Source organism: Lemur catta, chromosome 15, assembly GCF_020740605.2.
Source record: "Lemur catta isolate mLemCat1 chromosome 15, mLemCat1.pri, whole genome shotgun sequence".
Taxonomy (NCBI): Eukaryota; Metazoa; Chordata; class Mammalia; order Primates; family Lemuridae; genus Lemur; species Lemur catta.
Window position 1 is genome coordinate 45,144,785 of NC_059142.1, and position 51,189 is coordinate 45,195,973.

The 51,189-nt window shown below is 54.9% G+C and overlaps 1 protein-coding gene and 1 pseudogene across 1 annotated transcript; both read left to right on the top strand.

Annotated features, from left to right (window-relative positions):
- The first annotated feature begins 5,018 nt into the window (after nt 1-5,018).
- On the top strand, nt 5,019-28,684 carry LOC123620543 (rho GTPase-activating protein 27-like). Its single transcript, XM_045525866.1, is given in 19 exon segments — nt 5,019-5,036; nt 5,787-5,964; nt 6,147-6,275; nt 6,277-6,825; nt 19,643-20,041; nt 20,269-20,448; nt 20,693-20,773; nt 20,846-20,929; nt 21,091-21,158; nt 21,448-21,538; nt 22,004-22,117; nt 25,837-25,935; nt 26,851-26,964; nt 27,060-27,174; nt 27,256-27,363; nt 27,509-27,586; nt 27,661-27,795; nt 27,974-28,079; nt 28,183-28,684. Coding segments are annotated over 17 exon segments (2,610 nt in total). The 5' UTR covers nt 5,019-5,036; nt 5,787-5,964; nt 6,147-6,164; the 3' UTR covers nt 28,361-28,684.
- A 12,998-nt stretch (nt 28,685-41,682) lies between these two features.
- Nucleotides 41,683-46,788, top strand: LOC123621202 (annotated as a pseudogene).
- Nucleotides 46,789-51,189: the final 4,401 nt, after the last annotated feature.

The following is a 51,189-nucleotide window of genomic DNA, read 5'->3' on the forward strand; positions in this document are numbered from 1 at the left end:
TGCAACTCTGCAGAAGATGCAAGGGTTCCTCTGCTCCATCTTTAAAAAGTCATTAATAAATCACATTTAGCAACTCGGTGAGTGTTAAGCACATTAGTGTGTAAAAGAAAACCTGAATGAACAAGAATTGACACTCTACCTAACTGAATGAATGCTGGCAGTTCAATAAGAGATGAAGAGCTGTGCACACCACGGAAGAACAGCACAGCAAGCCCCAGCGGCCCCAGCCGTTCGGCTGGGGAGCAGCCCCGCATGTATGCTGGTGAGGGGTCTGGCAAAGTGAACGGCCCTCAGTTCCCCACCTGGCCGATCCATTCACCAGTGCTGGGCAAGACACACACCTGTTGTCTTGATGCCTGCCCCAGTGACCTCCCAAAGTTCCTCACTAAGAATGAAAAAGGAGTGTCTTTCTCTGTGTGTTGACTTCAGTGAGCCATCAAACATTTACTGAAGGCCAGGCGAGGTGGCTCACGCCTGTAATCCCAGCTCTTTGAGAGACTGAGGCAGGAAGATCTCTTGAGCCCAGGAGTTTGAGGTTGCAGTGAGCTATGATGATACCACTGCACTCTAGCCCATGCGACAGAGCAAGCAAGACCCTATCTCAGCAGGAAACACTTACTGAATTTAAAGCAGAAGACTGAATAGCAATAATCATAGGAAGCAGCAGTGGCAGCAGCCACCATTTACAATTTGCTTACTTGGTGCTAAGCCCTAGGCTGGACATTTTACAGCCTTATATCATTTAGCCCAAGAATCCATGGGACCATCATCATTTGACAGATAAAGAAATGGCTCCAAGAACGTAGGCCACACATCCAAGACTATAAGTTAGGGTTTGAACCCAGGACTGTTAGACTCCCAAGCCTCCTAGCCATTAGGCTTCCCTGCTGTAGGGTATAGGGCAGGAGCCTGTAGGGTGTAGGGCAGGAGCCTGGCCGGGTGGGCTTGAGCCTGTTTGGCCTGTGAGGATATCTCCTCCCCACGGCAGGTGCCCTAGGAGGCAGCAGGGGTGAGGCCCTGGTTGGAGGGGCCTCCCCCACCTGCGGGATTGTTAGCATTAGAGCTGGCCCCTCCCCGTGACCATGACTGAGAAGCTGCTAATGCTTTCAGAGGAGTTGACTGTCACCCAACAGTGGGACGCTGAGGTGAACCTCGGTAGTGCCCACATTATTTTATTTTATTATTATTTTTTTTTCCAGACAGAGTCTCGCTTTGTCGCCCGGGCTAGAGTGAGTGCCATGGCATCAGCCTAGCTCACAGCAACCTCAAACTCCTGGGCTTAAGCGATCCTACTGCCTCAGCCTGCCGAGTAGCTGGGACTACAGGCATGCACCACCATGCCCAGCTAATTTTTTCTATATAGATTTTTAGCTGTCCAAATCATTTCTTTCTATTTTTTTTGGTAGACACGGGGTCTCACTCTTGCTCAGGCTGGTCTCGAACTCCTGACCTCAAGCGATCCACCTGTCTCGGCCTCCCCGAGTGCTAGGATTACAGGCGTGAGCCACCACACCTGGCCAACACACTATTTTAAAATGTTATTTTATGCAATAAACTGTAGCTAGTCAGTGGGGCCCTGGCCCTGAGAAGTGCTTTGTATTGAAGGAATTGCTGCCGTGTTGTGTGATTTTTGAATGATTTTGCAGTAAAGACCTGGTCTTTCTACTCACTGGCCTGGCTTCTGAATCCTTACACTGCTTGTGCTTGCAGGAGGCCACCAGCCATCCATTAGCATCCGATAGGGCCCCTCACTCTCTTGTTAGTCACAGGGGAGGGCTTGGGGGGATCGGTGGCAAACACTTGCGGATAGGGGGCTTGTGTGCCAGGAGTTGGCAGCGAGGGGAGAGTAAGTAAGCAACAGTGTTCGTCTGTATGCCACCTGCCACCTTTGCCACGCCCAGCAGCCAGGGTCCCCTGTTGGGTAGGATTTCAGGGACTTTGGGGAGGTTTACTCACAGACACGCATATGGAAGCTGAATCCACCACAATGGCTGCTTTTCCTGTGCCTCACATGTCCAAGCACAGACCCTTGACACCAAATCATGTGAAACCTCAGGGATACAGGAGAGAGAAGGGGCTTAGGAGGGGTGGGCTATTTGAGCAGGGCCCCGGATTCTGGACTCATGGTTTTCGGGTTCAGCGTGGCCTATGCTTGGCTGTTGGCCTCCCTCAGAAGTTCCAGGAGAAGCCCAGGGGTCCCTCCAGGGAGGCCACCACTGTCCATTGTAAGAACAGAAGGAAACAGACTAACGGGACAGGGAATCAGGTTGCAGGGAAATGGGACATTAAAAGACAACATTCAGGTCCACAGCTTTCTGTCCTTGAAGAACCCTTTCAGCCCACCGGGGGAAGGGGGGACCCTCTGCCCATGTGGGAGCCCCAGCTTCCCCCAAGGGCCTTACCTCCTCGGGGCCAGTAGATGGCAGGTCCAGAGAGGAGAAAAGGAACTGGGGTTGAGGGCCGGGGCACCTGACGTGGTGCTGCCCCACTGTGGGCTCAGCCCCTCCACCCCCTGCAAGGTGCTTCTGAGGACACTTGTTTCCCCTTCTCCCCTTCTGCCTAAAGGGAGATGGGAGGTTTAGCCACCCCAACGCCAAGGAGCTCATCTCAATAATAAAAGTAGCAATAATAAGTAAGACATCGTGTGCACTTACCATGCGTTAGGCACTGTACTTAGCGCATCTCATTTAATCTTCCCAACAATCCTACGAAGTAGGTGCTCCCGCCCGCAGTCTGTAGGAAGAAAACCGAGATGCAGAAATAAGGCAAAACTCCCAAGGTCTAAAGGCCAGGAAGTGGCAGAGTGGGGCATCAGACCTGCCCGGCCCCAGGCGAGAACCACCACTGGGTACCAGCTATTGCCACCCTGCCTTGCTTGCTGGGTAACTCAGGGCAAGAGGGACCTAAGAGGTAGGGTGTAGGGAGGGTTCAGCCACCATTTTTCTAGCAGGAGCCTGCCCTGGAGGATCCTAAGATGCCACCAGGGCTCGGACACACTGAGATACCCAGCGTGGGTATCTCACCTCCCTGGTGGTGTAGACTCATTTGCCTAGCAGGGGCAAAGATACAGAGGTACCCGGGTTCAAGAAAGTGGCTAGACTCGGGTTCCAACCAAAGCCTCAGGCCTCATGAGGTGGTGTGGAGAGAGGCCGGGGCTGGGGTGGGGGCTCCGTCCTTCTCCCAGACACTAGCCTGAAGCGGCTGTTCTCAGCACCGAGGCGGACACAACGGTTCCTTGAGGTCCCTGAGAACAGGGTCCACCAGGCCGGGGCTTGTGATGTCTAGTGAGTGCAGGGGCCAGTCAGAGGGGCCAGGCTGCTTTCCCCAGAGAGGCAGATAACTCCCAAAGAGAAGACCCCCAGGGTGGAGGAACCTGGGGCTGGACTTGAGATCCTGGCCTCCAGGAGGTTGTTCTGAGCTTACCCTGTGGACAGATTGGAGGGTGGCCCTTCTCTCCTGGAGGTAGGGGGACAATCTGGGAAGGCAGTGGGAGGGCAATCTGGCCAGGAGAAGCTAGTGGGGAGGCTGCCGCCACCCTCATCCCACCATCTCAGCCCCGCTGCCTCCTCCTCCTCCCTGGAGACAGCCAGGTGTGGCCCTGGATCCGGGAGGTGCAGGGCGCAGGGGGTGGCGTCTCTGCTCCTGGGGCGCTGGCCCGGCCCGGAGGGGACAGGAAGCCAGGACACCGGGGATTGTCTCTCGCAACCACAGCCCAGCCCCAGCCCGGGAGGAAGTTCTGCCGGGCGCTCTCCGTCGGTGCCTCCCTAGCTATATTGTTGCGGAGGAAACAGGGCAGCTCGGGAGCCGGCGGTCGAGGAGGGAGCGCCAGGCGCCGAGCCCGCGCGCGCCTGCCGGGGCAAGTGGAGACGAGGCCAGCGAGCGGACGCCCGGAGGTGCCGGCGGGGGGCGCTGAGGGAGCGTGGGGGTGGGAAGGGTGCCGCAGACGCAGGTCCTCACCCCGGAGCTCCGGGCGCCTGTTCCCCTGCGCTCTGCGCTGGGGCGGGAGCTGCGAGGGCCGCATCCCCCTGGGGAGGAGGAAGTAGACGAAGGGCTGCCCTCAAGTCCCAGGGGGGGAGGGGACAGGCCCAGGACCCCAGGGACGACCCAGGCGTCGAAGCCGCTGTAGCTCGAGTCGCGGGGCAGTGGACGCAGGGGACCTCCTGGCGACGGGTGCGTTCTTGTGCTCCAGGGATCCTCCCGCTCCCCCATCCTACCCTCTTCTCTTCGCTCCCCCAAGGTCGGGGAAGGAGCTGAGGCCGGGTCCCCTTCCCACTCAGCCCGAGACACTGCGCTCCGGTGGGAGTCCCTGCCGTGGGAACCCTGGAAAGGGCCTGGGGAGGCGGGGGTGGGCCCGGCGCGGGTAGGGCCGCAGTCCCGCTGGAAAGCGCTGGTGGTTGGTGATTCCGAATGCAAGTGGCCTCGCTCGGAAAAGGAACGCCCGGACGAGACAAGCGGCCCCAGCCGGCCATTCGCAGAGCCGCGCGCCCAGGGGACGCAGGGGCTCGAGAACAGCAAGTCCCGCAGCGGGTGGGGGAGGGAGGCGGGGCAGGAGCGGGACCCTCCCCTCCCTAGGCTCGGCTCGCGACCAGCCGGCGCCACTTCAGACGCAGCCCTCCCGGCTCCGGCCCCTCTCCAGCGCCTGCTCCAGGTCTGGCGCGCGTCCCAAAGCCCCCCAAGGGCCCTGGCAGAGGCAATCAGGCTCCTCCTCGCCCCTCCCAGATATGGGTGCTTTGAGAATTGGGGACAGTCCTCCTGAGCGTCCCTCTCCCTCTTCTCCGTTTCCCAGCTCCTGTTCCGCGCGCAGCCTCCCGGGCCTGGCCTCTGGAAGCCCCGCCCAGGGACATGGCGGGGGCCCAACCTGCCTCCAGCCACTGCCCCGTGAGAGTGGCCCCTAGAGGATGCACTTTCTGACAGTGACTACCCATGCCGGATCCCTAGGGCCCCAAAGCTTTCTAGAGTGGTCACCACAGGCCCCCTTGGCCCCATGCCTGCTCAGCCTGGCTCCCTGTGTGTCGGGAAGGGGGCAGAGCCTAACGGTAAATCTGCCTGTGTCCCTCCATCAAAGCCATGGGTCGGTGGCCTCCTGCGGGAGTGGCTGGTCCCTCCACACCCTTACACTGACCACACCTCCCGCCCCACAAAGGTGTCCCCGGACCAGGCGTCGGGAGCCGGGCTGCTTGCTGAGGCTGGGGCACCGCAGGAGCAGCGTCCGATGGGGGCCCCTAGCGCTCCTTCTCTACTTTCTCTAGGGTTCCTCGATGGAGGAAGGGGTGTAAATTGAGTCACTGGGCACTCTGGGCCCTGGAGGCGGGGTCGGTAGCTGCCCAGAGCTGAGCCAACAAACCACAGGGAGGAGGACACTCCCCTCACGCCCCCTTCCCCTGGCCCCCAGCAGCGCACTCACGTCGGCTGGGCGGGCGTCCGGGAGCCCACGGGCTGGGTGGGCGGCTCTGGGTTCACTTCTGCAGGGAAGCCGCTGGGGAAGGAAAGGGAAACCGAGAGAACCGGTTCCCCTGCCTTGGCAGCCGGGTCTCCTACGCCAAGTCCCTTGGACTAAACAAGGCAGAGACATCCCCAGGGTAGAGCTGCTCGGGGGCCGCCCCCAGAACCCGCACCTCAAGCCTGACCCCGCGGGCGCAGGGCGCAGACTAATGGAGGGGGCGCTTCCTCTCGCGAAGTCCTCGCGGGTTGGGGGTGTCAGGGCGGAACAGGGCCAGGGAGCGGCGGGAAATGGGCTGTTCTTCCCACTTCACTGACGGGAAAGCTGAGGCTCAGTCAACTTTTAGGTAAATGTGGTGTCCACCTTATCGCCGGCAATCACCCTTCGTCTTAGAGCCAAGGCTTTCCTAGCATTAAAGTTGGACGTGTATTACCCACAATCTCGCCACCACGGAACTGAAGCAAGGCTCAAATCTTACAATCAACTCCCCTAATGAAGGGGTCGTCCGAATTCCATCACTGAGTGTAAGAATGGGAGCCTTAGAGGCGATTTTATGCAAATCTGCATTTTGTAGACTGGAAAGCAGGCCCTCAGGCGCGCGGCCAGTGCCGGATGGGATTCCAGCCCAGGCCTTCGGTCCCCTAGCGCGGGGCTCTTCCCGGCTTCTCGGCCCTGACACTCCTGGCCCCCTCCTTGTTGTCTGCAGGAAAACGCCGTGGTCGCGATGGCGGCGGACGTCGAGGGGCACGGGTATGTGCTGGTGGAGCACCCCTTCGAGTACACCGGCAAGGACGGACGCCTCGTAGCCATCCAGCCCAACGAGCGCTACCGGCTTTCTGCGCCGCAGCACCGAGCGCTGGTGGCACGTGCGGCGCGAGCCTGGCGGCCGCCCCTTCCACCTACCAGCACAATATGTGCGCGAGCTGCCGGCACTCGGCAGTGCCACCACCGCCCCGCCGCCGCCTGCGCCGCTCCCGGGCCCCGCAGCTCCCGAGCCTCTCGCCTACGACTACCGGTTCGTGAGCGCGTGGGCGTCCGCGGGCCCTGACGGCGCCCCCGCCGAGCCCCAGGGCCGTGCCAGCTCCCTGTGCGGCCCCGAGCGACGCAGTGGCGCGACCCCGCGCAGCAACCTGGCGCCTGGCCTGCCCGCCTGCCTGTATGTGCGGCCCTCGGCGCCCGTGCGGCCAGCGCAGTCCCTGGACGACCTGGCACGGGCCACCGCCGTGCCTCCTGCCGGCCTCCTCGGGAGCGCCGGCCTCTTCAAGGCCTGCAGCGTGGCGGGCTCCTGGCTGTGCCCGCGGCCCCTGGCGCGCAGCGACTCGGAAAATGTCTACGAGGCCATCCTGGACGTGCGCGGCCCGCAGCGGGAGGAGAGCCCCGAGCAGGTACGCAGCCGGGCGCGGGGAGGCGGGCGGGTGGCCGCGCCTGCACGGAGCCGGGCTGCGAGAGGACCCGCTCGGCTTTAGCGTCCCGCTGGACGCCCGGCCCTGTGTCCGCTGACTTCGGACGAGCTCACTTTCCCCGAACCCAAAACGAGAGTGGTACAGGCTCACAATCCCTTCTCTGCAATTCCCAAGGGCCAAAGCTCCCTGGAAGTCCAAAGGTTTTTTGAATTGACCCCGTGACAAAATTTCACATGAACCGATATGAGGATGTTGATGGTCTTTATTTATCCCACTTAGTGTGAATATTCATGTTTTGCTGCAGAAATGCAAATAAGCTTGATGGCAGGGTGCAGCCCAAGCCCTGCCGGGAGGTTATGTAACCTCTGGCAGGTGTGTGCTGTCCTAGTCTCTAAAATCCCAGGCGATCTGTATTCCGAAACGCACCTGGACGCGGGATATGGGCCTGTGGACCTGCACTGGCTCCACCTGCCTCGCCTTTCTCCCCGGAGCTTGGGGGTTCAGACTAGATGGATGTGAAAGTCCGGCGTCCCTTCTTTCCCTTTTGGGCTGTTTCCAACATTTCAGTTCCTTGTTTTTTTTTTCCTTTTCTTTTTTTTTTTTTGAAAAAACCAAAACCAAAAACCTCTTGATGAGTTAGTTTCAGAAAGAAGTCCAGTTATGGTAAGGGTGGGAATTTTTTCCTCTTCCGAGTTCAGTGGTGTTAATTTGGGAAATCGAAAACAGACCACGTTTTAAAAACACTCTTACATCCTCAGAATCCTCGCGGCGGCCCTGACATCTCGAACTTTAGCAACTTTTCAGGGAGGGGCGGCCTGAGAGCAAAACAAGCTGCTCAGAAACCGCGGACCCTGCGCCAGGCGCGTGATCACCTACGGGCGCTTCACTTCCTCTCTCGGGGTCTCGGTTTGTTCTTCAGCCCAAAGGGAGGGGCAGAGGCTCGGATTGGACTCTGCTGGGTGCCCTGCCAGCTGCTCATGAGCCACCTACCTCCCCCAGGCCTAGTGTCCTCGGGTGTAAGCACTGTACCTAACGATCAGGGTTGCGGCGAGCCTTAAACGGCGCGGGCCGTGGAAGCGCTGGGCAGTGGCGGGCGGTCCCCTCAGACCGCCTGGGGTCCCCCTGGGTGCGCTTGCGTTCGGGTCTGCTCCGCCTTCGCGGGGGTTTCTTCGGGGGCAGCCCTCCCCCTGGTGGCCAGGGTGGAGAACAGCACCCGGCGGACGGGGACTCAGGCGGGTCCCTGTGCCCCGTGGCTCTGCCAGCGGGCAGGTAGCTTCTCTGGGGTGGGTGGCCGGATGCCAGCGCTCCTTTCCCCAGCGCCCCTTCGCTTCTGGGCAGGCTCCCGGTGGCGCACTCCCAGGCACATTCTCTGTCCTGGCGACGGGAGTGTGCTGTGCCCTGGAGGTGGGGGAGTGGCCTTGCCCTCGGACAGCGTGCACAGAGAGTGTGTGCTGAGGAGGGGCGAGGAGGCGGTCTTGACCATGAACCAGGGCTCTGTAAGTCTGCCCGAGGGCCAGCCCGCAAGAGCCCAGACCAAGAAGGAAGGAGGTCCCCCAGGTCCTGGCGTCTCGGGTTGCTGAAGGCAGAGGCGCGAAGGTGACGATGAGAATGGCGTGTAGACGTCAGGCCAGAGCGGGTATAGGACCGAGGGTGGAGCCTTCCCCAAGTTTAACTGGATGGGCAAGAGCCAGGAGACCGGGAGGCTGAGGATGGGGAGGAGGGGGCTGCTGAGAGGGGATCCTGGGAGAAAAGATGAGGGAGGGCCCAGAACAGAGAGGCAAGGATGTGAGAAGGGAGGTCGCTGGCGAGGGTGAGGGGGGCCCTTCTGCAGGGCATCAGCTCAGGGCTCCGGGCAGGCTACTCGGCAGGGCCAGGGCACCCCCAGAAGAGAGGAGCCTCTGCCATGTATGGCATTTTACAGCCTTGTCATTCACCGTTCACTCAAATAGCACATATTGAGCACCTGGTGTGTGCCGGTCACCCTGCTGGACACTGGCGACCCAAAGCGTCATAAGACACAGTCGCAAAGGAGCTAACAGTCCTGTGGGCTCTCACTCAAAGGCTTGCACCCAGGGTTAAGCTCCCAGCATCTCGGAAGGCAGGCATAGGTACCCCAATTTGCCCTGAGTACAAACAGAGGTTCAGACAGGTTTAGTGACTGGCCAAAGATCACACAGCCAGGAAGTGACTGTGTCCAGGTCAGTTCTGGGCCATTTCAGCCAGGTGGCCTTCAGGGTTAGCCACCCTGTTACCCTCAGCAAGAACAGTACAAGCCAAAGGCGAACAAGCGCTCACTTTTCTGCACACACCTGGGCGCCCAGCCCTGTCGTGGACATGAATTCCAAGCCCTGACCTTGCTATCTGCAGCTGAGGGTGCAGTGGCAGAATCTGCCATCTCAGGAGAGGGCGGGAGCAAAGGCTTCTGAGGAGGGAGAGGTGGGGGAGGGCAGGGGAGCTGCGTGGGCACCTCTCCCCCAAGGTGGCCGCTCAGGGAGCCGGGGAAGCCCGGCTAAAGCCTCCGAGGCCCCTCCCCCGAGGCCGCAGTCCTGATTTCTGGGTGCGGTCAGCATCCCGCCCCGGAGGTGAGAGAGCGCCCTGGCTGTGGCCGGGACCCCGCCCCTGCTGGCGGACGTTGGCCGCTGGGAGGAGGAGTCACAGCCCAGCTGCCGCCGCTTCTTACATCAATGGCCCGGGCGGCGCCGCACCTGAGCGGGCGTCCTGCACGGGAAGGAGCCCGGGGCCCTCCTCTCCCTCCTCCAGGAACCGTGAGTGACCCCTCGCCTGGGGAAGGGGGCTGCCGCGGTTTCCCGCTCCCTCCCCGCCCCCCAGACTCCCCACCGGGCCCTTCCCTATCCCGGTCCAAACCCCAACACCCCCCGGCGACCCCTCCTCTCTGGATCCCAGACCGGCTCCCACTTCCTGGCGCAAACTCCAAGGGAAGCCCGAGGTGGCTGTGACTGAGATACAGCAACTGGCCTCAGGACAGATCCACCTGTCCTCCCTCGGAGCCAGCCAGGGGCCTTTGGAGAGCGGGGCTGGTGACAGCAGGGGAGCTGCAGCCAAGCTGAGGGGACTCCAGGGAGCCCCTTGTCCCCCCCCTCCAACAGCTGCCCGCCCCCCAGCCAGGGCAGCCCTGGGGTTGCTGGCTGGTTTCCTCACAGCTGGCCTGACGTTCCCTCCCCGTGACTCACCTGCTGGGCCCGGGAGCCCGGCTGCCCAGCCTGTGTCCTGGCTTGTGAGAGAGCAGGTTCTTGGGTCCCCCCCAGCCCACATAGCTCTGGCCACCCAGAGCTCTCCCCACCTACCCTTCCGTCCCCTGCAGGCCGTGAGGCGGCCCCATGGTCCTCTGGGGATCTCCCCGGAGCCCGGCCCCATTATTCACCTCTCAGCCCCTGGTTCCCTGCAGGCCCAGGCCTCCTGAGCTGGGCCCTTGACGAGCCCACCCGCCTCCTCACCTCCTTCCTGGGCCCCAGCAGTCGCCTCCCTCTGCGCCTATTTTCTCTGCCCTTCCTAGAGCCCACAGTGTCCAGTGGTGGGAGGGGACGGGCATCAGTACGGACATGCCAGCTGCACGGGTGGTCAGTGCCAGGCCCTGGGGCATGGGAAGAACATGATATGGATGGCGATGCGCTATGGGCGGTTATGACATGACGTGGCGCGTCTGCGGGGTGCAGGCTCTTGCTGGAAAGGAAGCTCTAGGGATGCCTCCTGGAGGAGGAAGGTGTTGCCAGAGGCAAAATCTAAAGGTTTCTACAATTTCCTCCCACGAAGCCCTCTGGACCCGGTGCTTTTTCAGTGGCAGATTTTTTCTCGGTGATAATTATGTCGATTCAAGTTTCTACTGGTTCTATAGTTAATTTTGGTTATTTTATATTTTACTAGGAAAGCATTTGTTTTCTCTAGATTTGTATACATTACATTTTTAAAATTTATTATTGATTGTGGCCAAGTAAATCATTTTTTCTAAGTTTTTCATAGACATATTGAAAAAATGTATACTTTCTATTTAAGGGATAGAAGGTCCCATATGTATCAAATCAAGTTTATTAAGTTTATTGATTATGTATAATTCAAACTTTCACTTCCCTTGTATCCTATTGGTTTTGGTTTCTTATTCTAATTCTGATACAGTTTTATTAAACCTCCCTCTCAAATTTTCTCTATAAAGTTCTTCTGTTGTCTTTATTAGTTTTTGCTTTTCATATTAACAATGGGACAATTGGGAGCGTTCAGATTTTGCGTGTTCTATCTTTACAGATTGTGCCTTCCTGTCATTACATGTCGTCTGTCTTTATCCTGTTTTAGTGCTTAATCTTAAATTTTACCCTTCTATTTTTAATATGGCCTCTCTTTATTTTACATTATATTACATTAAAAATAAAGTCTTTTATTTTCAACCCTTATCATTTTTTAAACTGTATGTCTGGTTAATTTCTTTCTATTTTTTAGTAGAGATGGGGTCTCGCTCTTTCTCAGGCTGGTCTTGAACTACCACCTCCGCCTCCCAGAGTGCTAGGATTACAGGCGTGAGCCACTGCGCTGGGCCTAAACTGCATTTCTTGTATACATCATATCACTGCATTTAAAAACCCGAGCTGACTCTTTTACTAGGAGAATTCGATCTGTTCGAGTTTCGTTTAATAACTGACAGGCTGTACTCGGTTTTACTATGCTGGTTTATTTCACACGTGTTGGTTTCCTTTGTCTTCCACGGTTACATTTGCCATTCCATTAATGGCTCTGCCTCCTCCCCTGGGGCTCCTGTCAAACACATAGTCAAACACACACTCTGTAGCCTGTGTCTGGATGGGGATCCTCTCCTCTGGACCCCACCGAACCTGTCAGTCTGTAGATTCAAGTCTTTTTTCAGCTCAGGAAAAAATCTATTTCTTGACTATTTTCTCTTTTACTTTTTCTTTCATTTGCGCGTCAGCTCTCCTGCCTGGGTTCCTCCCAGCTCACTTCCTCTCTATGTACTTTTGCTCTGAGGCTTGATCTTCCAGGCCACAGACTTGAATCTCAGCAGTGATTGTCTTCTCCTTCAATTAGTACAATGATATACTTGAAGTTCGAAAAAACAGGGTTTTTTTTTTTTTTTTTTCACTTTTTGCTTGACTCAAGTCTCCTTAAGAGTTCTTGTGTTTTGTACAAGTTACAATTTCATTTTCCAGCCCCTCTATCTTGCTAATAGGCTTGAATTTATTTTAACTAGATAATATATTTACAGGCTTTTTAAAAATCAAAGCATATTAAAAAGTATGTAGTAGAAATCGCACACACCCCTGCTTCCTTGCCCTGTTCTCTGTAAACTCAAAAGTCAACACTTTCATTCATTGTCTCTTCTTGCTGAGTTTCTGCATACAAACAAGGATGAATGTATGTCTGACTACTTGACTTTCTGTGCTCTTACACAAAGGTAGTATGCCGGACACACCATCCTGCAGCTTGTTTACTTCTTGCCTTTCTGATCTAGCAGTGTGTCCTGGAGATTGTGCCCAGAGAGGCTCCCTCTCCTTCCCTGCAGCCGCGTCGCTTCCCCTGCAAGGATGTATCATAACTCATTTAACCAGCCTCCCGCTGATGGACACTGGGCTGTTTCCCAACTTTTGCTATTACAAATGCCACGATGAATGATCTTTTGTACATGTACAGATAAATGTAGGAAAAATCCCAGAAGTAGAATTTCTGGGTCAAAGGGTAAATAATAGGTGTGTGATAGGTATTGCCAAATTGCCGGCCATGAGGTGTCTACTGGTTTGCTCTCTCACCAACACAAATGAAGAGTGTCTGTTTCCCCACAGCCTTGCTAACAACTTTTGTTTGCTACCCATCTGAACATAAAATATCTTAAGGTGGTTTGAATTTGCACTCCAGTGACGGTTTCTTTTTGTGTATTTTAGGGCTATTGGTTTTTCTTTTTCTATGAATGGTCTATTTATGTCCTTTGCCCATTTGTGTGTTAGCTTATTGGGTTTTTTAAATTGATTTCTAGGAGCTTTTTCTATATTAGGGAAATAGCCCTTTGTCTATTACGTGAGTTATAATATCTGCCTCTGCAATGTGTCTTTTGACTTTGCTAATGGTATTATTTTGTGACACAAGTTTTCTTAAAATATATTTATATAGTCAAATGTATCAGTCATTTATTTTATGGCTTTTAGATTTTGAGTCTTTGTTACAAAGTCTGTTATACATATACATTATATAGAATTGTGTTTGTTTTCTTCTTTATTTTTATGGCTTCATTTTTTTAACATTTAAATCTTTAATCCTTTGAGGGTTTTTCTGGGTGGACAGAGTGAGATGTGGATCCGCCTTATTTATTTTGTTCTGGATGGCCACCCAGTCGTCCCATGACCTTTTACTGACAAGTTTGTCTTTGTCTCATGATTTGTGACGGTGTCTTTAGCATGTTCTGGTTCGCAGCTGTACTGGGGTCTGACAGCAGCAGCGGGTTGTGCTGCTCTGTTTGTCCTGCCTCTCTCCAGCTGCTGAGCTGTTGGAGGGGTGGAGTTTATGTGTCCTTGCTCCTTAGGGCTGGGGTCAAGCTGTTGGAGACCCCACTTGGTGGAGGGCCCTAGAGTGGAGAAAGGGTGGTGGTCTCTGCCAATGGGCCCGTAGGCCTGGGACACCTCTGATATAAGGACACCTGCAGGAATTCTCCCTGCTCCCTGCCTCCTCGGGCCTCCTGGTCTGAAGGGTAGAGTGCCTAGCCCACCTCTTTGCTCCTCCTCAGCTCCTGGGGACTGGGGATCTGGTATAAGGGCCACCCTGCTCCCTCTCGCCCCCCTCCCCAGGTCTCAAGGGAGGCCAGACCACCCCAGGGTTCCCTGGCTTCCAGCCTCCACCTGAGGCACAGCCTCTCACCTGTGTTAGCCAGGTCCTGCCCACCCACCTGCCCAGCCCCCGTGTACTCCAGCAGAAGGTTGCAGGTGGGAGCAGTACAAGGTTGCAGGTGGGAGCAGTACAAGGTTGCAGGTGGGAGCAGCCGAGAAGCAGTATGTGCTTAAGCTGCCATATTCCCAGAATCCCCAGCCCTGGAACTGCATCTTAAAGGGACAGAAATCACGTCGACAGCTCAGGGTAGGGGAGAGCTAGAAGGGCAAGTCTGTTTCCAGATGAGAAATAATGAAAAACTTGTACCATTGTATGGTACTAACAGTGAGGATGGCAAATAGTAAAAAAGTTTGAGGAATTTTTTTTTCATTTTTATTATGAAAATTTTCAAATTCTTTTTACAGATAAGTAAAAAGAATTTACTTTTTAATTGTTTTATTTTTTTGAGAAAGGGTCTCTGTTGCCCAGGCTAGAGTGCAGTGGCGTCATCATAGCTCACTGCAACCTCAAACTCCTGGGCTCAAGCCATCCTCCTGCCTCAGCCTCCCCAGTAGCTGGGACTACAGGTGCACGCCACCACGCCTGGCTAACTTTTTCTATTTTTTGTAGAGACAAGGTCTTGCTGAGGCAGGTCACAAACGATATTTTTTTAAATGAATGTAATTATACCCGTCACCTAGATATAACAGTATTTGCCATGTTTATTTTTATTATTTATTTAGTTTATTATTTATTTTACACTGAGGAGTTATAAATTCCAGACAATGTATTTCATCCCTGAAAACTTCAGCATCTCTGAAAAGTAATGTTTTTCATAACCACCCTACCATTATTATAGTTATTAACAAAATTAACACTCATTGTGAATATGGTCTAAGACCCAGGCTATAGTCAAATTGACCCCATTGTCCTAATACATGTCCCCCTCTCTCTCTCTCACTCTGCTGGTCTGTTTGCACCAGGATCCAGTCCAAGGTCATGCCTTGCTTCTGGTTGTCTCTTTAATCTCTTTTGAACACCCCCCACCCTTTCCTTTGCCTTGACACTAACTCTTTCGAGAGCCCAGACCAGTTGCCCCGTCTGTCGGGGTGTCCGTCTGTCGTGTGTGCTGGCTTCCTCGTGGCAGTGTTTCCCTGTCCTTCTAACCCGTGTTACCTGTGAACCCGTAGGGTCTGACAGGCTCAGGCAGGGGGATCACCCGGGCTCAGCGACAGATGACGCTAAGGAGGAAGAAGTCAAGGATGATTTGATTCTACCTGAGTAACAGGGGTGACGCTGACACAGGGAAGGGAGCCAGTTTGATTTTGGACGTCTTTTGAGGCCTACAAAGGACACCCAGGCAGCAGGTGGATGTGTGAGCCTAGAGGGGGGTTGCGAGTCGGTGACCTACAGCTGGTCGCGCTCTGGCAGGCGGCAGAGCGAGAAGCCAGGTGAGACACCCGGCACTGAGCCCCTGGCAGAGGCGGCGCAGCCCCAGCCCAGTCGGGCCGGAGGAGGACCGGATCTGTCATCAAGGGAGCGTGGAAGGCCTTCTGAGCCGGGGGCTGGCGTCTAAGGGAGGGACAGAGAAGTCAGCTCTGACAAGGAGGAAGGGAGAAAGGAATTAGCCGGTAAAAGGCGATGTGAGCGGGGTCCAGAGAGCACACTTTTTCTTTTTGAGATGGAGAGACCTTGAGTTTGTTGAAATTCCAAAGGGACAAAGGTAGTCAGGAGGGGAAGGGTTGGAGATTTGAGGTCACTTCCGAGCAAGTGGGAGGCCATGGGGTCCTCTAGGCCCAGGCTAGGGAGGTTGGCTTGGACAGGAGGCCCCGTGCCCTCCACTGGGGGCGGGAGAAGGAATGGTGCGTGCAGACAGGGATACCTTTGAGGGGACAGGCAAAAGGTGGCCACCCCCTGGTCACGTCTTCCCACCTCCCTGGGCTGGGAGGTTCTCTGCTAAACTGTTTCTGATCCTCCGGGGCCCCAGCGGGCCCTGCTGGGTCTCTGCCAGCCTTACTGAGAGCTCAGGTGACTCGAGTCCCTGAAGGGCCCCCACGCCAGATCCCACCCTGCCCTGGAGGAGCAGCCCGAGCAGGCAGCCCCACGAGGTCACCCAGAGGCTGGGGGCAGAGTCCAAGGCCTAGGTCACCCAGTCAAAAGGAAATGCGAAGTCGGAAAAGCAGAAGTGCAGCCCTGCTTTTCCCCATGAACCCAGGGGCCTGCTCGAGCCTTTCACAGAAACCAGCCCTGTGAGGGGGTGGGGATGACAGCCCCATTCTGCAGATAAAGAAACTGAGGCCCAGAAATTCAAGGGGTTGCTCAGAGAGAAGCTGCAGCTGTCTACACGGGAACCCAAGTCTCTGGACTCCCACTCCATTCCTTTCTCCTTCTGCTCAACCCAAGCTTCCACCCCAAGCCAAGAGAAGAATCTCACCTAAAGCCATTATGTTTGGAATCTCAAGCTACATCCCCGTGATAAGACTACTGTGAGCCCTGGCGCCTCACCTGGCCTGCAAGGTCGGATCCCCTGAGGAGCCTTAAAACAAAATACTTTGCCCAGGCCCCAGCCCAAACCACCTCCTTCAGAGCCTCAGAGCTGAGCCAGGCAGGGCTCCCCCAAATACTCTGAGGCTTGAGGACCAGGACCCTGCAGGGTCGCCCGCAGCCCCCCACCTTTGGTGGATGTGTAGCTCTGAGCCAGGCTGGGTGGTCACAGAGTGAGACCAGCCTCTGTCCTGGCTGGTGTAGGTGTGGCCGGGGGAGGGACCCACCCTGTGGACGCGGTTGAGCTCCTGGAGACAAAGCTCACGGTTCCTTCCCGCTCTCCCTCTACCCAGCCGGGGTGGTACCTAGCAGGCTCACTGAGTCCACAGGGGAGCCCATGACCCCTCGCCGCCCCTGAGCCTGTCCCTGGGCTGAGTTGCTGATCTGGGGGCAACTGGGGGGCATTTCTTTTGCCTCTGGCGGCAGAGGATAGGATTTCCTAGTGCACCTGCCTCTGCCCCAGCACCTCCTAGGAGGGAAGGGGGGGTGAGGTCAGAGGGGCAGAGGCGGGGGTTGTGCAGCTGGTTGTTCTGGCATGTCCTCTGCCCCTCCCCTCTCAGAGGCGAGAAGGTGTGGTCGAGGGAGGAGGACCCCACTGGGAGCCCTGTGGTCATCACTTCCTCTCCCTAGGTGGGGGAAGCCCAGACCCAGGGCTGAGAGCCCACCTCTGTAGCTAAGAGTGGCCGGAGCCCTGTAGGTTTGCTCAGTCCCTGCAGTGTGGGCCAGAACCGGAACCGCTGGCAGACCCCAGTCGTGTGGGCCTGACCCTTACAGGGGAAGAGAAGCAGGTGAGATGCTGGCTGCCAGTTCTGTGGTCCCAGCACCCTCACTCTTCTGATCCCTGTCACAGGGGGAGACTGCCCCTTGTTCCACCTGCAGGCAGGGCAGTGCTGAGGGCGCTTCCCTCACCTGTCCCCTCCCCTCCCCCTCCCAGCCCCTCCCTGGAGCTCAGAGTTTCTGGCGACACTGGAATTTGCAGCGGCTGCCCCTCTCTCTGGGGCCTGGCTGCATCTCTCCTGGTGACCCATGTTGGTGTGGGCAGTGTGTCCAAGACCCTGGCCTCAGGATAGGGACAGAGATGGGTCCCATGTGTGACAAGTATGAGGCCTCCAGACTTCTGTGATTACCTCCTGCCCCCCACCTTGGTAAGGAGGAGGAGATTAATCTGCACCTGGGGTCTGGGCTTCTGAGCCAGGCATAGGGGATGGGTGGGAAGTGATAGGAGAGTTTTCAAGGACAGAGTAGGGTGTGGGGCCCAGACTTGCTCTCAGTGTGACCTCACCAGGTGTCCCCCGCCCCGAATCCACACCACACCTGGCTCTACTCGGGTGTCCTTTCTCTGAGCCCACAGTGGGTGCAGGAGAGGAGAGGCCTGGGGGATGTGGGCCAGGGAGAAAAGAGAATGGCAGTGGGGACAAAAGGATCACTGGGGCTCAAGGCAGAAGGGTGGGGGTCAGAGCCTGAACTGGGAGCGATCTGGCCTTGATGGGGGGAGTGGGCTGGCAGAGTGCTGCCTGGCCCTTGGGGCTGGGGAGGAAGCACCTCTGGTGGGAGAGGATAAGATGGTCCCCAAGGGCTTGGAGGAGGGGCCACAGCTCACTGGGGCTTGTGTCCACTGTGCTTGGCCGGAGCTGAATGCCCACCTACATGAGAGAGTGAAGGGAGGAGAGGCCAGGAGGAAGATCTGACCTTGGTAAGGAGGGGCAGCTGGTGCCTGTCCCCCTCCTCTGGGTCCTTACAGCATGGGGGGCACAGACATGTACATGGACGTGGACGTGCAGGCAGGAGTTGGGTGCATGTGGGCACACAGGTATGGGAGGGGCACATTGCCTTGGTGACCAAGTCTGGAGGAGAGAAACCAGGCAGCCCAGCGGGCAGGTAGTGGTGTGGTCAGAATCCCTCGCATCCTCTGCGTGGCTGGCAGGATCCAGACGCTGGTTCCCTCTGCTACCACATCTGCCCAGACCCTTCCTCTTTGGGAACCCCTCCCCTCCCCCCTCCAAGCTTCCTCTTTCCCATCAGTTTGGTGGAAAAGGAATGAATGTTTTTTTAGGCTCCTGCCTAAGATCCAGGGAGAGGCTACCGTGGGCAGGGCATGCTTCCCCTCTTGAGGAGTTTAGAGCTTGGTGAACATGTATGTCACGGTATACAAGGAACTTCTATGATTTTCTAGAAGTTTTGTGGTGCAATGTTGAGGCTGCAGAAAAGTTTAAAGAAGAAAACAAAACAAAAACAAATATAACTGCTATCATCACACTGCCCAGAGAGAGACCTCTCTTAGCATTTTGGAAGGTTTCCAAAAACACAAAATTGAAATTATGCTAACTCTACCATTTTGAAATCTGCTTTTTCCCTGGGGCATTATGTATTCTTAGAAAACATAATGCTATTCTACATGGGGCTTGATAATGTTAGTTATCTGTCCCTCTGCTGGGCTGAGGGTGGTGGCACGTGGGAGGAATCTCAGGAAAGGTCTTGAACCTGGTACCTGGGCTGAGGCCTGAAGAAGGAAAAGGAGTCAGCCAGGTAAGAAAGGGGCGGAGTTGGGGCAGGACAGGCTGTGAAATGAGCCAGGCCTGCAGGAGACACAGCAGAGGGTGGGGACTTCCCACAAGTGGATTAGAGTTCAGGGCAAGGAGCAAGGAGTGGCAGCAAATAAGGTAGAGCACAGGCAGGCAATCGTGGCCTCTTATGCCTGGTAAAGGACTCAGACTTTGCCCTGCAGCCAGCAGGGAGCCCCGAGGTGTGCACCGGGAGAGCTTCTGTTCTGTGAGCAAGGTAGACACACCAGGCTCACCTTCTGTGGGACTAAACCCCCCAGTCGCCCTCACTTTGTTTTGGAGGCGGAAAGGGTCATACCTTCCTTTGCCTGTCCATTTCTGGCCCATCTGGCTGTCATCTCTTTCTCCCTCTCTTGTCTGGAATTGGTTCTGACACCTGCAAATTCCACATTGGAAAATTCTAGCCCCAAATCCAGAGGCCATGTTCATTCCAATGCCAGAGCTTTCTAGGCTGGGAGGGAAGGAGGGGCGGGAACGTTCCCTGGGGGCTGTAGAATGCACAGGGCTCTGAATGGGGACCACCAAAAGCGGTGGGTCCCGGGCCACTTCTTTGTTCCTGCCCAATATCTTACTGCCTCTGTGAGTACACAGCTGTGAGATCTGGGTTATCAATATTTTATTATTGATAAATATAATTAATGCAATAGCCCCATCCATCTGCAGCACTAAATACTTTGAAAAGCACTTTCAAGAACATTTCCACATTCTATCTTCACTACAATTTCTGGAATGGGCAGAGCAGACATTTTATACCCGGGGAAACCGAGACAGGGAGGCATTGTGACTTTCGGAAGGTCGCCCAGGTGGCAAGTGGCCGAGTCGGGACTGTGTGAGCCCAGTGGTCCCCTGAAAGTCACGTCTCCTCCTTACTCCCGTAGGTGGACGAACCCCCGGAGCCCGTGTACGCGAACGTAGAGAGGCAGCCTCGGGCCACTTCGCCGGGCGCTGCCGCGGTCCCGCACCCCAGCCCGGTGTGGGAGACGCACACGGACGCCAGCACGGGGCGTCCCTACTACTACAACCCGGACACGGGAGTGATGACCTGGGAGTCACCCTTTGAGACTGCCGAGGGCTCCGCTAGCCCAGCCACCTCCCCGACCTCGGTGGGCAGCCGCGAGAGCCTGGAGACCGAGTGGGGCCAGTACTGGGATGAGGAGGGCCGCAGGGTGTTCTTCTACAACCCCCTGACCGGCGAGACCGCCTGGGAGGACGAGCCGGAGGACGACGAGCTGGAGATGCAGCCGAGCCTGAGCCCCGGCAGCCCCAGGGACCCGAGGGTGAGGGGCGGGGCCCCCTCTGGGAGTCCCTGGCCACGCCCCCTGCTCCGCCTGGCCCCAACCTGAGGGTTGAGGGGCGGGGCTATCTCTGCGATCCCTCCGGCCCCGCCTCCTGCCCCACCTAGCCCCAGGGACCCAGAGGCAAGGGGCTGGGCTTGGTCCAGAAGGGCGGGGCCGGGGCAGCACTGGCACCGGGAGCCTCTGACTCCACCTTCTGGTCCCCGCAGCCCCCCACCGAGACGGACTACCCCGAGTTGCTGACCAGCTACCCGGAGGAAGACTATTCCCCCGTGGGCTCCCTCGGTGAGCCCGGCCCCACCTCTCCCTTGACCACACCCCCCGGCTGGTCTTGTCACATCAGCCAGGACAAGCAGACGCTTTACACCAACCACTTCACCCAAGAGCAGGTAGGGGCAGGGGGCAGATGGACCCAGACAGCCGCGGGGTCGCTCCCCTCAACTTTCCTCACTAGTAGCTCCCCTTAGTACTGTAAACTGCAGCTCCCACGCAGACTAAGCCAGCCCAAGATTCGGGGTCACCTGCATCTGCCTCTCCGAGCTTCCTGGTGCTGTCTTGGACCCTGGTTGGAGGGAGCATTTTCTCCCCTCTCATGACCTGGGTGGGGGGCCCTGATCATCCCTCTCCCCACAGTGGGTGAGGTTGGAGGACCAGCACGGGAAACCGTACTTCTACAACCCAGATGACTCCTCCGTCCGGTGGGAGCTGCCCCAGGTAACCAGCCGGGGAAGGGAGAGTGCTCGGGAGAGATGGGGGGACTATATATGACAGTGGCTTTCTCCCCAGGTCCCTGTGCCTGCCCCTCGAAGCATCTGAAAATCCAGCCAGGACAGTGACACTCCAGCCCAGACCAGCCCTCCTGAGGAGAAGGTAATGGGGGTGTCATGAAGGTCCTGGCAGGACCACCACAGAAGAAATGGGGAGTTTCTGGAGATCCCAGCCCGTGGGGAGTTGCAGCTGAGGGGGAGACTAGCCTCTGCCCCCCAGGGCTCACCCTGGACTACCCCGCCCTTTCTGCTTCTCTCTCTTAGATCAAGACCCTGGACAAGGCAGGGGTGCTGCGTCGCACCAGGACGGTGGACGAGGCAAAGCGGCTCCGGTGAGAGCCCCTCTGCACCTAGACCAGGGCAGGGTGGGCCTTAAAGATGTTCACTTCCCACATGCCAGGCTCTTATTAATCTTCATAGTGACTTCATGAGAGGTCTTGTGAGGAAACTGAGGCACCGAGAGATTAAAGTGACTTGCCCAAGGTCACCTGGCTACCAGGTGTTAGATTTGGGAGTCTACCCCTCACAGTCGGGTGCCCTGGTCCTGGGGCTAGGAGAGGGGCCTCAGCCTAGGACCAAATCTAAGTCCTGCCCACCCGCCGCTTCCCCACCCCCATCTAGGAAGAAGCACTGGAGTGCCTCCTGGACGGTGCTGGAGGGTGGTGTCCTGACATTCTTCAAGGACTCAAAGACCTCAACTGCAGTTGGCCCGGTGAGGCCCAGGCCCCCAGGGCAGGGACCACCCCAGCTGCTCTGTCTGGCTTAGAAAAGACCAGGTCTGAGATAGCGGGTCCACGAGTGTCAAAGGAGCTGGGCCTTGGCAGGGAGGCGGTGATGACAGCAGGTTGACCGCAGGACAAGCAGTTTCAGCCACTTGGGGAGGGGGAGCAGTCCTTGAGGGTGGACAGCTCCAGGCTGGAGGGCAGGGAGGCTGGGGGCTGGACACACCTGCTCACAGGGATGGGGCTCTGCTCCTTCCGTCCGACTCCTGGGCGGGCAGGCAGCAAGGGACAAGCCAGCCAGCAGGATCTCTGGGTTCCAGGAACCCTTGGGTCCCTTTCACACAGAGCTGTTGCTGGCCCTGCCGGCAACCCCATCCTGTCCCTACAGCCAGGGTGCAGGCAGCAGGCCCATCTGAGCTGAGGGCTCCCTGTGACCCTTCCTCCCTGTCCCACAGAGGCAGCCTTCCAAGTTCTCCACCCCTGAGTACACGGTGGAGCTGAAGGGGGCCTCTCTCTCCTGGGCCCCCAAAGACAAATCCAGCAAGAAGAATGTGCTGGAGGGAAGAGGCGTCCTGATGTTCAGGGACCCTCACTGTAGGTGAGCCCCAAAGAGGAGCACCTGGGAAGAGTTGGGGCTGGAATTCTCGGGGCTCAAGGCCAGGGATTCTGCGGTTCCCTCCCCAGGAGCTGAGTTACTCATCCTTGCCCTGGAGGGTGGTGAGAAGTAGAGGGAGATGAGACCCTGTCCTGCCTAGAATGGTGGCCGCATCCCAACCCGAGGCAGGAAGCTCCCTGGCCCTGGTGCTTACCCTGACGAGCTGGGCAACCTGCTCTTTCTCCCCAGGTCCCCATCCCTGCCCCTGGGCCAGAGCCCAGCTTCCCGCTGGACTGGGGCCCCAGTGAATGAGCCAGGGCAGTGCACGAGCTGTCAGGCTCCCGCAGCAGGCAAGGGTCCTCCCAGTGCCACCCCTTTCACTGTTCACATGCTGTCTTCTTTTCCTTTTCCTTTTCTATTTTTTGGAGCTAGAGTCTCGCTCTGTCACCCAGGCTAGAGTGCAGTGGTGCCATCATAGCTCACAGCAACCTCAAACTCGTGGGCTCAAGCAATCCTGCTGCCTCAGCCTCCCGAGTAGCTGGGACTATAGGCGCACACCACGACGCCTGGCTAATTTTTCCATTTTTAGTAGAAACGGGGTCTCGCTTTTCCTTAGGCAGGTTTCAAACTCCTGAGTTCCAGCAATCCTCCTGCCTCAGCTTCCCAGAGTGCTAGGATTACAGGCCTGAGCCACCATGCCCTGGCTGCTGTCTTGTTTTTAAACTACTCATTCCCCACACCTCAGTCCCTAAATATTTTGAGGCAGGTTACGACAAAAACATACATGCAGTGAACTGGTAAAACTAGGACCAGGCAAAACAAGTGAGACACGGGCTCAAGGTGGAGAGGAAGTAGGGGCACGTGATACCCAGGTGTTAGGGTGGTGATGGTTGCAGAAATTTAGCTCCAATTTTCCTGGTATCGAAGGTGAAAAGAGAAGGCCTATTAGTTACATGGCTCTTGTTGAAAAAATAACAACACAACCTACCCCTAGGATTAAAATGTCTTCCTAACTCTTAGCGTTGTTTTGGTTTTTTTTTTTGGAGATAGTCTGGCTCTGTCGCCCAGGCTGAAGTGCAGGGCTGTGATTATAGCTCACTGTAGCCTCAAACTCTTGGGCTCAAGTCATCCTCCTGCCTCAGCTTCCCAAGTAGCTGGGACTACAGGCATGTATCACCACGCTTGGCCAATTTTGTAAAATTTTTTTGTAGAGACAGGGTCTTGCTTTGTTGTCCTGGCTGGTCTCAAACTCCTGGCCTCAAGCAATCCTCGCGCCTCAGCCTCTCAAAGTGCTGGAATTACAGACGTGAGCCACTGCACCCAGCCTAAGCCTTAGCTCTTAAAAAATGTCTAAGGCCGGGCGTGGTGGCTCACGCCTGTAATCCTAGCCCTCTGGGAGGCCGAGGCGGGTGGATCGCTGGAGGTCAGGAGTTCGAGACCAGCCTGAGCAAGCCCCGGTCTCTGCTAAAAATAGAAATAAAAATTATCTGGACGACTAAAAATATATATAGAAAAAATTAGCTGGGCATGGTGGCGCATGCCTGTAGTCCCAGCTACTCGGGAGGCTGAGGCAGGAGGATCGCTTGAGCCCAGGAGTTTGAGGTTGCTGTGAGCTAGGCTGACGCCACAGCACTCACTCTAGCCCGGGCAACAAAGTGAGACTCTGTCTCAAAAAAAAAAAAAATGTCTAGTGTGTAGCTCCACAAACATGGGATCTAGAGGCATGAGGCCAGTGCCTGCAAAAGAGCACCCCCCCGCCCCCCGCCCCCGCAGTTAGTTAGAGGTCTCAGAGCAGTTTGGGTACCATATTATGATGATAGCCAAAAGCATAAACTTGTATGTCAGCTCAGAAAAAGCCATTCTGCAAGGAGCCTGAGTGTGTAGCTTTCTGATGACTCACCAAGCTTCATTCAGTTCTCGAACCAGGATATCTACAGAGCAGAGTTGGAAAACTGGTTTCATCTCATGAGCTACTCCAATCATTAGTTCTGGTGCTACCTTGAGAATTCTGGAGCCTTCTCCAGGCTTAGCAGGGTAGGGTTCTGTTATCAAGTAGCAATGTCTGCCATAGTGTCACATTTGCTAGCCATGTCCCTTCTCTGACCTCGAGGGACAGCCTTCAGACAGTTCTCTTACGGAGATCATCTGTGGGCTTTTGATGAAAGCTTCAGAGCAGGACTTTCTGAGCTGTGTTTGCTGGCAAGGAGCGGAAGGCAGATGGTGCTCTTGGCAGCTGCTCGGGCCAAGGGAAGGCTGACAGTCCTGAGTTGAAGTCAAGGAACCCCCTGCCTCCTGGCTGGCTGGCGGCCACCCTCCCTCCACACGGGGTGGCCTGTAGGCAACTCCAGGATGTTCCTCAAGAGATAGCCCCAAATTCTATACCACCGAGGACAGATGGGTTAGTTGGGCCCAGGAAATGTCCACAGCAGGTCTTCCTAGTCACCCCAAAGCCACAGAAAACGTATTAGTCCCCTCAGAGCCGCTAGTACCCTCAGCCTGCCTGTGCGTGCGGCAGGATCGACGTGTTGTGCAGTACGTTCTGTGTAGCTATGTAGCTTGGCCGCCTTTTTTTTTTTTTTTTTAACCAGAACGAATCTGCAGAACAGCTTTGTCGTTGGTCTGAAGCTGCCACCGATAATGGAGGTTGTTATAGAAGTGTCATTAGGCCACTCTCTGCGGTCATCCCCGGCAGGGCCCCGCCTGCTTAGATTACAGTGGGGCCTGCTGGCCGCCGCTCAAGGTTCTCTAGTCTTTGCAAGGGAGGTGGAGGGGTGGAACATGCCTTTTTCTTTTTCCTTTTTAAAGAGTTTAAATATTAATAGTACTCACGTATAAGTTTAAAAGGGGGGCAGCGGAAAGACGATCCTCTCTGATCCTAGAAGTTGTTCCTTGTTTGAGACAGTTTCTGCTGCCTCTCTCCCTGGACCTGAGGGCAGGGCTGGTGGGAGCTGCCACAGCCCAACAATCGCATTAACCCTGAACTCGGGCCTCAGAGCCAGAGGCTGCGGACGATCCATCCAATCAGAAAGGGCTTGGAGCATCAGGCCTGTTGTAGCCAGTCTCCCTCTGGCGTTGGGCTGAATTTCTGCTTCTCCATGAAGTGGGCTGAAAGGGAATGCGCTGCCCAGGCTGGAGGCTGGGGGGGGGGGGACTCCTGGCTGCTAAAGGAGGGGCAGCACTCTAGGTCCTCAGGGAGCATATGGGAGGGGCTTGGGGGACACTCACTTTCTCTGGGATCAGCCATGATGTGCTTTCGAATCCTCTCTCCCCACATTTCCTTCCCTGTTAGCTCCAGTGGCTGGGGCTGTCCCTCAGGAAGCTTCCCTCCCTTAGTTTCTTGTAGGCCAGTGCTCTGGGTCAGTCCTGCCACGTCCTGTGGCTCATGGGGAGGTGGGATGGGGCAGGGGACGTTTCCCCGACAGCTGAGCCATGGAGATCTGCCCTCCATTGCCACTAGCTGTGTGCCCATGAGGAAGCTGCTAAAACTCGCTGAGCCTCCATGTGGTCATCTGTAACACAGAGAAGCTGTCACCCTCTGCTTTAAGGGAGGTGGACGCCCTTGGCTCCATTAGGCTCTGAGCTCCTGGGGGTAGGGGACAGGTCACCTCCATCTCTGGACCCACCCCCCTCGGGGCCAACCCCCAGGGCAGACCCAGGGAACCAGAGATGACCCAGTGATTTGTGTCCCTCTAGCTACGGAGCCGAGATGGCTCGGAGTACCTGATCCAGCACGACTCAGAGGCCATCATCAGCACCTGGCACAAGGCCATCGCCCAGGGCATCCAGGAACCGGTAAGCAGGGCCTGGGGTCTCTAGGCCCAGTAGGGAGGGGTGGCCAGCGGTTGCACGGCAGCTGTGCTCACTGGGGGACACAGGGACCTCTGTGGCACCAGTAGGCAAGTGCCACTCCCTGCAAATGCAGTGTCCCCCTGCATGGCTGGGATGGCAGGACAGACTGCTAAAGAAACTGCCTTCTGTAACCTGTGAATGCAGCCTGGGGGTGGCCCTGCAGGTGCACTCTCCACGTGCAGTGGGGGCTCATCCTAGAGGAATTTCCCATTTTGAGGGAGGCGGGAGGAAAAGCAAATACTCTGGGAACCAACTTTAGGCGGGAGTGGCAGGCTGAAACTAGAAGGTGAAGTTTAAAAGTATTGATTTCATGCATCTTCCATTTCCTAGGTTCAAAATATCAATTGCATAAGTAGAGATAGGGCAGCTCCCCTCTGGCAACTATTTACCTGGAAATGTCCTGGAGCTTTTGACCCTTAATTCCCTACGAGCCAACACCGGGTGCAGCTTTTGGCTGTATTAACAGAGGTAGGAACCCAGAGCCAGAGAGGTGATGTTGGGCAGTTGTTGGCAGTGCTCCGGCCCCAGCTGGAATTAGAAGCCCAGAACTGGGAGCCACACACTGGGTGCGGCTACAGGAGCTGAGGAAAATACAGGAAGAGGGGCCAGGCACTGGGAGGTGGGGAGGGGAGGATAGTGTGACTGATTCCAACACCTGTAGGGCTCCAGGCAGCTAAGGGAGGCCAATGTGCTGAGGTTCCATAGTAGAGGTGAGGGGAGTTAACCTGGGTAAGGGAAGAGAGATCGCTTTGTCTGAGGACCGTACCTGCTGGGAGGGCATTTCAGGTCCCTTGCCCCATCCTGGAAGGACCCCCAGCTGGCCCATGGCCCTGCCTCTCTGAAGCTCTGCGATTGCAGTCCGCAGACTTGCCCCCGGAGGAGGAAAGTGAGAGCGGCAGTGTGGACTTCGGGTCCAGTGAGCGCCTGGGGAGCTGGCAGGAGAAAGAGGATGACACGCGGCTGAGTACAGGTGTGTGCAGGGTGGGTGAAACCCCGCTGGGGCCTGCCCAGCCCACAACCCAGATGCCACCAACTAACTCACAAGGTCCTACTTTCCCCTGCGGCAGGCGCGTCCGCCCTGGTCCCCGGAGAGCGACCGGAAGAAGGTCCGGCACAAGCTCCGCAAGTTTCTGCAGAGGCGGCCCACGCTGCAGTCGCTGCGGGAGAAGGGCTACATCAAAGGTACCCGGCTGGCAGAGGGCGCGCGGGTGGCGCAGGGCGGGACGGCGGCCGCTGGGTGGCGCTAACGAGCCTCTCCCCCAGACCAGGTGTTCGGCTGTGCCCTGGCAGAGCTGTGCGAGCGGAGCCAGGTGCCGCGCTTCGTGCAGCAGTGCATCCGCGTGCGGCGGGCTGGGCCGGGCCTCCCGCCAGGTCTGCAGGATGGAGACCCCTGGATGGGCGCAGGGTTGAGCGGGGAAAGAATGGGAGGCCCCGAGTAGGAGTCCCCAGGGGCTTCAGCCCCACCCCACCCCACCCCACCCCACCCAACCCAGGTCCGCGCCTCCCTCTGCCCCAGGGCTGGACATCGATGGGTTGTACCGCATCAGTGGAAACCTGGCCACTATCCAGAAGCTGCGCTATAAGGTGGACCAGGGTGAGGCCGGTCCCCATCCCTGCCCCAGGGCCTGAAGGCGCGAAGGGGCCCTGACCTCTCTTCCTCTGCCTCAGATGAGCGCCTCGACCTGGACGACGGACGCTGGGAGGACGTGCACGTTATCACCGGCGCGCTGAAGCTCTTCTTCCGGGAGCTGCCCGAGCCCCTCTTCCCCTTCTCACACTTCCGCCAGTTCATCGCGGCCATCAGTGAGCACCTGCGGGAGGTGGGGTGGATGGGGCAGGGGTGGAACTGTCCTGCCTCGGCCCACCCCCTTGGCCGGGCTCTGTGCCACCACGCTGGCTGACCCCGCTCCCCTCGCAGAGCCCACCCTCCTCCTCCTTCCTCCCTCTGCGACTCCCTCTCTCTGACCCTTCCCTTGCGCAGAGTTGCAGGACCAGGCCCAGCGCAGCCGCTGTGTGGGTGACCTGGTGCGCTCGCTGCCCGCCCCCAACCACGACACGCTGCGGCTGCTCTTCCCGCACCTGTGCCGGTGAGCAGGGTGGGCGGGTGGGAATGGGGCGGCGGGTCCTGACAGGACCCTCCCCCCTGTTTCCCCCCAGCTCTGGGTCCTGATTCCACCCACCCCACCGCAGGGTGATCGAGCACGGCGAGCAGAACCGCGTGTCGGTGCAGAGCGTGGCCATCGTGTTCGGGCCCACGCTGCTGCGGCCGGAGACAGAAGAGACCAGCATGCCCATGACCATGGTGTTCCAGAACCAGGTGGTGGAGCTCAGCCTGCAGCAGTGCTCGGATATCTTCCCGCCGCACTGACTGCGGACCTGGGACTGGGGCGGCTGGAGGCCACCTGGCTGGACTTCACCAAGACCCTCCGCCTCCCACCCGTCTGCAGGCGGTTGTGACGTCCGCACCCCCCGGTTCCGAGGCTATGGTGACCCCTGGTGGGCAGTTCGCAAAATGTGACTTTTCTGGGGCATGTCCTGTTTGGGGTTAACCGGGTTCTGCTTTCTAGCGCGGCGCCGCCTGCTGTGCGCGTGCGACAGTGTGTGTGTGGGGGGGAGGTGAGTTTGCTGGGAGGGACCGCACTGGGAGGAGGAATTTGGTGAGGGGCTTCCTGGCTGCTTCAGGCCTTCACTTGAATGAGACCTTCACCAAGACCCCGTGTGCCCCAGCCCATGAAGCAGCTGAGACACCTTCCCCGCTGCCCAAACAGGACTAACCTGGCCTCCAGCGTGGGCAGCCGGACCTGCCTTCCTCAGGCGTCAGGGATGACAGTGCCGCGGGCCCCTCTGGCAGGCTGGCTGTGGACCAGTTTCAGCTGCTTTCCTGTCCCCGCTCCATGCTCCTGCAAGGGTTCTTCATGTTGGCTAAATATGCACCATTTCCACACACCATCCCATTTTACAGATGAGGAGACTGAGGCTTGGAGAGGCAAAGTGACTTATTTAGGGTCCAGTGGATGATGACTTCCCAGAAAAGGCTCTCCTCACACTAGAGCACAGCCAGGGGTGGGGTGGGGGGGATCAGTCCTTTCAGCTGCCCAACCCCCAACCCCAGCATGGGCCTGTGAGCAGAGCAAGGGGACTAAGGTGGGTGTTTTCTGTCTGGGCCTGAAGGCAAAGAGGGAACCTGCCCCAGCTGTTCTCCCCTGGGGGACGGGGCAAAGCACTGGCAGGAGCCCCCCACCCCTCTTAGCCCTCTAGCTGTCAAGGATCCCCGCCTGGTGCCCACCTAACAGGAAGAGCTGGGAGAGGCTGCAGGGTGGGGGGAAGGAGGACGCAACCCCAGGATCGGAAGTGTGAACGCTGGGATTCGCAGCCCCTTCCCTCCTGAGACATGAGCCACCTCAGTTTACAGATCTCGGCCCCCAGCCCCACCCACCTGTTCATTTATTCAAAACATGACAGCTACTACTTATTGGGCATTTGTACCATGCCAAGTATTTTACCTGGCCTATCTCATTGTCCCTCACAGCCAATATTTATTGTCTGCTCTTCTGTGCCAGGCACTGTGCCCTGGGGCGGGGACTGCACACGCTGCCTGCCCTGGTGGAGCCTATGGTCCGGCGGGTGGGGCCGACCCACGCCCACCCCAGTGCCAGCGGGGCCAGGGCAAGAGTACACACGGAGGGCTCACCCCGTATGTCTAGACATTTGGAAGTTACAAATCAAGTTGGCAACTGTTAAATAAAATATGTTCTATTCTCCTACTCTGACAGAGATGCTTTGATAGTGACCTGGAAGGCCAGGTTCCAATTTAAACTCCTTGACTTCCGTGTTCCCTGCCCCGACATGGGCATGAGAAGAGCTGGCCTGGCCCTCAGCTGCCCGCTTGTCTTCCCACCCTCAGAGCCGTCTCAGCCCAAGCAGAGGTTCACCTGCACACGTGTGGACGCTCTAGTCCCTGTGTGCAAGCTGCCCATAGCTCCTGCAACCCGCTGCCACTTGGCCACCCCACTGGTGACAGAGTCCACCCTTGAGGGACATTCTGGAGTCCCCCACATTGGGAGTGTGGTCTGAAGGGGAGGATCTGGCCTTCGAGAGGGCCCCACAGAGTCCTTACCCTGTGAGGGAAGGCGCAGGCAGGGAAGTCTGGACTGGAGTCTTGCCAAGCAGGGGATCCACGGCAGGGACCCTCCCTCACCCAGGTCTAAAGGCGGAACTGGACAGACCTTGAGCAACTGATGATTTGGTCAACCACTGTACAAGAGCTGGGAGAAGCACAGGGTGCTCTGAAGCTGTGTCAAGGGGGTGACTGTTGTCCAGGGATCCCAGATGCCTCTGCAGAAGCCACATTTGAGTGAAGCAGTAAAGAATGAAGAGGCAACCAGGCCAGGGGTTAAGGGAAGGGTGTCTAGTCAGAGGGAACAGCATGTGCGGAGGCTCTGGGGCAAGAAGGCTTGTGGGGAGAACAAGGTCTGAGAAAAGACCATCATGGCTGGAGCCCAGAAAGCCAGTGGGCATTGGGCACCAGCTGAGGCCAGAGAGCTGGCAGGGGACAGAGCATGTGGGGCATGTGGCCGAGAGCTTTGGGTCACCAGGACAACAAGCTGGAGGATCCTTGGGGAGGGAGGTCTTGGGAAATGTCTGCTCCCCACCCCTGCCCCAGGCTTCTGACTCTGCCCAGGCCTTATGGGCAAATAATGTAGCAGCAGGCAGAGAAGTCCTAGAATCATCACATTTTGTCACAAGGAGCAGCTTCATAAGTCACCCATTGCCAATGAGAAAACTCCTAGAGAGACGACGTCATAATTCACCTGAGGTCACTGGCAGGTTGCTGGCAGGGCCTGGGTCAGAGCTTTGTTTGTGCAGTCTGAGGACCTACTGTGTGCCCCACCAAAGTCTGAGGCACAGCAGATGTCCTGAACACTGAGCACAGCGCGTGGTGGGCACTGCAGGTGCACTTCGGAGACGTTTCGAATGAATTAGACTTTGTCCAGAGACACAAAGACATATAGAAACAGTATCAGCCCTCTTGAGGCTCTATCTGGTTGGGGAAGGGACATAAAAAGGAGTGACAGTGGCACAGCTGATAAGCTGGGACAAGGGCCTGTCCCCAAGCCTACAGCCTCCTAGCAGGAGCCCCTAGGTCCTCCTGCAGCCTGGAGTATGTCCCCGCAGCTACTCTTGAAAAGGCCATGGTGCCCACGTGATTGCTAAGTCCGGCGGACACATGAACTGCCTGCTGTCCTGAGACACACCGCTCCTTTGCCCCAAGCAACACGGTCCTCTCCATCACTCCACCCCTCCCTTCCTCAGCTGCCCCTCTTCTGTCCACCCTGTAAATGGTGATGCCCCCAGGTTATGCCTTCCCCGAGGGCCCTCATGCCTTCCACTGTGGGGACTCAGCCACCAAGCCTGCGCATGTGTCACCCAAATCCCTATCACCAACCCAGACCTCTCTCTCCCAAGTCCCATGTGCAAAGTCCACCTGCTTGCAGGACACTGCCACGTGGATGGCTGCCAGAAATCCCAAGTGCAACCCGCCTGCAACGAAACTCCCAAACCAGCTCTTTCCCTATTTCTGAGCATGACACCTCCAGCCTCCAAGTCCCTGTCTTCTACCTTCTAAATATGTTCCACATCGGCCTCTCCCACCCTTCCTTGGTCTCTCTCATCTGGGTGAGCACAGCAGCCTCTGACAGGGCTCCTCGCCCTGTTCCAGCCTCCACCCAGCAACCATCTGACCACACCACATCCCCCAATCTCCGCACGCCAGCTGTGCCCATGCCTGTCACTCCCAGCACACGCCAGGCTGCTCCTTGCCTCAAGGCCTTTGAGTCGACAGTCCCCTCACCTATCCCCCCTTTCCCATCTCATTCCTCCTCCGCCTTGAAGCCTCAGCTCCCCAACGTGTGCAGCTCCCTCAGCACACTGAGCTCGCTGGACGCAACTGCGCTTCCGTGTCCACCTCTCCCTGCTAGGCTGCGGCCGGCAGAACATGTGCGAGCCTCACCCACTTCACAGCCAGTGCTGCTCCCTCATTCCTTCTGTTGCCAAATCCCATCCCATCCTATGGATATGCCACGTTCTGTTTATCCATTCATCAAATGACGGACATTTGAGTTGTTTCCACTATTTGGCTATTATGAATAACGTTGCTATGAACATTTGTGTACAAGTTTTTACGTGCACATATTGTCTTAGCTCAGTCTGCCATAGCACAATACCATAGACCAGTGGCTTAAACAACAGAGATTTGTTTCTCACAGTTTTGGAGGCTGGAAGTTCGAGATCAAGGTGCCAGCATGGTTGGGTTCTGATGAGGATCCTCTTCTTGGTTTGCAGACGGCCACCTTCTGGCTGTGTCCTCACGGGGCAGAGAGAGCTTGAGCTCCGGTCTCTTCCTTTTCCTACAAGGACACTAGTCTCATTTTTACGGCCTCATCTAAACCTAACTAGCTTCCAAAGGTCTCACCTCCAAATGCCATCACATTCGGGGTTGGGCTTCAACATATAAACTGGGGGGGAGACACAAATATTCAGCCCATGACTCATGTTTAAGTGTTTTCAGGTGCATACCTAGGCGTGGAATTGCTGGATTATAAGGTAACTGAGTTGAGCCTGTTGAGGGACCATCAGATTGTTTTCAGATTGACACCTGCCAGAGTGCGGGAGGGTTTCTGTTCTCGCTCCCTTTCTGCAACAGCTGTCTCGGGTCTTCGTTCTCCTCAAGCCCCTGGCCCGCCCCCCCCCAACCTTCCCACCCTCTCAGCAGAGGGCCTGCCTCCACCTCCCAGGAAAATGGAAACACCTGTCCCAGCAGTCAGCTCAGACCTCCCTCACCCCACCCTCCCCGGCCTCCTCTCCCCTGGAAGCTCAGAGCAGACGTTTCTCTAGGGCACAGCTGATCTCTGACTTTCGGGAAATATCCACGATCACTGACCGCTCCTCTGTCTTGCTCGCTGAACTGCTGTCTGGGGTTGAGGTTCCCGGGAGACAGAGATCAGCGAGCAGGAAGCTCACTGGGCATGCTCTCAGGACTGACACCTGTGTTGGGGGAGGCAGGACGGGCCCAGGGACAGTTGAGCTGTGACGCAGGCCCATGTAAGGCCTCAGCCACCCCACGGGAAGCCCTGGAGCTGGGACAGCCTCAGAGTCAGGCCACTGCCTTCCAGGGCTGGGGCAGGGAGGGCACGGATTTGGGCCACAGGGCTCTCTTCGGCCCAGGGCGCGTCCTGGAGAGAGGCTCCGAGGAGAGCTGTCAGCCTCCGACCCCCTGCAGCTGGGGCAGTTCACGTTCAGGCCTGGAGGAGGGATTCTGGGTGGTGCCCATGGCATCCGCTCTGACTTCCAACAGGCCCCTTCCCCTAACCATGGGATCGTGGTCAAGTCTCTCTCTGAAAAATCCTCCCTCAACCCCACATCCCTGCAACTTCCCGCCTTCCTCCTCCTCCTCCTCCTTCTCCCCACCAAACTTCTTGAAAGAGTCTTCCACACTCACTGTCCCCCTGCGCTGCTCCTGTTGACTCCCCAACGCTGATGCACCAACAGATGACTGAGATTCCACGTCACGTCTGTTGGGTACTTTCGGGTCTTCACAGTCATCGTCCTCTTGGGGACGCCCTGTCCTCTGCTGGCTTCTCCTGCCTTGGAAACACTCCCTTCCTCTCGGCTTGCACGATGCCGCAGCCTCATCTTCCTCCTACCTCTGACCAAGCAGCCCATTCTCTGCTGTGTGGACAGTAAGGGCAGAGCCCGTGGGGCCAGCCCTCCTCTCCCTGGCCTCCCTCCCTGGATGTCGCCGTCCACACCCACCGCATCAGTGACTAGTGAGCAGGCATGGCTGCCCATCGAAACTCTCAACCCCAGCATCCCCTTGACAACCTGATGACATCTGCTCTGGGACAGTCCCCAGTCCGAGACTGGACTCATGCTCCTCCCCACACCCGTCCTCCTCCAGGGTTTTACCTGTCCCAGGAACAGGCTCCACCGTGTCCCCAGCCAGGCAAGCCGGGACCCTGGGAACGTGGCCTGCTCCCTCCATCTCCCCCTCTCTGCCCGCCGCCCTACCTGACCTGTGTCCAAGTCCGGTCATTGCTCCTCTCTGCCGCACTCCTCCTCTCCAGCCAGGGCCCCTCCCCGGCCTCAGGGGCTAACGTCTCCCACCTGGACACTGCAGCTGCTCCCAGCCCTCCGCCTCCCACATCCTCGTGGCCCCACTCCCCCCAGCCTCATTTAAACACACACACCTGATTATATCATCGCCCTGCTTAGAAACCATCCCACCTGCCCAAGGAGAAGACCCCAAGCTTTAGCATGGCCTGCCCACCCCTCTGCCTCCTCTCGTGAAGCAGTGTGGCTCAGTGGCTGGGAGTGTGGGCTCTGGAGTCAGGCCACCCGGATTCAAATCTGAGCTCCGCCATGCTAGAGCATTCTGGGTAACTGACTCATCCTTTGTGTCTCGGTTTCTTCATCTGGAGAATAGGGATGCAACAGCAGCACCAGCCTCAGGGGGGCTGGGCAGATGACGAGATGACACCTGCAAGGTTGTGAGAACAGAGTCTGTTCGGAGTGAACATCCAGGGAACACTCACTGGGCCTCAAGCCTACCTGCTTTCTTAGTTTCTTCACTGCAGCTACACTGGCCTCCCATGGGTTTCTCAAATGTTTCATGCTCCCCCCACCCCCACCCCAGGACCTTCGCACGTGCTGTGCCCACTTTGCAGTTCTCTTTCCCTTTGCTTAGTCATCTCTTAGCATTCTGCCCAGGTAACCATTCCTCAGGCAGCTCTTCTGAGTCGTTGAAACTAAGGTCCAAAGAGGCCAAGAGACTTGTGTAACTTACATATGACGGGCTCTGCTTTCCCCAGTACTGATCTTTGGTTTGGGCAATAAGAGACAGCAAGCAAGTAATGCTCAAATTAGCTTTGTCATGGGAGCCCTGTTATGCGAATTGTCCTTGAAATCCTCCTTTTGAATATGACTTTGATTCCTCCTCATGTGCAGAGTTTCTAACTGCTGAAATGTGTGCAACATGTAGCCATAAAGAAGGGAGCTTAACACGAAGTCCTCCAGGGAGCGAAAGGTGCAGGATGCTTTCTCAGTGTCAGTGTCTTTTAAATGGTAAAGCAGAAAGAATTCCTGAAAACCTGCCACAGGGCTCTTCTCTCCCCAATCACCCAGAACATTATTTTTCAAAAAGTATATACCTGAGAACTTAAGAATTATCTGTGGGCAATAGGAACCTTTGCAGTGTAGGAAAAGATGATATTTATGTTATGTCTCCAGACCTAACCCCACGCATTTCTTCATCTGGGTGTTCATTTCTATTCTTCAAAATATCCTTTGTAATAAATTGGCAATAGTAAGTCAACTGTTTTCCTGGATTCTGTGAACCTTTTTGGCAAAGGATAGAACCTGAGGAGGGGGTTGTGGGAACCTCCAGTTTATAGCCAGTTGGTCAGAAGCACAGGTGACATCCTGGACTTTCAATTGACATCTGAAGAGGGGGCAGTTTTGTGGGACTGAACCCTTAGCTTGTGGGGTCTGACCCTAACTCTGGTTAGTGTCAGAATTGGATTGTACGACACCCAGTCAATGTCCACAGAGAATTGGAGAATTGCTTGGTGTGGGGATCCAGTGTCGGTAGTGAAGTACGAAGAATGAGAGTAGTGGAGAAAAACAGTTTGCTTTTTTATATGCAGGTAGTTTTAAAATATGTCCACAAGCTCTTTCTTCAAAAGGTGGAGTCTAAATCTCCTCCCCTTGAATGTGGGCTGCTTTTGGCGACACATCTAACTATCCATGTCGTGTGGCAGATGTGACGCTGTGTGTCTTCTGAAACCAGGTCATGAAAAGGATACCTTCTGCCTGGCACTGGCTCTGTCTCTACATCACTCGCTCTGGAGGACGCCGGCCGTCGTGCTGTGAGGACCTTCAGTCAAGTCGCGTGTGCACAGGCTCATCTGGGGAGGAACTGAGGCCTCTGACAACTCGCCAGTGTGCGAGTGAGGGACCCACCCAGAGGTGGATGCTCCAGCTCGAGTTCCATCTTCTTCCTGGCCTCTCCCCAGGTCACCTCACCGTCCCTCCTCTGAACCGCTACGTTTCTTTTCCGTATTATTGTTGCTGTGATCATACATTGTCTCATTTCAGCATCTTTCAAAAAAATGTCTCATTTCTCTGACAGGTTTCAGCAGACTCAGTGAGGATTTTCATTCATTTAGTAGCTGTCGGCCTTGTGTCCACCTCTCCCTGTCACTCAGGTCTCCCTTGGGAGCTGGCCTTCTGAGCTGTGGCTGGCCCACCAGGAAAAATGGAGGCAGGCATGTTTGGTACCCCCTGACCTGGGCACCCGTTCCCCGTCCAGGCTACAGCCGGGGATGTGCACCTGGCCCAAGGAGAGGCAGCTTATCCACAGGCTGGCCAGGCGAAGACTCTGGGCTCAGGCAAAACTCTGCCCAATCTACGACAGGCTGCACAAAGCAGAATCTCACTCTTGGTAGTTTTAAATTAGAAATATGGGAGGGCGGCATTGGAGACTAATAAACATTGTACAAATTTGAGATAGTGTTACATAAAAACTATCTAAGCCTCACATTGTGCACTAAGTTTGAAATAATGTAACTATGTCAAAATAGGAAGCCTGAGCTGCCTGGAATCCTGGTCTGGATCTTGGGAAGCCTAGAAGTGCAAGATCTCTCCTCTTGCTTTACTGTCAGCTTCCTGTTTATGTCCAACGCTAAATAAAAAACCAACACCCCATCCCATTATAGTCTTTGAGCTGGCATGTGGAGTTTCCGTCCTTGTGACTTAACCATGTAACTAAAGAGCTTGGTACTGTACGTGGCCCATAGCTGATGCCCAGTAAACAACAGCAGCCAGCACCCTCCCCATCAGTATTGTTCTTACTGTTATTGACTCTCGGACAGTAATCATGGGTTCTACTTCCCTGTCTCCCTATACCCTACAGCAGGGAAGCCTAATGGCTAGGAGGCTTGGGAGTCTAACAGTCCTGGGTTCAAACCCTAACTCGTAGTGTTGGATGTGTGGTCTACGTTCTTGGAGCCATTTCTTTATCTGTCAAATGATGATGGTCCCATGGATTCTTGGGCTAAATGATACAAGGCTATAAAATGTCCAGCCTAGGGCTTAGCACCAAGTAAGCAAATTGTAAATGGTGGCTGCTGCCACTGCTGCTTCTTGTGATTATTACTATTCAGTCTTCTGCTTTAAACTCAGTAAATGTTTTCTGTTGAGATAGGGTCTTGCATTGTGGCATGGGCTAGGGTGCAGTGGTATCATCATAGCTCACTGCAACCTCAAACTCCTGGGTTCAACCGATCCTCCTGCTTCAGCCTCCCCAGTAGCTAGAACTATAGGCACATACCACCATGCCCAGCTAATTTTTCTATTGTTTGTAGAGACAGGGTCTCACTGTGTTGCCAAGGCTGGTCATGAACTCCTGGCCTCAAGCCATCCTCCTGCCTCAGCCTCTCAAAGAGCTGGGATTACAGGCATGAGCCACCTCGCCTGGCCTTCAGTAAATGTTTGATGGCTCACTGAAGTCAACACACAGAGAAAGACACTCGTTTTTCATTCTTAGTGAGGAACTTTGGGAGGTCACTGGAGCAGGCATCAAGACAACAGGTGTGTGTCTTGCCCAGCACTGGTGAATGGATCGGCCAGGTGGGGAACTGAGGGCCGTTCACTTTGCCAGACCCCTCACCAGCATACATGCGGGGCTGCTCCCCAGCCGAACGGCTGGGGCCGCTGGGGCTTGCTGTGCTGTTCTTCCGTGATGTGCACAGCTCTTCGTCTCTTATTGAACTGCCAGCATTCATTCAGTTAGGTAGAGTGTCAATTCTTGTTCATTCAGGTTTTCTTTTACACACTAATGTGCTTAACACTCACCGACTTGCTAAATGTGATTTATTAATGACTTTTTAAAGATGGAGCAGAGGAACCCTTGCATCTTCTGCAGAGTTGCACTTCCATTACCACTTGGAACAAGGCAGCCATGGATCTGCGTTGGGTGAGGCAGGAAGTGGGTGGATTTGGTGCTGGGCGGTGCTGGGGGTGCGGGAGGGTCAGGAGTGGCCAGGGCAGAACGTGTGACTGGAGAAGCAGCCCCTCCAACGAACGCGTTTTCTGAGAGAAAGGCTGCAGGAGGGCTGTCTTGGGAAATTACTGCTCCCACACGTTCTTCTTTACCTTACCCCCCAGCACCTCCCCACTAGCTATCCAAGGGTTGGCATTTTTAAAAGGAAAACACAAACAAAAAGCCCAATGTGAATTTTCCAGCTTGAAAGGGTGGAGAACTCCCTACCAAGACAGGACACACATTCACACAGGAGATTGAGGGCCTGGGAAGAAAGACAGGACTCGGCCCCACAGCGCAGGGAGGCTCAGCGATCCAAACATTCTGGCAACCCCACTGACTCTATGAGAGGGGCCAGAAGGTGGACGACCCCCTGTGGGCAGGAGGTCAAGTATGTCACAAATGACTGGTTCTTGATGAACCAGGGGAGAGCCCCAGAACAACTGTATGTGAGCATGATGTTTTCAGGTTCCCAGAGGCTGATCAGACTGGGCAATGAGGCAGGGGAGCCCCTGGGAGTCCTCTGCCCACACCGCCCTTGGGGGAGTGTTGGCCAGCACCAGGGATTCCGGCCTCAGTCCTGTTTTCCTTTCCTGTGGCTCTTGTTAGGTGTAAATAAATATTTAACTAGTTACATTTTAATTTCTTACCATATGGGTGGAATTGGCAATGGATACAGTTTAGTACGAGAAAAATAAGTCTCTTACAAGCAATGCTGAGAAGCCAATGTTAGAGAATTTATTGACAGGCTGCCTGAGGCAGGCTGGGGCACTATGCTTCCTCCTCCTCCTTCCCCTCTTCCTCCTCCGGTGCTTCAGCTGACTCCACCGGTGTGGTCACCACAACTTCCGTGAGCTCCCTGGGATAGGAAGACAATGCCAAGGCTTTCACTCTTGAAAGGAGCAATTAAACTTTTCATTATCCCTCATTTTAGATACGATTCTAAATTGTCCCCAGCCATTTACCCTGCATCCTTGTGGAAAATCTCCTCCTCATCAGAAGACTCCTTGTCGTGTAGCTTCTCTGCCATATTTTTCTGGCGTGTGGCATTGAGAGGTCTGTACATATCCCTAAGCCAAAGTGGCCGCCATCCCCCGAAAAAGCCCCTTGGGGGAAACACACACACACACAAGACAATTAGTGATTCCTGCCATGTTCCAGGTCTCTCACGATGTACATCTCTGGTCTTATTAGGACTAAACGCGTACCTTGGTCCAAAATCACAGTGAGCAACATCACTACAGACCTGGGATCCTGAAAATAATTCCATGTGTGCTGGATTCCAGAAGCTCTCCATGTCTGTCCAAGAGGGACCCACAGTGTCACTGGGGAGACCTTTGTGCATGGCTTGGCGTGGAGTGCAGGCAGGATTTTCAGCCCCACTTACCCCCTTGGCCAAGTGATCTTGTGCAGTCAACAAACCACACAACCATACAGGGCAGAAGTGTTTTACTCTATCCAGAAGCATGTTACATCAGTCCCTTTCCAACTTAGTCCCACATGCAGCATTTGCTGGGGAGCGAGGGATAAAGTGCTTCTATTTTCCCAGAAGCTTTGTCCTATAAGTTGAGTCACATCAAGCAAATGCCTGGGTGTAGCTAGCAAAGTTATCTGTCTTACAGATTTTCATACTGCAGGCTGTCACTGGGGAGTGAGCTGTGAAATCAGTTTAAAGGACAAAATATTCTTTTTGAATATGAACAGAATGGAAACAAATCAGAGTGCATTGTTTTAGAAACTACTTATGTCTACACAGCATATGTGTATTGTTTCTGATATAAAATGCAGCTCACAGCCCAAGTACAGCACAAAAAATGGAGAAGCCCCCAGCTGGAAAGAGACCACTCTCTTTCTGATACTCACTAGCAGTGTGACCATGGGGCAAGATAATTTCCCTTTCTCTGTCTCTATTTCCTTCTGTTGGAACTGTCATCTCATAATTCACAGGAAGTTGAGCTACACCCTCCTTATATGGCTCTGGAGGCTGAGTGGGGGCCTGCTGCATGGCTGGAGAAGGTTTAACCTCTCTAGTGCGTTCTGAAGTTACCGTAAATTCCTCGTCCAAAGGATTAATGGTGACTTCACTCAGGTTTGGATGCTGAGTCTGAACTTGGTCTGAATGCGGAAGTGTCACCTCAGGATGCTTTAAAGAAGGAGTTGGGGTGCTCTGGAGGCTGAGGTGTGGCTTCTTGCTGGGCTACAGAAGACTCAAACATTTCAGGGGGATCATGAAGTGGGGCAAAGGGATCAGACTGGATTGCAGAAAATTCAGCCTGTTCAGTGGAAACTGCAGACTGAGCAGTGCCCTCCCACTGGACTGGGTAAGGCTCAGCATTCGTAGTGGGCTCTGCTGTAGTTATGGTAATGTCCAAATCCACATGGTTAACTGTGGTTTTAGGCAACACTGAAGGACCTCTGAAAATCTTAGACAGATCTAGAGGTGACAGAGTAATTGCATCACCAATCGGACTGAAAACCGAGTAGGATGCTGGGGGCTGAGTTGCGTGCTGTTGCTGGCCTGGAGACGGTCCAATACCCACAGGGGGCTCTTGAGGTAATGCTGAGATTTCCCGCTGGCTTGGAGATGGTTCCTCAGGAAGCTCTTCAGGCTGAGTTGGGACCCCTTGATGCACTGGAGAATGTTCATCCTTTTCAGGGAAGTTGGGCTGCTGAAATATAACCTCTTCTTGGCCTTTCAAAGGTTTAAACTGCTGAGGGGCCACTGCCTAATGTTGTCCATGGAGCCCAAGAAATGGCCCATTCCCAGTCATCCCTGTGGGCCCTTGGGATCTGCTTGTAGCGGTGCCTGGCTCCGCCCCACTGCCGCACACGGGGCCCACTCTCTGGCCCTAGGCTCCCACTTGACCAAGGCCTGCAAGTGTAAAGTGCCCAAGGCACGGTCCTGCCAACACCCCCTTTCTTGCCCTTTACCACTTATGACCTATTGTTCCGAGTTCATTTGAAAGAGAGATGTCACTTGTACGATGGAAAAAAACCATACAACTACATCCAGCAGAGAATAAGCGGGCCCCTGAGCTTCGCGCGCGCGGGGCTGACGGGCGAGTTACATGCAGGGGACTGTCCAAGGGGACCTCAGGGTGCTCCCTTGGGTAAGATGTGGGTTAAACAAGGTATGTTTTTTCTGAAAGCGCCAGGCTGAGGCTCCAATTTGGGCCCGGGCTCTGCCAGCCTGGCTGCGCGGATGCCCTCGGGGGGATGGGGCACGGATAGGGCAGGCGTCATCGGTCCCACTCACAAGCCGACACTTTCCGCTGAGGGAGGTGAGGTGACAGTCCAAATGTCGCGCAGATGATGCAGAGGCCGAGTGAGGTCGGGAACCCAGAAGCCTGGATCTGGTCTGACGCAGACCTGCGGGAGGCGGGCGGGACGGACGCGTTCCGGCTGGCAACTCAGGTCCGGAGCCACCTAGACCGCGCGCAGGCTCCGGGCCACCTCAACCGCCGGCTGCCGGGAGCGGCTGGCCCCGCCCCAACGGACGGCAGCCGGGAGGGGCCGGCCCCGCCCCGTGGCCTTCCTGGCTCCGCGATTGGCTCTGTGGGACGGGGGCGGGGCCGGAACGCGGAGCCCACGTGATGGCGTCAGGCGCCGCGAGCGCCGCCTCGGAGGCTGAGGGAGGGGCTGTCGCGGCCGGTAGCGCCCCCTGCCCGCTCCCACTCCGTTTGGTGAGTTAGGGGTTGGGGGGCGAGGAGGGTAGCGGAGGGGCGGTGGGCCTCCAGCTCTCTACCGGATCCCAAACCCTTGGTTGCCTGAGACTCTCCGGCTTCGGAGCCCTCAGCCCTTCCCAGCCCGCGCCGGGCCCCACTCGGACCCCGGAGTTCGGCCCGCACTTCCACCGCTGGTCCGTCCCCTGCGTCTTCTCCCACCCGTGACCCAACCGCCGCCGTCACCCCATCCCCTCACCACCGGTCTTTCAGCTTCACTCGTGACCCCCACTTATCCCCGTTCCAACCTCCATCTCGGCCACGTCCTTTAGGCTCGCTGTCGCACACCTCATCCTCATCCCCGCACCCCCCTGGCAATGCTGATGCTCCACGCAGACCTCCCCTAGACCCACCGTTCTGGTTTCCCCTTTTCTGGCTCAGCTTTCTTATCCCAGTCTCCCACACGCCCTGCCCAGCTCCCCAAGATCTGCTCATCCCAGACACCCTGCCTCTGCCCCCTTTCATTTAAGACCCACCTCCAAAGTGGGTGCCCTGTTGAGTTTACCCCTTTCTTCTGGATAATTCCCATCTCAGCCTTAGTCCAAGTCTTATATGTGTCTGTCTTGTCCTCACAGACTCGGCCCCTAACTTCCTAGCCCACCATATACTTCCTTCTGTCTCCAGCCATCCTGAAGATACCTCATCCCTAAGTCTTTGCTACACTAACCCCCAACTCTTCCTGTCTCCATTCTTACCACCCTTACACAATCTTATTACAAAGGAGATCTCGGTGTCCTTTTACCTCTGCTGTCCCCACCACAACTCTTCACCTGAACTCTGTCTCCATTCTTCCCTTGACCCAGCTCCCATTCAATCTGAGAACTTAGTGCAGAATCCTCTGCCACTCCCACCAGGTGCCCCTCAACTGCCAACTCTAGGTGCTTGCTCAGAGCTGGGCAGTTAGAGACTGAGCAGCTTGATTGGTGCGAGCAGGGCCCCAGGTGGTAAATAAGTGTGGAGGTGCAGAGAGCCCTCCCCCCACTCTTGGGTCAAGCAGGGGGTTTTGCTGGTGTCTAGTCCCTTGTACCTGTCCCCAGGGATTGTGCTTCTGGCATTCATATTAAATTACTTGTGCCGGCTGCTGGAATCATTCAAATACTTTGAAGGTGAGAGACAGCCACTCACCCGGCTGGCTCAGCCTGGGGCAGTGGAAGCCATCACTCCCTTTTGGCTAGTGTTCTGGCCCTCGGGGAGGTTCTGTATGGGGTTAACCCTTGCCCATGTGCCTTGTCCTGACACTTGTAAAGGCGTCTCCCAGTGCTCCTCCATGCTGGAGCTGATTACAGATCAGTCCCAACGCAAAGCACAGGGGCCGCAGTGGGTGCCAGAGGCACTATTACATGTGAAGAGTATGGGTGAGTGGGTCCTGGGGAGCTGAGGCCTAGGTGGGTACAAGAGTCTGTTGCATCGCTGCTTCTTTTCACAGGTGTGGGATTATTGAGTTTTGGCTATTTGGGTTCCATGAACACAGGAGTCCAGTTGTCTCAGAGTAGCTGAGGCAGAGGGACATTCCTGAGGAACCCCAGTCCCATACTCAGGTATTTATAGTTTGCCGGGGGCTTTTTGGTGCACCTTTCCTCTGAATTCTGCTATCTTAGCTTCTGGAGGGTCAACCATTTGACTGCAGTTGCAAAGAGCCCCGAAGAAGATTGTCTTTCCTTGCCATTTACAGTTTCATTCCTTTGAAAACTGAATGCTGTTCTACTTTTAATATCCTCCCACTAAGGCGCAATCTCTGAATGGTTTTCAGCCTTGCTGGCAGCTTGGTTTAATGGAAGGAGCTGCACGGTGGCCCCACCATTGAAGGGTTGTTTACCTCAACTTTCCACAGTCTGTGGAATGAAGGTACTTGCCCTGTGCTTTGTTTTTATTTTATCAGCAACTCATTCAACAGTTATTTTTTGAGCACCGCAGTGTGCCAAGCACTACTCTAGGTACTGGAAATGCAGTGGTGAAAGGCAGTCGAAGATCCTGTTTCATTCACTAGAAGTGGGGTCGTCAGAATCCTATGGGATATGGGGCAAGAATATGGGAGAGATGGGTGTTATTGGAGAAGGAAGGAGGGAGGAAAGAAAGATACCTGGTGTTCACCAACTTCGCAATTCTGCCCTCACCCGCTAGCCCTTGTTCTGGGAATCACAAGCTAGAAGTTTCTGACCCTTCATCTGGTATTTAATTTCATTTAATTGCTTCAAAGGCCTAATCCCTCCCCATCACCCATCCCACCCTTCACAGGACATTTGTCCGGAAATCCAGCCATCCTCAGGTGGAAAGAGATGCGGCTTCCTCATTCAGTATTCACACGTCTTAACGATCAGCTGCCTTTCTGAACCAGGAGATAACGTTGTCATTCTTTTCCAACTGAAAAAACATGACTCATCAACTGGTACAGCAGCTGGATGGCTTCAATGCCAGGCTGTTGTTCCAAACAGCCAGGTAGGCAGGCAGTAGAGGGAAGGCCGTGGGGACTGGCTGAGAAGTCTCTAAAGAGCAGAGGTTGCTGTTCACTGGTGGACTGAGTGTTGCGAAAGCGCTGAAGCCAGGCCATCCATTTCTTCTTCTCATGTAAGTCTCATCTTAGTCATTCTTCTCTTTTCTCTCTTCCGTGGTCTCCGGAGGTGGGGGGGTTGGCCTCACACAGAAGTGACAGGAGGGAAGGGGGTGAGTGTGGTGATCGGGACATGGAGATAATCTTCTGAGTGCTTTTATTTGCTCAGTGAAATACAAGGAGCAAGGTCAACTGCAGAGGGGGAGGCACTCAAAAAATATCCACATCTGGCTTTCAGAAGCCCCGTTTGACAGTGCCCACGTCTGGCCATTCTGGGGGCAGTTGCTGTGTCCACGCCCACCACAGGACATCAGGCACCAGAGGTTGCCTTGGGCAGTAAGGGGACAGGCCCACACTCTGACATGCCTCTTTCTGCCTCCAGGGCTGTCCAACCCATTCCAAGGCCTCATGAAACTGGGCACAGTGGAGCAGCGGGGGGCAATGGCATCTGGAAGGAACTCTTCTGCGAGCTCTCCCCACTGGAATTCTACCTCTACCTGAGCGACAAGGAGTGCACCCGTGTGGAGAACTGCTCCCTGCTGCGCTGCGAGGCTGTGGGGCCGGCCCACAGTGACGGGCGCTTCGAGCTGGTGTTCTCTGGCAAGAAGCTGGCCTTGGAGCCTCAACCTAGGATGAAGCCGAGGACCAGCTAGACTGGCTGGACCTCATGTGGGAGGCCCTGCAGAAGGCCCGGCCTCAGCCGGAGGATGAGTGGGTGAACATTGAGTACCCGGACCAGCCTGAGGGGCCCCCTGAGGTGCCCCAGGATGGCCGCCCCTCTCACCCGGATCTGGGCACGCAGTTTGACTGGTCATCTGCCCAAGTTCCAGAGCCAGACGCTATTAAGGAGTCCCTTCTGTATCTGTACATGGACAGGACCTGGGTGCCCTATATTTTTTCCCTGTCCTTGGTATCTTTGAAATGGTTCTGAGTGAGAAACAACGAGAAGATGCTAAGCGACAGCCATGGCATTGAGACCATCCGAGACATCCTGCCAGACGCGAGCCTCGGGGGCCCGTCCTTCTTTAAAGTCATCACGGCCAAGGCCGTCCTGAAGCTGCAGGCTGGGAATGCCAAGGAGGCGGCCCTGTGGAGGGACCTGGTCCGCAAGGTCCTGGCGTCCTACCTGGAGACAGCTGAGGAGGCAGTGACACTCAGCGGGAGTCTGGATGAAAACTGTCAGGAGGTGCTGAAGTTCGCCACGCGGGAGAACGGCTTCCTACTGCAGTACCTGGTGGCCATCCCCACGGAGAAAGGCCTCGACTCCCAGGGCTGCTTCTGTGCAGGTGCTGACTTGCTCTCCGGCCACCCATACCCTGCCAGCCAGCCTCGCTCTGCCTCCTGCGGGGTCCTGATTTAGGCTCTCCACCCTTCCTGCCTCCCTGCAAATGCCCCGTCCCTCCCCTGGGATGGGGCAGCACATGAGGCTTGACCTGTGGCCTCTACTCCGCCCCAGCACGCACTGGGGCTGGCTCTCCTGCTCATAGGCAGGGCGCCCTGCTCTCCTTCCCCTCCCGCCCCCTCCTGCTGGGGGGTGGGACCTGGGGTGGCAGCTGTGCTACCTGCTGCTGCTCTGGGAGTCCCACCTCCTTCATCTTCTTATTACTGTGCTGTTGCATTCTTTCAGAGCAGGGGCATGATATCCTTCCAAATATTTCTGCAAACTTTTGCAAGTAGACACAATTTTTTAAATTACAAAAAGGGGCTCATGCTATTCAGTGCTGTCCAACGGAACTTTCTGCTATGAAAATGTTCTGGATCTGCACTGTCCAGTGCCGTAGCTATGAGCCACATGTAGCTACCGTGGGCTTAAAATGTGGCTAGCATTGACTAAGGAACTGAATTTTCCATTTCCATTTATTTAAATTTAAAGGGTCCCATGTGGCTCATGGCCACTGTATTGGACAGCACCTCTGTATGTATCATTGACCCTTGAATAATGCAGGGGTTGGGGTGCTGACTCCCCCTTACTCCGTGCAGTCAAAAATCCACATAATTTTTTTAAGGGGCCCTGGGGTCCAGCTGCCTCTGGCTCAGGTCGCCTGGGGGAACACTGCTGAGCTGCAGGTGTCTCCCCAAAGCCTGCACTGGCCCCGTGGCCTCCAGAAGTCAGCACACTCCCTGGCCTGGTCTGCACCCATCCCCGGCTCCTGTCCTCTGGCTTGCTCGATCTATTCACATGTTGTGCCCAGCCTCCCCAGTGCCACCGCTGCCAGCTCTGCTCCAACTGCCCCTGCCCCATTCTCTACCTCCTGCCGCTCCTCCAGGAAGCCTTCCTCAGGGCCTAGCACCTGTGGGTTAAAACAATTCGCACCCCCTTCCTCTGTGCGCCCCCTCCCTGTGTACGTCATCTGTACTTCTTTTTCTTTTGAGACACAGTCTCGCTCTGTTGCCTGGGCTAGAGTGCCGTGGCGTCAGCCCAGCTCACAGCAACCTCCAACTACTGGGCTCAAGCGATCCTCCTGCCTCAGCCTCTCAAGTAGCTGAGACTACAGGCATGTGCTACCATACCCAGCTAATTTATTCTATATAATTTTAGTTGTCCAGCTAGTTTCTTTCTATTTTTAGTAGAAACAGGGTCTCGCTCTTGATCAGGCTGGTCTCAAACTCCTGAGCTCAAATGATCCACCCACCTCAGCTTCCCAGAGTGCTAGGGTTACAGGTGTGAGCCACCGCGCCCGGCCAGCCCTTACCTGTACTTCTTAAAAGAATCTCCCTCATGCGGCCTTGCCAGATAATTTTCGGTCTATACACCTGCCTCCCGCAGAGACTTCTCATTCATCTCTTGCTGCTGGAGCCTGGCACACAGAAGGGCCAAGTGAAGGTTGATTGAATAAATGAATGAACGTGTCAATTGTTGTATCTTTGAAGCTCCCCCCCCACCACTGATTACTCTGTGGCGGTTTCTACGCGGGCATTCCTTCCCCTGCAGCCCCTAAACGCTGGTGGGCTCCCTCCCCTCTGCTCAGGTCACTCCGCCCCCTCCCCAAGCAAGCTCACCCACCCTGACAGCTTTAACTTCAGCACTTATGCTGCCAGACCCCAAATCCACCACGCAGCCCAGAGCCCTGAGTCCTGAGCCCCAGGCATACCTCCCACTGCTCCCTCTTTGCTTGTCTTTTTCTGTCCTTCCCACTGTCTGTCTTTCCTACAAACATTAAGCTCCATTGGAGCAGGAATCTTGTCTGTCTGATGGACCAATGCATCCCCTGCACCTGCCCGGACTCGGAAAATATTTGTGAAATAAATGAATGAATGACTCTCCCTCTGAGGTCCTGTGAACACTTGAAATACAACATACCCCCACAACTTACTTCTCCTCTCTTTGCCACTTCTCTCCTCCTCGTCCCCAAATTTAGAAATCCCGGAGTCACCCCAGATGGCTCCTTTCCCCACATCAGCCAGTCACTACGTGGCCTGGATTCCACCTCTGAGCTTTCCCATCCCCACCTCACTCCAGTTCCTCCTAGTTCCTTTCCCATCCCCACTTCACTCTAGTTCCTCCCGCCACATGGCCCACCTGGACCTCCTCACCTCCTCCTCGGGGCAGCTGGGTTCCTGCCTGTGCCTTTGCTGCTGACCACATTGCCACCTGAATGCTTTTTCTAAAACGTCAGTCTCATTATGTCAACTCCGATGTAAAGCCCTCATTGCATCCATGTCCCAGTTGCGTTTCCTGAAATGTAGGACTCACGAAGTGAGTGGCCCGTGACATGATTCTGGGAGGTTCAAAGACCTCCTACACCATGCACGAGGGCACCCTGGGGTGACCATTAACACAGAATTGCAAGATGAGAAAGTTGGTTCTTTCTAACTCTGATTACACTGAGGAGAGAGAAACTCTTTTCTGCTTGTTAATCTCTCCTTCTTGCAGGAATCAGGACTCCAGCCACAGCTGCCTGCCAGCAAGAAAGGCAACTAGCAGAAAAACAGCACAGCAAAAAGGAAGACAATTAGCTATTACTAGATGGAACAATAACATGGCCTTATTAATATTTTTATTTTATTTACTTTATAGTTACCTACTATACGTGACATGTGATATCAGGTTTCTTTTTTATTCTTTCTTTCTTTCTTTTTTTTTTTTCTGAGACAGTCTCACTCTGTTGCCCGGGCTAGAGTGCCGTGGCGTCAGCCTACCTCACAGCAACCTCAAACTCCTGGGCTCAAATGATCCTCCTGCCTCAGCCTCTCAAAGTGCTGGGATTACAGGTGTGAGCCATCACACCCAGCTTATTCATTTTATTAGTTGACTCTCCCCACCTAATAGAATGTATGCTCCAGGAAGATTGATGTTCGTGTCTGTTTATTCTCTGCTGTAACCTCAGCATCTACAGTAGTGCCATGGCATGCAGTAAGTGCTTGATAAATGCTTGTTGAAGGAATGGGGGAGAGGAAGGAAAGAAGAGGAGGGGAAGGAAGGAAGGAAGGAAGGAAGGAAGGAAGGAAGGAAGGAAGGAAGGAAGGAAGGAAGGAAGGAAGGAAGGAAAGAAGGAAGGAAGGAAGGGGTCCTTAGGATGGGAAATCACGGGCTAGAACAAGACTGAAAGACAAAGAGCCTGCATCCTCAGTGACCCCCAAGGAACCTCAGGACCAGCGCTGGACTGCCTCCTCCAGGCTTCTATTTTGTACAAGATAAATACGTTCTATCTTGTTAAAGCCACAGTTCTTCTGGGTTTTTTTTTCATATCAACTGAATGAATTCTAAATGACAGTTTTATCTCTCCTACTAGGCTGCAAGCAACTTGAGGACAACGGCTGTATTTATTTTCTTCAAAGTGCTTTGCAGAATATAGATTCTAAAAAAATGCTCATTCGGATGAATGAGAGAGATCTTGAAAATTAGCCAGGAGTGTCAATATGAATCCACCCTGAGCACCAGCCTAGGGTCAGCAGCTGGGGTTCCTTGGCCGTGTCAATCAGTGTGGTCACAGGGGGTGCGGGGAAAGGCGAGGGAAAGCACACTGAGGAAGTCAGAGGAAGCAGAGGGGCAGGTAATGACTCCTGTTTGGGTTAGCTCTGCGTGCGTGTAGGCTGACGAACCTTGTTGTTCAGGGGGTGCAACCGGAGTTCCCTCCCTAGGTTTCGTTTCTTTTCTTTTTGTAACAGCTTTATTGAGACATAATTCATCCACCATACAATTCACCCCTCTAAAGTGTACAATTTTTAGTATATTCACGGAGCTATGCAACCATGACTACAATCAATTTTAGACCATTTTCATCACCTTTTTTTTAGAGATAGGGTCTTGCTCTGTCACCCAAGCTGGAGTGCCGTGGCTCAATCAGAGCTCACTGCAGCCTCAGACTCCTGGGCTCAAGTGACCCTCCTGCATGAGTCTCCTGAGTAGCTGGGCCTATAGGCACATGCCACCACACCCAGCCTCATCACCTCAAAAGGAAACCCCATACCCTTTAGCAGTCGTCCCACATTCCCCCACCCCCACCCAGTCCCAAACAACCACTAATCTACTTTCCATCTCTATAGATTTACCTATTCTGTACATTTCATATAAATGGGATTATAAAATCAGTGGCCTTTTGTGTCTGGCTTCTTTTACTTATCATAATTTTCAAGGTTCATGCAGGTTGTAGCGTGTATCCACACTTCATTCCTTTTATTGCTGAATAATGGTGCATTGTACAGAAATGCCATACTTTTTTTATCCATTCTTCAGTTGATGGACATTTGAGTTGTTTCCACTTTTTTAGCTATTCTCAATAATACTGTTATGAAGCTGGAGAGGCACTGAATATTTAAATAAATAAGAGAGCTTCTTTGTATACAGGCTTTCCCTTTATCACATAACTACCCAAAATAAGGGTATTTGGCCTATTAATATATTAAAATAACAAAGGACTTATATGGGAATTAGATCCTGGCGATTACTTCCCAAGTTCAGAATATTGAACTTTTAAAACTGCAAATACTTCTTTAAAAAGACACATGTTCTTACTCGTATATTGTCAGCGGAGTTGTAAATTGGTATAATTTTCTTTGGAGGAGATGTTGGCAGTAAGTACTTAAAGTCATGAAAATATTCACATCTTTTGACCCAGTAATTCAATTTCAGGCAATTTATCCAAAACAAATAATTAAAAAGAAGACATACACTATGTTACAAAGAGGTTTCTAACAGCACTCTATATAATAACAAAATCCAGAAAATAAACTACATGCTAAATAATAAAGTAATGTTTAGGTAAATTATGGATTTTCATCCCAATGGAATATCATATGGCTGTGACAAATGATAAACTTGTTATGCATCAAATGTCGAGGTGTTTATAAAACAATTCGAAATCTTCCAAGCATCTTGTAGAAAGATACGCATTTGTGAGTTTCACTCTGCAGAAGAAAGAGCAAATTCTAAAGTACTTAATCAAGTTGAAGAGTCACATCCTTTGGGTTATATAATAGATTTTAACAAAATGCAAAGAAATAGAATAACTCTTAAGAGGACAGTGGGAAAATTCAGACTTGTAGAAATTTTTCGAAATATTCAAGTTGTGTTCTGAAAAGAGGCAAAACACACGTTTAGCACTGAGGACTGACTTTAACTGCATGCTGCACAGAGAGCAGCAAGCTGTCTTTGGAATGCTCTGAATATAATCACTTGTATGCTTAAGAGCAAAAAATAATTCCCAAAGGTTGCTAATGAGCAGTAAACTGCCAGCATCTGCACGTAGAATCCCCTGAGAGCAAGAAAGTTATTTTGGAATAAATTAAAAAAAAAATCCCAAAAGTCCAGATTTGGCAACCCTCAAATACCCTCCAATGACAGAGTGGTCAAAACTCCTTTCTGTAAGTCAAGGGATGGGACGTGATGG